This window comes from Salvelinus namaycush, chromosome 1, assembly GCF_016432855.1.
Source record: "Salvelinus namaycush isolate Seneca chromosome 1, SaNama_1.0, whole genome shotgun sequence".
Taxonomy (NCBI): domain Eukaryota; kingdom Metazoa; phylum Chordata; class Actinopteri; order Salmoniformes; family Salmonidae; genus Salvelinus; species Salvelinus namaycush.
The window spans coordinates 77846407-77909224 of NC_052307.1; the positions used below are offsets into that span (position 1 = coordinate 77846407).

The window sequence follows — 62818 nt, forward strand, 5'->3', positions numbered from 1 at the left end:
GCCATAAAAAAGCCAGACTACAGTTTGCAACTGCACATGGGGACAAAGATCGTACTTTTTGGAGAAATGTCCTCTGGTCTGATGAAACAAAAATATAACTGTTTGGCCATAATGACCGTCGTTATGTTTGGAGGAAAAAGGGGGAGGCTTGCAAGCCGAAGAACAACATCCCAACCGTGAAACACGGAGGTGGCAGCATCATGTTGTGGGTGTGCTTTGCTACAGGAGGGACTGGTGCACTTCACAAAATAGATGGCATCATGAGAAGGAAAATTATGTGGATATATTGAAGCAACATCTCAAGACCTCAGGAAGTTAAAGCTTGGTCGTAAATGGGTCTTCCAAATGGACAATGACCCCAAGTGTACTTCCAAAGTTGTGGCAAAATGGCTTTAGGACAACAATGTCAAGGTATTGGAGTGGCCATCACAAAGCCCTGACATCAATCCTATAGAACATTTGTGGGCAGAACTGAAAAAGCGTGTGCAAGCAAAGAGGCCTACAAACCTGACTCAGTTACACCAGCTCTGTCAGGAGGAATGGGCCAAAATTCACCCAACTTATTGTGGGAATCTTGTGGAAGGCTACCCGAAACGTTTGACCCAAGTTAAACAATTTAAAGGCAATGCTACCAAATACTAACTGAGTGTATGTAAACTTCTGACCCACTGGGAATGTGATGAAAGAAATAAAAGCTGAAATAAATCATTCTCTCTACTATTATTCTGACATATCACATTCTTAAAATAAAGTGGTGATCCTATCTGACCTAAGACAGGGAATTTTTACTAGGATTAAATGTCAGGAATTGTGAAATTGTTAAATGTATTTGGCTAAGGTGTATGTATACTTCCGACTTCAACTGTACACACACACACAGAAATCAGAACTATGGACAGCCACATCATATTTAGCTTACGTTGATTGGACTAAATTGTTTTTGGTATCTTTAAGTTGTCACTGTATTAGACTAAGTGTAGGTGTATAACTTTAAACCGTCCCCTCGCCCATACCCGGGCGCGAACCAGGGACCCTCTGCACACATCAACAACTGACACCCACGAAGCATCGTTACCCATCGCTCCACAAAAGCCACGGCCCTTGCAGAGCAAGGTGCAACACTACTTCTAGGTTTCAGAGCAAGTGACGTAACTGATTGAAACGCTAGTAGCGCGTACCCGCTAACTAGCTAGCCATTTCACATCCGTTACATTCACCCCCCTTTCAACCTCCTCCTTTTCCGCAGCAACCAGTGATCCGGGTCAACAGCATCAATGCAACTGTATAACTTTTAGTACGTCCCCTCGCCCCGACCCGGGCGCGAACCAGAGACCCTCTGCACACATCAACAACGGTCGCCCACGAAGCATCGTTACCCATCGCGCCACAAAGGCCGCGGCCCTTGCAGAGCAAGGGGCAACACTACATCTAGGTTTCAGAGCAAGTGACGTAACTGATTGAAACGCTACTAGCGCGTACCCGCTAACTAGCTAGCCATTTCACATCCGTTACACTCACCCCCCTTTCAACCTCCTCCTTTTCCGCAGCAACCAGTGATCCGGGTCAACAGCATCAATGTCACAGTATAACTTTAAACCGTCCCCTCGCACCGACACGGGCGCGAACCGGGGACCCTCTGCACACATCAACAACAGTCACCCACGAAGCGTCGTTACCCATCGCTCCACAAAAGCCGCGGCCCTTGCAGAGCAAGGGGCAACACTACATCTAGGTTTCAGAGCAAGTGACTTAACTGATTGAAACGCTACTAGCGCGTACCCGCTAACTAGCTAGCCATTTCACATCCGGGTCACGGCACCAATGTAACAGTATAACTTTAAACCGTCCCCTCGCCCATACCCGGGCGCGAACCAGGGACCCTCTGCACACATCAACAACTGACACCCACGAAGCATCGTTACCCATCGCTCCACAAAAGCCACGGCCCTTGCAGAGCAAGGTGCAACACTACTTCTAGGTTTCAGAGCAAGTGACGTAACTGATTGAAACGCTAGTAGCGCGTACCCGCTAACTAGCTAGCGATTTCACATCCGTTACATAAGCAGGGGTGATTAGATGATGTTGAAGTTGAAATGGTGCTGGAATAGTGGAGGCAGCTCCTACTTTGTTTGCGACTTGCGACTCTCTGTGGTTCTAAATCAACAGTTGTTTAGTAATCCGAAAATGTCTGAAACATTTATTTATTTATTTGACCTTTATTTAACTAGGCAAGTCAGTTAAGAACAAAATCTTATTTTCAATGACGGCCTAGGAACAGTGGGTTAACTGCCTTGTTCATCGGCAGAACTACACATTTTTACCTTGTCAGCTCGGGGTTTCGATCTTGCAACCTTTCGGTTATTAGTCCAACACTGTAACCACTAGGCTACCTGCCGCCCCAACATTACCTTGCTTGACCATGCTGTAGGCCATGTAATTGTTTGTTACATGCTATATGCTTTGTGGACTTCACTGGACAGAGGTTTCTCTCGGTTTTGTGATGAAACAAAGGTGTGGTTGAATTTATTCTGCCACTGTGTCTTCTTATTGTCTCGGCATTAGGCCTATATATCACGGTGGCAAGGCATATGAACTAAAAGGTTATAGAGCAAACAATGCAATTATCACAACATGTAGGTTGTAATATGGCATTTTCTCTGGCTTGGCTTTTCCAGTTATTTTACTCATGCACCACTACTGGGACGGAGCCAATGTAAGTTTTGCATTTGATACAGTGGGCGGAGTCTCGTACCACTCTCTTAGTGCCGCAGCCAGTCAGAGAGATGCGGGCCATCACATGGGTGGAGTTGGACGTGACACTACAGGAAGGATGGTTGAACTGGAGCTCTGACACAATCAGGTTCTTCAGGGTGGAAATGGGGAGAACCAGATGCATCTCAGTCTTCTCACATGTCAGCTCTGGAAGGAGACAGAAATAATAATAATACATGGGACATAGCGCTTTTCAAGGACCCAAATTGTATAAATGAAAACAAAAACAAAAATACAGGACTCAAAACAAAATATCAGACTAAACAAAACATGAATAAAGAAAGAAAAGAGTGTGATGTATCAGTGTGTGGGGAGGGGAGGGGAGGGATCTGGATAGGAACCTGGGTTAGGGTAAGGGTTTGGGTAATGGTGAAGAGAGGAGGGATCTAGATAGGAACCTGGGTTAGGGTAAGGGTTTGGGTTATGGTGAAGAGAGGAGGGATCTGGATAGGAACCTGGGTTAGGGTAAGGGTTTGGGTTATGGTGAAGAGAGGAGGGATCTGGATAGGAACTTGGGTTAGGGTAAGGGTTTGGGTTATGGTGAAGAGAGGAGGGATCTGGATAGGAACCTGGGTTAGGGTAAGGGTTTGGGTTATGGTGAAGAGAGGAGGGATCTGGATAGGAACTTGGGTTAGGGTAAGGGTTTGGGTTATGGTGAAGAGAGGAGGGATCTGGATAGGAACCTGGTTAGGGTAAGGGTTTGGGTTATGGTGAAGAGAGGAGGGATCTGGATAGGAACCTGGGTTAGGGTAAGGGTTTGGGTTATGGTGAAGAGAGGAGGGATCTGGATAGGAACTTGGGTTAGGGTAAGGGTTTGGGTTATGGTGAAGATAGGAGGGATCTGGATAGGAACCTGGGTTAGGGTAAGGGTTTGGGTTATGGTGAAGAGAGGAGGGATCTGGATAGGAACCTGGGTTAGGGTAAGGGTTTGGGTTATGGTGAAGAGAGGAGGGATCTGGATAGGAACCTGGGTTAGGGTAAGGGTTTGGGTTATGGTGAAGAGAGGAGGGATCTAGATAGGAACCTGGTTAGGGTAAGGGTTTGGGTTTGGGTTATGGTGAAGAGAGGAGGGATCTGGATAGGAACCTGGATTAGGGTAAGGGTTTGGGTTATGGTGAAGAGAGGAGGGATCTGGATAGGAACTTGGGTTAGGGTAATGGTTTGGGTTATGGTGAAGAGAGGAGGGATCTGGATAGGAACCTGGGTTAGGGTAAGGGTTTGGGTTATGGTGAAGATAGGAGGGTCTTTGTAGTGTATTTCTTTGCTTGTATGTGTGTGTCTTTTCCATATTGGTTGGAAAGAGACGATACATCAAGAACCAGACAGACAGACAGACAGACAGACAGACAGACAGACAGACAGACAGACAGACAGACAGACAGACAGACAGACAGACAGACAGACAGACAGACAGACAGACAGACAGACAGACAGTCAGTCAGTCAGTCAGTCAGTCAGTCAGTCAGTCGTGGATATCAACTACACAGTGTGTTCTATACCTGTTCCAGTGGGAAAGGTCTCCATCTGTCCTGGAACAGAAGAAAAGGTGTATATTATGAACATATTTTGAACCTATGCTTTACCTCACCCCGCTTTCACCACTGTAAACAACTAAGAAACGATCCTTTCACCACTGTAAACAACTAAGAAACGATCCTTTCACCACTGTAAACAACTAAGAAACGATCCTTTCACCACTGTAAACAACTAAGAAACGATCATTTCACCACTGTAAACAACTAAGAAACGATCCTTTCACCACTGTAAACAACTAAGAAACGATCCTTTCACCACTGTAAACAACTAAGAAACGATCCTTTCACCACTGTAAACAACTAAGAAACGATCATTTCACCACTGTAAACAACTAAGAAACGATCCTTTCACCATGCTTACTCTCGGACGGACGGACGGACGGACACACACACACAACAGAGTGGAAGAACTGTGATTGTTCTTGTCCTTACTTTGGTAAAGCCACACACATCTGGGTTCAGACTGCAAACTGTGAAGAAAAAAGGTTGTGTAAAGTACATCAGACAGGTTGGTTATAACATAAGCCAAAACATTATTGGTTGTTGACAAAAAGTTACCTGTTGGTGTTGGCTAGGAAACAAATGGGCAAAAGAGGGGGCAGGTTATTGGGGCTCTGGATCCATGTGAGATTCATGGTGGCCAGGGAACCCTTGGTTTCCAGTGCTGTCCTGAAGAGGCCAGGGGGACCAACCACCACTATTTCTGACACGCTGAAGAAGAGACATACCGCAGACAGTCAACACAGTAGAAATATGCACAGAAATGGACTAACTTCTCCAATAGAAATCCCTGATGAAAGTTTTGAAAACAGCCCGTTTGTAACTTTTGCACACAACTGAGAGAGAGCGAGAGAGAGAGACGAGAGAAACATGACACAAAAGGAGGGAAACTCATGGAAAAATTGAGTAGTTTAACACACCATCAGGTTGAGTAGTATAACACAGCTCTAGGTTGAGTAGTATAACACACCATCAGGTTGAGTAGTATAACACACCATCAGGTTGAGTAGTATAACACACCTCTAGGTTGAGTAGTATAACACACCTCTAGGTTGAGTAGTATAACACAGCTTTAGGTTGAGTAGTATAACACACCATCAGGTTGAGTAGTATAACACACCTCTAGGTTGAGTAGTATAACACACCTCTAGGTTGAGTAGTATAACACACCTCTAGGTTGAGTAGTATAACACACCTCTAGGTTGAGTAGTATAACACACCTCTAGGTTGAGTAGTATAACACACCTCTAGGTTGAGTAGTATAACACACCTCTAGGTTGAGTAGTATAACACACCTTTAGGTTGAGTAGTATAACACACCATCAGGTTGAGTAGTATAACACACCATCAGGTTGAGTAGTATAACACACCTCTAGGTTGAGTAGTATAACACACCTCTAGGTTGAGTAGTATAACACACCTCTAGGTTGAGTAGTATAACACACCATCAGGTTGAGTAGTATAACACACCTCTAGGTTGAGTAGTATAACACACCTCTAGGTTGAGTAGTATAACACAGCTCTAGGTTGAGTAGTATAACACACCTCTAGGTTGAGTAGTATAACACACCTCTAGGTTGAGTAGTATAACACACCTCTAGGTTGAGTAGTATAACACACCATCAGGTTGAGTAGTATAACACACCATCAGGTTGAGTAGTATAACACACCTCTAGGTTGAGTAGTATAACACACCTCCAGGTTGAGTAGTATAACACACCTCTAGGTTGAGTAGTATAACACACCTCTAGGTTGAGTAGTATAACACAGCTCTAGGTTGAGTAGTATAACACACCATCAGGTTGAGTAGTATAACACACCTCTAGGTTGAGTAGTATAACACACCTCTAGGTTGAGTAGTATAACACACCTCTAGGTTGAGTAGTATAACACACCTCTAGGTTGAGTAGTATAACACACCATCAGGTTGAGTAGTATAACACACCTCTAGGTTGAGTAGTATAACACACCTCTCTAGGTTGAGTAGTATAACACAGCTCTAGGTTGAGTAGTATAACACAGCTCTAGGTTGAGTAGTATAACACACCATCAGGTTGAGTAGTATAACACACCATCAGGTTGAGTAGTATAACACACCATCAGGTTGAGTAGTATAACACACCATCAGGTTGAGTAGTATAACACACCTCTAGGTTGAGTAGTTTAACACACCTCTAGGTTGAGTAGTATAACACACCTCTAGGTTGAGTAGTATAACACACCTCTAGGTTGAGTAGTATAACACAGCTCTAGGTTGAGTAGTATAACACACCTCTAGGTTGAGTAGTATAACACACCTCCAGGTTGAGTAGTATAACACACCTCTAGGTTGAGTAGTATAACACACCTCTAGGTTGAGTAGTATAACACACCTCTAGGTTGAGTAGTATAACACACCATCAGGTTGAGTAGTATAACACACCATCAGGTTGAGTAGTATAACACACCTCTAGGTTGAGTAGTATAACACACCTCTAGGTTGAGGAGCGAGTTTGGGAAACAATGCTATAACACACCTCTCTAGGTCAGAATGAAAGGTGACAGGCACGTTGATCTGCTCATAGGGCAGAACGGAGATGGTGGCTCCCCCTGTTGGTGTCAGTCCTGTAGTGACCGGCTCAGCAGTGCAGCTTGAGGACGCCTCCTCCACTGAAACCAAGAACAAGACAAAAGTTAAGGTTATTTAGTTTTAAACAACTTTCTTTTTAACCTCCTTCAGGTATCATACTGTATATGATTGCTCCTTTTGAAGAACTTTGGGTGTATCTCAATATAAAATGTTCCAACCGGTACATAACTATGGGTCATTCATCCATTACTAACTACTGTGTTGAAATTGTATTTTTCAAGAGCGCTTGATAAATCAATCCTAGGGTGCCTCAGATCAAGACTGAACAACACAGCTACATCATAGAGTCCAGTATGTATAGTTATTGAGAACAGACCAGCAGAATATACCTGATTCATTTCCCCCTGAAACAGGCCCATCAATAAAGAGAAGACAGCGTGAAATAGTTTGTGTGTCAGTCTCACCTGTAAGGGACAGGTGCAGTGGGATGGAACTGAGTGCTTTGGGTTTGTTGGTTTGGGTTTGGCGTGAAAAGTCCTCCACCATCAGCTGCACAGAGTATTGGCCAGCGGACGATTTACCATTGTACAACAGCGTACACGTCTCCTATGAAGTAGCAATTAAAACAAACTCAACAACATTTATTTGAAAACAATTGTTCTTTGTTTCCCACAGAGCACATGCCTGAAGCCGAAAGCCTAACCCTCAAAAGAAACAAGTCCAACAAATAACTCTAAACTGGTTTAACCTCCCCGCACATTTAGATGGTGCATGATGCATCCATAATGACCGATTAATGTTTGATATTTCTCTGTATAGGAATAAAATCCTACACGGTTCTCTTTCTTGCACCTTTTCTTGGCGGTTTGGGGCATCGTAACAGTCACTGCTGTGTGGACTAACACAAAGACACAAATAAGTTAAGACTCACCTCCTCTATCTGCAGAAAGTTGTTCTGGAGGCAGTCAAGGCATTCTCCAAGGTCAGCCTGGGCAAAGCGACAGAGCACTGTGTCCCCATCCAGGTCCTTCACCGTCAGTGGGAAGTGATGTGGGCAGTTCACGCGAGCCCTGACACAAGAATACACACTCAGTTAATATCATATGTAACTTAAGAGTTTTTCTCCCCACTTTATTATATATATATGCCTCCTGGCAGCTTCATTAAATAGTACCCACAAAACACCAGTCTCAACGTCAACAGTGAAGAGGAGACTTCGGGATGCTGGCCTTATAGGCAGAGGTCCTCTGTCCAAAGTCTGTGTTCTTTTGCCCATCTTAATATTTAATTTTTATTGGCCAGTCTGAGATATGTCTTTTTCTTTGCAACTCTGCCTAGAAGGCCAGCATCCCGGAGTCGCCTCTTCACTGTTGACTTTGAGACTGGTGTTTTGCGGGTACTATTTAATGAAGCTGCCAGTTGAGGACTTGTGAGGCATCTGTTTCTCAAACTAGACACTCTAATGTACTTGTCCTCTTGCTCAGTTGTGCCCCGGGGCCACCCACTCCTCTTTCCATTCTGGTTAGAGCCAGTTTGCGCTGTTCTGTGAAGGGAGTAGTACACAGCGTTGTACGAGATCTTCAGTTTTTTGGCAATTTCTTGCATGGAATAGCCTTCATTTCTCAGAACAAGAATAGACTGACGAGTTTCAGAATAAAGTACTTTGCTTCTGGCCATTTTGAGCCTGTAATCGAACCCGCAAATGCTGATGCTCCAGATACTCAACTAGTCTAAAGAAGGCCAGTTTTATTGCTTCTTTAATCAGGACAACAGTTTTCAGCTGTGCTAACATAATTGCAAAAGGATTTTCTAATGATTAATTAGCCTTTTAAAATGATAAACTTGGATTAGCTAACACAACGTGCCATTGGAACACAGGAGTGATGGTTGCTGATAATGGTCCTCTGTACGCCGGCGTAGATATTACATTAACAATCAGCCTGTTTTCAGCTACAATAGTCATTTACAACATTAACAATGTCTACACGGCATTTCTGATCAATTTGATATTATTTTAATGGTAAAATTCATGTGCTTTTCTTTAAAAAACAATGACATTTCAAAGTGACCCCAAACTTTTGGACGGTAGTGTATCTCACAAACAATAAGTCAGACACACAGGCAGTTTGTGGACTGGGACCCTGTTTTGAGAGACTTGAAGAGGCTGTAGCGGAACCGAAGAGCTTGACAATTGGGATGAGATACAGAGGAGAAAGAAAAAAGTATGGAAAGGGAGAATGGTGGGAAGGAAGGAAGGAAGGAAGGAAGGAAGGAAGGAAGGAAGGAAGGAAGGAAGGAAGGAAGGAAGGAAGGAAGGAAGGAAGGAAGGAAGGAAGGAAGGAAGGAAGGAAGGAAGGAAGGAAGGAAGGAAGGAAGGAAGGAAGGAAGGAAGGAAGGAAGGAAGGAAGGAAGGAAGGAAGGAAGGAAGGAAGGAAGGAAGGAAGGAAGGAGAAAACGAAAGAGGAGAGAAAGGGAGAGAAGGACAAAGAGGAGAGAAAAGGGTCAAAATGTATCAGTCATCATGACCAAATAAATCACACTACATATCAACAGTCAAAACCGTGAGAATGTGTAGACTAGAGTAAACAGAGTCATGTTTTTATGTGCAGTACAAGACTCAGGTCCAGGTTACAGTGAGTTGAGTTACCTGAGAGGAGGAGGCAGGCTGCAGTAAGGGGGCTGGTTTAGCCTCAATGGGTTAGACTGGTTGGAGGGTCCAGCCCACAAGAACAGAAACACATTCACGTTGGACCTAATTCACAGTTACAGGGGAGTCAAATAAATATGTTTGTTTTTCACTTTTCCTGAAATGGTGTGACATAACCTGCAAAATAGTTGCTTTATAACAGATAACATAATGCGTATGACATAAAGTAAGAATGATCAGTCATGAAACTGCATTATACATTAATGTTCTGAATTGTGAGGACTGAGGAGGTTGTGTCCAACTGCTTTAAAGTAGGTTTGTGTAACATTTTCACCATTATGAAACCAACTCTTGAAACCTTACGGTCTTCAATGTTGCGGAAGCTAGCACTGAACATGACCAGTCAGTGTGTATTGATTCTATAGATGTTCGACAAAAGCACATCAAATGGTCACGGTGTGATAATAATAACAGGTCTCTCAGCGAATCACATACCCCACATTCACGTTGGCCTTGTAGTTGCTGGGAATGGTCCTCTGCCATTGGCGGACGCACCAGCCTGAGGCGGGCTTCTGTCCTGTGTAGGGTAACGAGGTGGTATGCACGACACAGTCTTCCCCTGTCTGACACACTCCGGAGAACGTAGGACAGGGAAGGGCAGAGATCACGGTGTAGTGGGCCCTCACCTGCCAAAGGTCAAAGGTGACGTGAGGTCAGGAGGTCATGTAATTAATTACATGGTAACAATGAGGAACTTGCTTTTAGGAATTCAGCACAATCATTGTCAACCTGTTATTGGTGCCTAAACCACAGTAATTATTGCCTATTTACCATTTTATCAAGGAAATTGAAACAAAAACAATGAAACAACAGGTAAATCGCAGAGACTGTAAAATACCAGTGTAGTAAGTAACCTGGAGGGGCTGTGTGTTTATAGCTGGGAGGTACAGCAAGAACCAATCAACATGGATTTGTAATTCATTTGAATACTGCGCACGTGTGCATCGTAACATAGAAAGCCTATCATTATCGCAGTGCATATTTTAGGTCAATCCTGAAATTCCTAATACACAGTGTTAAAAGCTGACAGCATTGGTAATTAACTATGTGTAACCTCACCATATTTCCTCCACTCTTCTCTAGAGGGACAACATTGACCACTGCACCCAGAGAGGTGGCCTCACAGACAGGGTAGGGCAGGAGCAGGCCTAGGGCCACAACCAGGTGCCCCAGAAAAACTCGGATCAACATCAGAGCTTTTCACACAGGGATGTGTGTCGAAGAAAGCTTGGGCCTCTGGAGACAGAAATGGAGGCCCGTTAGATGGCAATCACAAACATGAAACACAGACAAACACACTCACTCTTATTTTACAAAACAGGATCAATATTGAGACAATGACCAAACATTTGTAAATGTGCTAGTAGTAACACAACTTAAATGATTGTAGTCTTTGTAAAAGTCAACAGGACATCAACACATCAAGGTTAGAATGTTATGAATGTGGACATCCCTGTTGTTTTTGCATAATGTCTCATTCTTTTCCAAAGTTCCAACACACATGGTTATGGAGACTTCTCTGTCAATAACAGCTAGTTTTCAGATTTCCCCTCCCCACTCAGACCACTCCCATACAGTCCTTGCTTGAGAAATATTTTTCTGCTAAAAAGCAATTTTTGCCCATTTTAATGGATAATCTATTACAGTAAGGTACCAAATGTTACCCAGAAATGTGGTATTGATATGAAAACGACTGCATTGAGGAGTAATTCCAAGCCTGAGGAATTTCAAGACTAACCTAATTTACCCTCATTGGGTTTCAGTGTTAGAGGGTGAAAACTATGACCTGTTCATTTGTATGTGGGGATGGTATGCAAAGCAAATCCATTCTAAGGATTCAGTTTTAAAAGTTACAAACACTGTCCTGTATAACTTCTAAATATGCTGATCTTATTGGCTGTCAGTCATTTCATCCATAGCTCCATCAATGAATGAGATCTTACATTTCTCCAGCCCTATCCCTCTGCTTTATAGAAAACCAAGTGGTGGGGCTGCAATTGACTGACAGACTAATTAGGCCTTGCTCAAGGGCACATCAGATTCCTGAAAGTCTATGGGAGATTCCATACACCTTGTGTCCTCTCTCCTCATTTCCTTATCAGAAGCTATTGGATGAGAAAGCCAGATGTCCTGCCCCTTTGACATTCTCCTCCAATGGGTTTTGAGAAGGAAACGAGGAGAGAGGACGCAAGGCGTATGCAATTGTGATCTTCCCCAAGGCTGCGTTTTCACAGACAGCCAAACTCTGATCTTTTGCCCAATTATTGGTCTTTTGGACAATTATTGGTCTTTTGACCAATCAGATCAGATCTTTTGCCAATAATTGGGCAAAAATTGTAGAATTGGACTGTTTCACCAGCACAGACTGGAATATGTTCCGGGATTCATCCGATGGCATTGAGGAGTTTATCACATCAGTCACCGGCTTCATTAATAAGTGCATCGACGACGTTGTCGTCCCCACAGTGACCATACGTACATATCCCAACCAGAAGCCATGGATTACAGGCAACATCCTCATTGAGCTAAAGGCTAGAGCTGCCGCTTTCAAAGAGCAGGACAGCACTTATAAGAAATCCCTCTACGTTTTCCGATGAGCCATCAAACAGTCAAAACATCAATAGAGGACTAAGATCGAATCCTACTACACTTGCTCTGACAAAGGGAAACCCAGGGACGCTTCCCAGGGACGTGAGCCTACCAGACAAGCTAAATGCCTTTTATGCTCACTTCGAGGCAAGCAACATTGAACCATGCATGAGAGCACCAGCTGTTCCGGACGACTGGGTGATCTCGCTCTCCGTAGCCGATGTTAGTAAGACCTTTCAACAGGTTAACATTCAGACTGATTACCAGGATGCGTACTCTGAGCATGTGCTGACCAGCTGGAAAGTGTCATCAATTACATTTTCAACCTTTTCCTGACCCAGTCTGTAATACCTACGTGTTTCAAGAAGAAAACTATAGTCCCTGTGCCCAAGAACGCCAAGGTAACCTGTCTAAATGATTATCGCTCCGTAGCACTCACATCTGTAGCCAAGAAATGCTTTGAAAGGCTGGTCATGGCTCACATCAACACCATCATCCCAGACACCCTGGACTCACACCAATTTGCATACCGCCCCAACAGATCCACAGATGACACAATTTCTATTGCACTCAACAATGCCCTCTCCACTTGGACAAGAGGAACACTTATGTGAGAATGCTGTTCACTGACTATTGCTCAGTGTTCAACACCATAATGCCCTCCAAGCTCATCACTAAGCTCAGGAACCTGGGACTGAACACCTCCCTATGCAACTGGATCCTGAACTTCCTAATTGTCCGCCCCCAGGTGGTGAGTGCAGGCAACAACCCATCTGCCACACTGACCTTCAACACGAGGGCCCCTCAGGGGTGCGTGCTCAGTTCCCTCCTGTACTCCCTGTTCCCTCATGACTCCACGATTGTGTGGTTGCGCACGACTCCAACATCATCATTAAGTTTGTTGACGACACAACGGTGGTTGGCCTGATCACCAAAGACGATGAGACAGCCTATAGGGAGGTCAGTGACATAGCAGTGAGGTGCCAGGGCAACAACCAAGTTAGTTAAATAGACCCCCTGCATTGACCCATTTTGCATGAACTCTTGACTCATCACATACGCTGCTGCTGTTTATTATCTATCCTGTTGCCTAGTTACTTTATTCCTACCAATATGTACATATTTGTATTTTGTATTTATTAGTGATCCCCTTTAGTTCCTGCCAAGGCAGCAGCTACTCTTCCTGGGGTTTATTATGGATCCCCATTAGTTCCTGCCAAGGCAGCAGCTACTCTTCCTGGGGTTTATTATGGATCCCCATTAGTTCCTGCCAAGGCAGCAGCTACTCTTCCTGGGGTTTATTATGGATCCCCATTAGTTCCTGCCAAGGCAGCAGCTACTCTTCCTGGTGTCCAAACACATCAAAGCACTTACATCACATATAAAACAAAATATAAAACAGTACATTAAACAGAACATTATTACACCACTACATATCTACAATACAAAATGTATAATACCAACATACAACAATATTACAACATACGTGTGTGTGCTAGCGTTTGTGTGTTATTGCGAATGTCTGTACCTTTGTGTGTGTCTCTTCACAGTCCCCGCTGTTCCATAAGCTGTATTTTTATCTGTTTTTTAAATCTGATTCTACTGCTTGCATCAGTTACCTGCTGTGGAATAGAGTTCCATATAGGCATGGCTCTATGTAGTACTGTGCGCCTCCCATAGTCTATTCTGGACTTGGGGATTGTGAAGAGACCTCTGGTGGCATGTCTTGTGGGGTATGCATGGGTGTTTGAGCGGTGTGCTAGCAGTTTAAACAGACAGCTCGGTGCATTCAGCTTGTCAACACTGTCAGCTTGTCTCTCCACTTGGATCCATGAGAGATTGACATGCATATCATTAATTTTAGCTCTCCGTGTATATTTAAGGGCCAGCAGTGTGTGCCTCTTCGTGGCACCTGACCACACGACTGAACAGTAGTCCAGGTGGGGCAAAACTAGGGCCTGTAGGACCTGCCTTGTTGATATTGTTAAGGCAGAGCCGCGCTTTATTATGGACAGACGTCTCCCCATCTTAGCTTCTGTATCAATATGTTTTGACCATGACAGTTCACCATCCAGGGTTACTCCAAGCAGTTTAGTCACCTCAATTTACTCAATTTCCACATTATTAATTACAAGATTTAGTGGAGGGTTAGGGTTTAATGAATGACTTTTCCCAAATACAATGCTTTTAGTTTTTGAACTATTTAGGGCTAACATATTCCTTGCCACCCATTCTGAAACGAACTGCAGCTCTTTGTTAAGTGTTGCAGTCATTTCAGTCGCTGTGGTAGCTGACGTGTATAGTGTTGAGTCATCCGCATACATAGACACACTGGCTTTACACAAAGCCTGTGGCATGTTAGTAAAGATTGAAAAGGTAAGGGGTCTAGACAGCAGCCCTGGGGAATTCCTGATTCTACCTTATGTTGGAGGCTTCTATTAAAGAACACACTCTGTGTTCTGTTAGACAGGTAACTCTTTATCCACAATATAGCAGGGGGTGTAAAGCCATAACACATACGTTTTTTCCAGCAGCAGACTATGACCGATAATGTCAAAAGCTGCACTGAAGTCTAACAAAACAGCCCCCACAATATTTTTATCATCAATTTCTCTGCCAATCATCAGTCATTTGTATAAGTGTTGTGCGTGTTGAATGTCCTTTCCTATAAGTGTGCTGAAAGTCTGTTGTCAATTTGGTTATTGTAAAATATCATTGGATCTGGTCAAACACAATTTTTTCCAAAAGTTGACTAATGTTTGGTAACAGGCTGATTGGTCAGCTATTTGAGCCAGTAAAGGGGGCTTTACTATTCTTAGGTAGTGGAATGGCTATTGCTTCCCTCCAGGCCTGAGGGCACACACTTTCTAGTAGGCATATCTACCTCAATTACCTCGTACCCCTGCACATCGACTCAGTACTTACCCCATGTATATAGCAAAGTTATCATTACTCATGTATATATTCCTTGGGTCATTTTTTTCTATTTTTCTCTCTTCTCTCTAAAAGCATTTCACTTTTAGTCCACACTTGTTTATGAAGCATGTGACAAATAACATTTGATTTGATTTAAACGTAGTCCGAGTAAGGAAATAAATGACCTGTTAGACGCCACTTCAATGGACTTGATGGTAAGTTGGTAAAGATACATTGAATTAGGGCATCTCAGAGGAGTGCTGGTCTAGGATCAGATCCCCATCTTATTTATTATGTTCTAAATCCAAGATCAGACGGCTATACTAGAAAGGAGATTCAATAAGTTACCCAGCTAAATATTCGGAAATAACTTGACATTTTTTTTGTAAGATAAGCTTCAAATGGGCATGGACTAATTAACACAAAATACATTTAAGTTTAGCATAATGACCCAGAAAATCTGTAGTTCTGTCTAGTTGATCAAAGTAAGCTGCTTAACTCATTGATTGGGTTTTGTAGTATACCTCTCCTACTCCAGGCTTTGTGAATACGGGCCCAGGTGTGGTCACAGGTGTGTGTGCAGGCTTTTGTTCCAGCTCAACTAACATATCTGACCAGTGGTCATGTACCTGACAACCACCAGGCCCTGAACTATGTAAGCTGACAAGAAAAACATTTCAGCACCCCAACACTGACTGGAGAGAACATTGTGTTGTGCATGTTTACATTATGTTACCGAGGGAAACAAACTACTTCCCTTAGAGGCAATCTGCAATTGCTACATCAATTTTTATACTTTTAAATTCATTACACCACATTGATTCTTGAATATTACTTATAATTCATCATGTTAGTTCAACTGTCTTAACCCATCAACCAATAAGCTTGTTTTACCCCTTTATTTCTAAATTAATTTAAACACTATAGCTTCATAAAATGGTTAAAATTTTATATCATAGCTGATCAGTCTTCGCATTCTTAGCCATCTATGACTGAGTGGTTCCATTTTTCCAGTCCCATCCCTCAGCTATTTACCAAATCAGTGGTGGGGTGGCAACTTTGTTAATGTTTGAAAAGCAAATTTACCCTTTAAAATGAACTCATGCACTGAGCGTATACCATTGACACTCCACCTCTTTCCTAAACACCAGGACGTGTTAGAAAATGTATGGAATCCAGATGTTTGACCATTGGTCTATGCTAAGTATAAAGAAACTTCACAGGCTGCGTTTACACCAGCAGCTCAATTCAGATCTTTTGCCAATTATTTTATTTCTACCACCCCATAGCTGCTGTGATATGGGTCACAACTTAGTGGACAGTCAGAAAAACAAAATTACAATTGGGTCTCAGGGTAAAGGTGTAAACACAGCCATCGAAGCTCAAATCCCATAACAGCAAACAGCTTGTCACAACCAAAAAGTATAATCATGTTTTATCAGCGGTCCAACCTCATGACCAAGATACATTTGATCTGATTTAAAAGTAATCCTTTAGGAATCTGTCTCTTCCCTCCAATACCAACCTTAGTCCCTCAACCAATGGTCTCTTGGTGTTCAGCTGTCTGCAACGAGTTGTGGTCCGATAGGAAGTTTAGGCTGCATCTCAGCTTTCACGTTCCCTAATACGTTGCTGGGAATTCACTTGAGATTGAAAAATGATGCTAAACTGGCTGGACCAGTGGCACTGAGTAAGGGGAAACGGTATGACTGAATTACAATGAGTGACGTATTTTCAGCACAAACTGAAACTAAGCCAAGTAAATGGCATTTCGTAGTCTAATTATGTCTTAAGCAATTGGACCATACCTCACTAGGAAGATATCCAGTAGAACAGAAATGGTTTGAGGTGTAACATTATGGACTGGTTTCTAGACAGAACTAAAGGAATACTTCAGATATTACAAGAATTGTTTCCTTACCTCAAAAGAAAATGAGTTTATGGACAGTGACTGCAATCCACACTTGGTTTTAATAAAACTAGCCACTAACAACAAATATTAGCATATTTGGACAAAATCCCATTTCACTCAATCACCCACATTTAGCATGTTTAAAATTATCCCAAAGCATCTCTTAAAATGGGGAGATTTATGCAACGTCAACAAGTGAGCCAGAAGACCAAAAACAAAGAAGCTTCATGAACCGTTAGACAACCCACTCCTGGCTGAATGAAACATTCAGGACAAAAACACAGGGTCACTGAGGAAAGAGTTTAATTGGTGAAACTGTCATTTCATTATTTTCCTGAGGAATGTTCATACTCGTTAGTTTGAAGTTGTTTTTCTAGATCACTAAAGGGCTGAGGAGTAAAAAGACTGGACCGAGCCTGACCGTTGTGTTCATGCCTCTGACCAAATCTACAGTGCGGCAAGTAACAAAAATAGCATTGCATCAGTGCTGGATTCACAATTGAAATCTCTGCATTTAACAAACAAAAATACAGTAAATCAGAGTCAATCCAGGCCTACAGTGGCGAGTCATTCGTGTTGAGGGGGTCCCACTTTGGGGTCAGGGGAGGTGGGAGAGTTGGTCCCTTGGGCCCCCAGTGGTGGTTGTCGCACAACTGTCATGGTTTCCTGCTGGGAGGTTTGAACATCTGGTCCCTCTTTACTGGCCGTTCTTCACATTCAGCATCTTCTCCTGTGGAGGAGCAACGCAAGCGTATTTTTTTATTAAAGAAAACGAAAATAAAACCCAAAAAGGCAAAGGAACTTAATTGTCGAAGTTTCACCCGCAGGACACCGTAACAGAATTCTCAGCATTACTTTGTTCCAAACAAGTATTAATAATGTTACGAGGCAATAGTTCTTGCTGTTCCGACATGGACTTTCTTCACATGTGCACCATATGCCAACTCCACAGGTCATTCAGAAATGTTTACAAGCTCAGTGCTCCTGTCTCACCTTGATCATGGTCTCCAGCTTGATGGCGTCGGCGGCGAACTTGCGGATGCCGTCAGAGAGCTTCTCCACGGCCATGCGGTCCTCGTTGTGTTGCCAGCGGAATTCCTTCTCATCCAGGTGAACCTTCTCCAAGTCACAGGCCTTGGCTAAACAGGGGACAAAGTGAGAGAAAGAATTGCCATTACAGTTTATTCATCCTTGGTCCAATGTGATTACGTAGTCTGTCCCCAGGCCTTTGAAGGACTGGTAGTATGGCTGCAATCTACCAGAATGCTTACGGCATATGGTTTTACCTATAGAGAACCTCATTATCCCCTCAATGGTTTCAGGTGTTTAATGAAGGAAACAACGTATGCAGGATAAATACCCTTTTCAATGCAGACCTGTCCCAGGGGAAGAGACACAGGCATCCATTTAAGACATTTGAGAAGCCTCAAAGATATACCAAACATTGAAATACACAGCAATGAATTTGTTTTGCTCTGTAGGTTTGTGAAATACAGCCATCGTTGCCCGAGGTTCAAATTGTTGAAACTAATAGGCAAAATGGTTACATTCCTACTCAGAGACTGCATAACCAATGTTGAAGGGGCCTCAGCAAGTTCACCTTAGGAGGGGTCTAACAAAAACAAAACTTGGTCTTTGACCTGCTAGTGTGTAACAGTAACCTACGGGGCTCAGATGCTACCTCAAGGTGTCTTCCAAGTACACCTACTTTACCAGCTTTCCTTCAACTGCATGACAGTTCGCAACAATTCAAATTATGTCCTTGAAATAACATTTCAGCAGAACTCAACTTTTAAAAATTGCCAAAATATTTGGCTTGAATTAGTGCTTATTCATACAGTACATGTTACCCTCTGCTTCCTTTGTGTGGTTTATTACAGAGGAAACATTGTGTCTGGTGCATGACACGCATCCTTCCCATCAGCCCCTTGTTCCCGTCTGACGCTTTGAGCAGGTTAACATTCAAAACGAAGCCGGAGTGTAAGAATGCAGATTAAATTCACAGTATTGTGTAGGAGTCCTGAAGATACGATCTAGAGTTGGTGTAAGGGAAGAGCGCTTCTTCCATGTGCTTAGATATCATGGTTGTGACAGACATGTTACATCATTGATAGTATATTTACTGCATCACTGAACCCATATGATGCAGTGAGATTTCCATTAGAATATGAACCAATGTTATAACGACACCTGCATGGACCAGACCTGAGATGAAACGCCATTTGAAACCCTTCAAATACTTTTAGAGTTCACACTACTGTCTGGGGTGCAATATGGGCAGGGTTTGCAGTTAACACCATTCTATTGGTTCATTAAGCCAGGCAAACACAATCAAGCACAGATTACATTTGAAACCAGGCGTGACTGATACAAAAATCATTATCTGTTCCCAAGAAAGCAAAGATGCCTAAATGACTACTGCCCCGTAGCACTCACATTAGTAGCCATGAAGTACTTTGAAAAGGCCAGTCATGGCTCACGTCAGTCATCCCAGAAACCCTAGACCAGGGATGGGCAAACTTTGGCCCGAGGCCACGTTGGGATTTTGAAATTCAGAGGGCTGCATTTTTGGGGGTCCAATGGTCTGTTAAATCTATTTGTGGGGGCCTCCCAGGTGGCGCAGCAGTCCGAGGCGGCACTGCGTCGCAGGGCTCGAGGCATCACTACAAACCTGGTTTCGATCCCAAGCTCTGTCACAGGTGGCCGTGACTGGGAGACCCATGAGGCTGCGCACAATTGGCCCAGCGTCATCCGGGTTAGGCAGGTCGAGATTCCCTTGTCCCATCATGCTCTAGCGACTCCAGTGGCAGGCTGGGCGCATGCACGCTGACAGTCCCCAGGTGTAAAGCATTTCCTCTGACACATTGATGCAGCGGGCTTCTGGTTTACGCGAGCATTGTGTCAAGAAGCAGTGTGGCTTGGCCAGGTCGTGTTTCAGAGGACGTACGGCTCTCAACCGTCACCTCTCGAGTCCGTATGGGAGTTAGTGATGGGACAAGACCAACTACCAATTGAATATCATGAAATTGGGGAGAAGGGGGGGGGGGGGTCATAAAAAAAAAAAAAAAAAAAACAGGCCAGATTGCAGGCCCCGGGCACTTCACCCCAGACGCACTCCAATTCACATACCACCAACAGATGATCCACACTGCCCTTGCAAAACCTGGTCAAAAGGAATACCCATGTGAGAATGCTGTTCATTGACTACAGCTCAGAGTTGAACACCATAGCGCCCACAAAGCTTGTCGCCAAGGACTAAACACCTCCCTCTGCAACTGGATCCTGGACCTCCAGATTTGCCACCCCCAGGTGGCAATGGTATGCAACACATCTGCCACGCTGATCCTCAGCACAGGGACCCCTCAGTGATGTGCTTAGTCTCCTCCTGTACTCCGTTCACCCATGACTGCTTGGCCAAGCACGACTCCAACACTATCATTAAGTTCGCTGAGGTCAGTGACCTGGCCGTGTGGTGCCAGGACAACAACCTCACACTCAACGTGCTCAAGACAAAGGAGATGATTGTGGACGACAGGAAAGAGGCCCGAGCACACCCCCAACCTCATTGACGGGGCTTTAGTGGAGCAGGTTGAGAGCACCAAGTCATCATGGTCCAGACACCAAGACAGTTGTGAAAAGGGCACAACACCTTTCCCCCCCGTCAGGAGACTGAAAAGATTTGGCATGGGTCCCCAGATCATCAAAAAGTCCTAGAGCTGCACTGTCGAGAGCATCCTGACCGGTTGCGTCACCGCCTGGTATCGCAACTGCTCGGCATCCGATCATAAAGGCGCTTGAGGGTAATGCGTACGGCCAACTGTACATCACTGGGGCCAAGCTTCCTGCCATCCAGGATCTATACACTAGGCGGTGTCAGATGAAGCACCCCCCCCCAAAAAAAAATATTTTATAAAGTTGTCAGACTCCAGTCACCAAAGTCACTGTTCTCACTGCTACTGCATGGCAAGCAGTACCGGGGCACCAAGTCCAGGTCCAAAAAACTCCTTAGCAGCTTCTACCCCAAGCCTCAAGACTGCTGAACAAGCAAATGGCCACCAGGACTATTTACATGGACTAACCTATACCCCCAAACATTGCCTCTACAGATACCCCCTGTATATAGCCTCAATGTTATTTTATTTAGTAAATATTATTTTAACTGGATTGTTGGTTAGAGGCTTCCTTCACAGTAAAGTCTACACCTGCTGTATTCAGCACATGTGACAACCACAATGTGATATCACAACAGACCTTTTTACATGTTCATTCCCAACTGTTCCAGGGAGCTCATACTAGTGTCCTGTAGGGGGTAGCAATGAGTCCTGTTACCTTTCTGAACCGTAAGCATTGGCGTGATGGTGCTGTGGTCTTTGCTCAGCTCTCCCAGTAGGCTGGGGGAAATGGTAAGCAGGTCACAGCCGGCCAGGGCCTTGACCTCCCCGGTGTTCCTGAAGGAAGCTCCCATCACCACCGTGGTATAGTCATACTTCTTGTAGTGGTTGTAGATCTTGGTCACACTGATCACACCTGAGTGAAGAGATCAAAATAAAGATGTTTATGCATAATAAAGCCACCAGTACAGTAATGAAGTCAATCAATACACCCAAGTATCTTATTTATACTCATAATGGTAAGGTCTGGGACTGTTGAGGCCAACCTAAAGTTGTTAGAAGCTAACACTCATGCTATCAAATGATGGATCAGTCAGCCCATACCTGGGTCCTCATGGGCCTCGTAGCTCTTCTGGGCAGTGTTCTCCTTGTACCAGTCCATGATGCGGCCCACAAAGGGTGAGATGAGGGTGACTTTGGCCTCGGCGCAGGCCACTGCCTGGGCAAAGGAGAACAGCAGGGTCATGTTGCAGTGGACCCCGTGCTTCTCCTCCAGCTCCCTGCAGGTACACACATTGACAGGCACATTAAAGGACAGTTAACAGCAGCGCTTCACTGTGCTTCCATGGCTGTCAAAACCAACATTTCTTAGAGACAGATTGACACCAAAATGATTTCTAGGTTGGAGGTAAACTGACACAGAACATAGCAGGTAAGTTGTTTAACCATTTGCATCAAATTAGTTTTGGCAAAACAGCATGTTTGAAGACATTCCACTTTACTGGGTACCAACAGAACGCCTAACATCACATTTGTTTTTAGTCCACATTCCAAGATGTGCATATTTTCACACGGCTACAGTATTCATTTCTTCAAGAGTTAACTGGATTTCACCTACCGGATAGGATTAAATGCATAGAAAGGACAGATCGTTGACTTGAAATGGGGAGTCTCGCACTATTCATTCCACTTAAGCCTAATCGGCAAAAACCAGTTGGATAACTTTTGAAAAACTGGGCCCAGATGAAGAAATGCCCCTGTAAGGTAGATGACTCATGTCCTTCCCTCCCCCTCCATCTCCATCTCACACACCTGCCAGCCTGGATGCCTTCCCATGTTGAAGAGAGCTTGATGAGAACACGGTCCTTCTTGATACCAGCCTCATCGTACAAGGCAATGATCCGCAGGGCCCGAGCCACCATCTCATCCTTATCGTACGAAAGCCTAATGTCGAGTGGGAGAGGTTGAGTTAATCTAAATATTAACGCTATGAACGATTATTATTTGGTAAAGCCATTTTGTGGACTCCATACCAGTCATTTGAGTCTGAGGCCCTGCTGTGAACTTGAGACTATTCATTGAGCTAGAGTCAAGTTAAAGGATTAATTTGCTACCCTGATCTGTAAAGGCTCCAGGTTGCATTTGAGGCAACAAGTCCATTCAGCTACTTCGTGGAATTGAGCATATTCGTAAATGCAATTTCACATGAACCATTCCCCCACATAAAAATTGATAATGCCTACATGGCTATGTTCAGATATTTATATTGAAACCATAATTGATGAGTGGGTGTTATTCTGATAGCTGTAGACAACTGGTGTCGATAGATACAAAACACATGATCGACTTATGTAGGCCCAAGCGGCGCAGGGGGCTTTTCTGTACCTGGCATCTACCTCCGTGGAGACCCTGCCTGGGATCTTCTTCAGGATCTCCAGGCCGAAGCTCACAAACAGCTTGTCCATGGTGTTGGTGACCTGCTCCTCCTCAGGTCTGATGGACAGAGGAACAGGATACTGGTGAGGTGCAATAGCTCAAGCATAGCAAATGTGTGATCATAGCTTTTAGCAGTAGACTAAGGCTTTATTAACCAAGTAATCACTTCGAGTACACAAAACAAATATTGAGTTGCACCCCCACCTCCTTTAACCCTTCGACACGGATTGAAGTGGCTTTAACAAGTGACAATACGGGATCATAGCTTTCACCTGGTCAGTCACATGGAAAGAGCAGGTGTTAATGTGTATATTTAAGCAGTAAGGCCTAGGGGGTGTGGTATATGGCCAATAAGCACCACGGCTAAGGGCTGTTCTAATACAGACCTTAGCATATTGGCCACATAACAAATCGAGGTGCCTTATTGCAATTACAAACTTACCAAGGTAATTAGAGCAGTAAAAAAAAAGTTTCTACCTGTGGTACAGTCAGAGGTCAACAGCTGTTGACCTATCAGCATTCAAACTTCCCAGTTTATTAAGTGCTGTAATAAACTTTAAATGTTCATTCACTTTCCAGTATTCATGTTCTCACCTCAGTCCTACTCAATGCATTCTCAATTTGGCACTGATTAATATTCTAAAGTGCATTAGAGGCTTGGAAATACAACATTATAAACCAGGCAAATAATTAATAGGAAAGCCCAAAACTGATGTCTTCAGATGTACTTCAGTGGCTTGGAAATATTTGTTCTTTAGACTAAATGATTAGCGCCAGTTGCAAACGGACACCTCAAAGTTGTCAATCACCAAGACAATGTTCATAACGGGGCGAAGCGACCGTGAAACACATGTATAATTTGCAGGCATGTGCAAGGCAAGGCAGACTGATCAGCACCCTCAGGGCACCTGCATTGACAACACTTATCTTGAGCAAACAGAAAACGCCTGATTCTTTGTTCACTCAAAATCCCATTGTTTAAAGGGGAGGTCAGTGAACTACTAAACAAGTGTAGAAGCAGTGCAGAATTGCAATATGATTACATGAGCTTATTTCACCAGTCATTGAAACGGTAGGGGTCGTATACATTTCAGAGTGCCCATCTTACCCGCCCTTGGCGATGCCGTATTTGATGGCCTGGTCGACCAGATGCTGGTAGGCGGCCATCTTGGCAGCAGCCAGGATGAGGGAGGGGTTGGTGGTGGCATCCTGGGGCTTGTACTCTTCAATGGCTGTTCAGAGAAGTGGGAGAGAGACAACACAAGTTAAGAGCAGCTCACAACACTAGGTGTTCACTAGACCTACGCATGAAAATGAGAAAGTGGCCATAGTAGTGTTAGTCCATTGAGAAACCATAGCCAGTACACTTCCTCAAAATAATCAGAATTAATCCGAGAAACATTATGACAGATTCCTTAGTGACGTTTTCGCCAAGGAGATCTTAGTCACGCAATTTTACATTAACTGCTTGGTGCAGTATTTGTCAATGAAATAGAGTCACTTGTTGATTGACAAATACTTTGAAGAAACCCTACTGTTGACTGATCACCTACAAGTGGGCGTAGACTTTGCCTCCGAACTTCAGCTTGCCGCCAGAAAAAAATTCAAAACACAATATATGCAGGAACTCAACCGAACCGTTTCGTCTGGGAAGCATGCGGATGCCTTCAGTCCCAAGGTACATACAAGCCTTCATAGTACACAACTTTATTCACCAATCTTATCCTGAGACGTGAAATAACTGCTATCAGCCCTGAATTCAGTTAAAGGTCTATTCAGATATTGCTTATGTCTATTTTGAATAAAAAGTCACTTATACAGGAGAGAGAACTAGAAAGCTCTGGACTGGTCAAGAAGCACTGGTCTCAGTGACCGCTACTGTAGATACAAGCCAACTGCAGTTTCCTCAACTAAAGCAGAACATTGGGAAGAAAAACAGCCCATTGTCTACCTGCAACACTGCAGTAGAAGAATGACACACGATGTTCAAATGAAACATTCAAGGTTAAATCCCTTTAGCCTGTGAGGTAGCCTAGTAGTGAAGCATCCTAGGTGAAAGTCTAATACAGTGTGACATTGGGGTAAGAGCAAAAACTTGAATGAAAAATCCCCATTTCCTGTTCCTCAGACACTGCAATTCAAAAAATATATATTTTACCTTTATTTAACTAGGCAAGTCAGTTAAGAAAAAATTCTTATTTTCAATGATGGCCTAGGAACTGTGGGTTAACTACCTTGGACTAGTAACTGAAAGGTTGCACAACGCGCTAACCACTATAAACTACCTGCCGCCCAATGCCATACAATTAAAAAAATATATATATATTTTTCTTCAAGTTAAAAACAATTGTTTTGCTTTTCCTACTTTGCACTGGAGGGCCTTTACTATAGCCTTGTTAGCCTAAGATCAGGGTACTCGCCGGTTCCAGTTTTGATTAGTATAGTGTACTCCCATCGTTGTGATATGCCATGTCAGCTACAGTGAGGGAGGCCTGTGGCGATGGGCTTTAGACCAGCTGGCCAAGCTTCTGCCACTGACAGGGAGTAGGCGACACAATGAAGCACAAAGGCCCCCTGTGTTTCTCTGAAAACAACCAAAACATTCTAGGCTCTCACCATCTCATTCTGTTCGAATACCCTACTCTTTTAGCCAGTCCTTATGGCTGGATCCGTCGCAGGCAGCGATTTGCAATCCATTCCCACAGCCACCCATGTTATCACCATTATGTATTACTGCCAGTGATTTAACAATCCAAAATAAAATATCCAAACAAGCCGTTTGTGAATGAACAGTACAAACTTCTGGTAGCTGAATTCTGTTGGAGTTCTTTTGAGAAAGATTGGATAACCAGGCAGTCAGAAAATATTGTTTGTGGAAAACATGCAGACAGTTCTCCATATCAAGAGCTTTGTCTTGCCAGAAAAAAGTGAATCTAGATTGTGTAACTGTTCAATGAGAGCTTGAGGCATACCCCAGGGGGTCAGATATTTGGATTAGGCCTCCACTTCAAATACCTGGTAGTTATAGAATTGATGTATTAATAAAACACCCAATTAGAAACCAAAGTTGGTGTACTTTTCACTACAGTTTGATGATTATGTGCCACATCTGCAATTACCACAGTGCAGTATCTGCACAGAGGTTACAAAAGTAGTTAGAGTAACATGGCATATTAAAAGGGCAACTTCAGGCTGAAGTGTTGCTGCAAATTGTATACTACTTTCCATTTGTTAGGCATACCAGATGACTGCCATGCATAAACACTAGAGTGACCATGTGTTTCCCACATGGTTAAGGAAGAGTACAGGGGTGCACTTCTAACCATGCACTGACAAATTCCACAGGGACAAGGAAAAAAAGGGTTGCTCAATTTGAACAAGCTTGTGCTTGCAACCAGTCAATATTTGACAGAAGATGACACGTGTGGGTTTTACAACATGTAAGGGAAGGTAAAGGTGCCAAAAGTGTGTTCCTTTTAGTAATTCTCATAGCAGAAACCCTCATGTCTGTTGGTGAGGTCTTTTCTTGAAGGAATAAGGCTTAGCTGAATCAGTCCAGCCATATAAGCCTACAGAGAGACCAACCCTAAGAAGATAACACTAACCACCCCCCATTTGAACAAAGACAGCAACTGGCAAGATAAAGCATGTTCTGTGCCAATGTAATCTGATGCATTTATTCCATTGAAAGAGATTACATTTACACCCTTCCCATCATTGGGATAACTGTGGAATTGTACAACTTACTGAGCTGCTCACCATTCTGCATGCCAGCAAAATATTGTCAATGACGCCACACTTAAAAGCCATCACGAGTCAGCTTAAATAATTTAACATAGCTAAGGTAGACAAGGTATTAGGCTTTGCAATATGTACATTTTACATTTTAGTCATTTAGCAGACGCTCTTATCCAGAGCGACTTACAGTAGAGCATACATTTTACATACTGAGACAAGGATATCCCTACCGGCCAAACCCTCCCTAACCCGGACGACGCTATGCCAATTGTGCGTCGCCCCACGGACCTCCCGGTTGCGGCCGGCTGCGACAGAGCCTGGGCGTGAACCCAGAGACTCTGGTGGCGCAGCTAGCACTGCGATGCAGTGCCCTAGACCACTGCGCCACCCAGGAGGTGTTCTAACATCCATATGACAAACATCCATATGATATCACACTACATGCCAGACAAGAGTTGCTAATTGAACTTGACCAAGTTTGAAAGTGATTGTTCCTGTTTTAATCCTACTGGACATGACCCACTGGTAAAATGACTGTAGCACCATGAGAAAAGAAACATACAATACTAACTGGTGTGGTTCAACTGTCCTTCAGTATTGCAGTCAGAGTTTCACAGTCTTCAAACCAGTTGACCAATGAATGCACTGTATCGCACAAGAGTTGGCCAGTGAGGTCCTTTCACAATGGGATCCGGCCAAGTGCACCCTTTCACAACATGAAATCGGGTCTATGGGTACATCGAGGTTCCTCTCACCAGTCTAAAAACTGAACTGCTGAGGCATGAAGCAAGGTCACAGATACCTTGGTCAATCTTCAGAATCATAGGCCATGAGTGACTGGTCCTATAGACACATTCTTCAGGTTTTCCTGCAACAGTGTACGTTCTATAGAGAGCAAAAACATTGAATAACCCTGCCCCAAAGACTGCTGCATTCAGGGAACAAAACCTGTGAAGCTCCAACACACCTTCACTTATCCTGAGAAGCATTCTGTGTAGACTGTAGCAGCATGTCATCAAAGCCTATCCACTTACGGTGTGCGCCATTTCAGCCTGGTTAACATTACCCTGTGGCAGGCAGACCGTTTCTGTCTTGTCATCCTGACTTGCAGAGCAAGCATGAGGAAATGTTTGGTTTACACCACAATGGAGTTAACTAATGGATTACATCATTCCTACTTCCTTATTCAAACGGAGGAGGAACCAGTTCTCTGAATCTGGGAGACAGTAATGTTAGTCGAGGGCAGTGAACATTGCATTTGTATAAATCATGTAGCTAACCAACTACGTTGAATGTGGTATTTTAGGTTGTCTTCTGCATTTTGTGTCATTTAACTACACCCATTAGTGTCACGTGGGAGAACCAATGTTGACTAGTTGGGCGTGACAGCGTCAACGTACGTGCCCTGACAGGAGTAAGTAAGTGTTATAAAATTGCAATTCCTGTATAGTAGCGTACAACCAGTCTAAATTAGACAACACCTGAAAATAGAAACCCATAGCTATATAGTTCTGCCCATAGTTAATTAACATTAGCGACCAAGTTGCAATGCATGAAACGTGCAAGAGCCGTGGTCATAACTAGCTAGTCACAAGTGCAGTAAGTTAATTATTAGCCACACATGATACGACAGCTAGCTAGCAACATTAATTTAAAAGACAACAGAAGTTTAACGGAATTATTATTCGAGCAGATAACGTTTACGCAGCTATAAACCTTACAACATGTTATTCTAGCTAGCTAATGCCTGCCTGGCCTTGGCTAGTAGTGCATAGCGGTCAATCCAATCAGTTACCGTTGAAGTCTCCGGTGTCCGCCACGACCACGGTGTGTTTCTTCAGCTGCTCCAACGCCGACTCCATCTTTCGCCGTTTGTCTGGTGACACACTACACATGATGAAGGGAAACAAGAGAGCTTTTATATTCACAAAGCACGTGAGACAGACGGAATTTTGGATCGACGAAAGCACGGTGTGGACGGCGGCGCTCGGAAGCTGGAGAGACAGGGGCGCGCACGTTGGCTGTTTGAAATCGGTTTGAAGCAACAAGTTGCTCTCGTCCAATGGAGAACGATACTTGCTCTCACGCCTTGTACTGCTACTTGAATTGACCAATAGAATGACTTGTCGGGGAAGTAGTTCATAGACCTCTTGTGCATATTTTAGGTACATGCATCAGGTGTTGTACACAGTATGTCTTTTATCATTGCTCTGATTATGAAAACATACTAAAAGCAAAGAATCTCAAAGGAAAATATCAAGATTGTTGGTTGTGTCAAGAGGTTGTAGGCTCATGCACTTAATATTTGAATACATGAATATAATGTAGTACAAAGTTAATCTGTAATAGATAATGTAGGATATAATCTGTAATGAATGAACAAAATCTTACCTACATAACTTGATTAACTACATATTAGTTTACAATATTTAGCTGAGCTGAAGAACACATGACACTGTTGAACAAGTCAGCCACGCACAGAAGTAATGGGGAACATTCAGTAAGACTATAAAATTCAAGTATGGATTGCAATTATCTACGTAAATCATACATGATAAAGTGGGTTACAGAAACAAATGAAAAAGCTAACATAATAACGATAACAATAATAAAAAACAACGTAACTATTTTACCTTGATAGATGTCTTTGTGTATGTATATTCAGGGTACATACAGGATATGACAAACAGTGTGTTGGACAGTATGTCCTTTTAGTTCATTGCTCTGATTAACAACTCATTTATATGCCTAACATTAGGTCTGGCAAAACATCTCAAACAAAAATACCAAGGGCCGGTTTCCCGAATACAGGTTAAACCTAGTCCTGGATTCAAAATCATTCTTGTTGGAGAGATTGTTGAAAGTATGTTCTGGTCCAGGACTAGGCATAATCTGGATCTGTAAAAACAACCCCAAGAGTTTGGTCATGGCAATGAGTTAGTTGCAGGCTTATGCACTTGCTTTAGCGAGGGATTTGTGACTGTTCCAAAATAGAGCAGCAGGTAGCCTCGGGATTTGAGTGTTGGGCCAGCAACTGAAAGGCCACTGGGTTGAATCCTGGAGCCGACAAGGTGAAAGAAATCTGTTGCTGGGCCCTTGAGCAAGGCGCTTAACCCAATTGCTCCAGGGGAGCTGGACAATGGTGACCCTGGCCGTGACCCCACTCACTGAGGGTGTCTTAGGGGCAGTTGGGATATGCAACAAACACGTTTCCATTACACACTTGTGTGCAACAGGACAAATAAGACCCCCCCTCCCAAAAAAGTATTATTATTTAATTCTATCAATGTTGGCACAGAGTTTGAAAGCCCCCAGTATATCCACTTTAATGTCTAGTAACAACAATACATGATGATTGTCATCTGGTAGATCTTGGTGTTAGAGCAGTGTCCTGAAAGAAAGCAACTGGTCTGTAGAAGAGATTTACAACACACAAAATTGCATGAATGAATGACAGCGATAGTCAGAGAAATTGTCTAAAGCACACGCAGATGGTACCGAGGTTAACATAAGATATGTCCTGTGCTGTTTGTCATTATCACATAAATGAACAGGAGTCCCTAATGCTAGCAGGGATCTGGGCTTTCCTCACTGCTCTGCAATTGAACCTTCTTATGAACAGTCCTCATATGTTTTTTCAAGGTTGTCATCTGACTGAAGCATTTTCCGCAACTGTCGCACCTAAACGGCTTCTCTCCCGTGTGAATGCGCTGGTGGCGTTTTAGGTCACTTACTGAAATAAAGCCCTTCTCACAGTCGGCACACCGATAGGGTCTTTCCCCTGTGTGTACCCTCATATGCTCATTCAGTCGGTTTCGCCTGAAGCTTTTGCCACAAACGCTGCACTGGTACGGTTTCTCTCCTGTGTGAGTCCTCATGTGTGTGCCCAGGTCCCCCTTGCGGCTGAAGCACTTGCCACATTCTTTGCACCAATGTGGCCTCTCCCCTGTGTGAATTCTCTGATGCGTTTTTAAATGGTTGTTATTAGTAAACCTTTTCCTGCACACAGGGCACTTGTATGGTCTATCACCTGTGTGAGCCCTCATTGGTGCTTTCAGCTCACTGTTTGTCGCAGTGTCAAGAGGACTTTGTCCTTTCTTTGCCTGTGTATGTTTTGACTTTGACATGGTCTGAGAGTTACTGGTTGATTCTAATGCCCCATAGTCCTCTCCATCATGATTGGTTTTGATTGGTTCTGTTGAGTTGGTGGGAAGGGAGGCCCTCTTGCTGTTCTTCCCAATTTGGTAAAGGTATGAGCTCTGGGGTGAGTCCTGATCACTGGCACTTTCCACACAGGGGGGAATGAATATGGACTCTGTGTCCTCTTGATCACTCCACTCCTGTTTAGAGGGAACCTGCTCTCCAGAGACAGAGACAGTGAGCTGCTGGAGGTCTGAAAAGAAAGATGTGGAAGTTACTTACCATTGAGATATATCAACACACTTTTACTTCTTCCCCTTAGCTCGCAACACATTTACACACTAGACTCACACTGACATTACAGAGTGCAGTGAGAAGTGATCGCTATCTAATTCTGATGCCTGATTAGCTAGCTAATAACAATTGAGGTTGAGCACAGTTGTCCTATGGTTGTCACAGTTGTCTAACTAGCTAGCTAATAATCGTAATAATGTTTACAGAACCATTCATCTTACACACCTGCTCTTTGTGATTCTCTATCAGGTTTGAAACCGAAATCTAGCAACATCTTCCGTAGATGGTCGTTCTCCACTTTTGATCTGGAGACTTCTTCCTGGTACGCTGTTATAGTCTTCTCCACTGCCCCAAATATATCCACAGCCGCCGCAGTTAATCGGGCAGTAAGAAACGCATTCAACGAATGTAGTTTAGACATTTTAGGTTGAATAAAGTAATAACATTGAGCCACGGCAAAGATTAGGGATATATCTGTTGAACGGGACTAGGACGTAAACAGAGAAAAGTAAGAACATTTTGTCGTAAAAAAGTCGTAAAAACTGCCTCTGTTCTTTCATGGTTCATTCATTGGCTGAAACGTCGTAACCGACATTGCACTGCCACCTGCTGTACTGGAGTAATAGCCGTTCTTATTATAGCTCAGTGCACATAAAAAGGACAGGGCAGAATGGGTATGGATGGATTGATTACATTTAGCACAGTGATGCTCCATATACGCATCAGCAACTGCTAATAAAGTCACTGAAACCCTTAACAAAGAGTTGCAGTCTGTTTTGGAATGGATGGCCAGTAATAAACTGGTCCTGAACATCTCTAAAACTAAGAGCATTGTATTTGGTACAAATCATTCCCTAAGTTCTAGACCTCAGCTGAATCTGGTAATGAACGGTGTGGCTGTTGAACAAGTTGAGGAGACTAAATTACTTGGTGTTGGCTAAGAATTGAGGAGAGACTGACTGCATCACTTCTTCTTTTTATAAGAAACATTAATGTGTTGAAAATTCAAAATTGTTTGCATAGTCAACTTACACACACACACACACACACACACACACACACACACACACACACACACACACACACACACACACACACACACACACACACACACACACTTACCTCACCAGACATGCCACCAAGGGTCTTTTCACAGTCCCCAAATCCAGAACAAATTCAAGAAAGCGTACAGTATTATATAGAGCCCTTATTGCATGGAACTCCCTTCCATCTCATGTTGCGCAAATGAACAGTGAACCTGGTTTTAAAAAACAGATAAAGCAACACCTCATGGCACAACGCCTCTCTCCTATTTGACCTAGATAGTTTGTATATTGATATGTAGGCTACGTGTGCCTTTTTTAAATTTATGTAGTTCTGTCTGTCTATTAATGTTGTATTATGTCATGTTTTGCGTGGACCCCAGGAAGAGTAGCTGCTGCTTTCACAACAGCTAATGTGGATCCTAATAAAATACCAAATACCATAACTCTCCTCAGGACCCACAAACTTTTCACAATTTTGTTGTAGCTGTGAACTAGCTCACCTGATTCACCTATTCAAGGGCTTGATAATGTGTCATTATTAATCGGGGGTGCTTATATTTGTCCTGACATTTTTATTGTTGTTGCATATCCCAAATCCCCCTGAGACACCCGCAGGGAGTGGGGTCATGAACAGGGTCACCATTGTACAGCACCCCTGGAGCAATTAGGGTTGAGTGCCTTGCTCAACGACAGAGCAACAGATTTTTTCACCTAATTAGTTGACAAGTTGAATCAGGGGTGCTAACTCTGGAATAGATCAAATAAATGGAATGACTGGGGGTCGCCGAGGAGAGGTTTGAGATCCGCTGATTTACCAGACACTCTTATCCAGAGCGATTTACAGGAGCAATTAGTGTTAAGTGCCTTGCTCAAGGGTATATCTACAGATTTTTCACCTAGTCTGATCGGGGATTCAAACCAGCAACCTTTCAGTTACTGAGACAACGCTCTTAACCGCTAGGCTACCTGACGCCCTGGATCATGAACGGTCACGTTTCATGAACGGTCACTTTTCTACCACGTTTCTTTCTACCACATTTCCATCTACCAGAGCAGAGTTTTGATGAAAAATAGGCTGTCATAATACCGGTCTCTTGTTAATCAAGACATATTTACTGAACAATGAGCCCTGCAACAAATATCCTTGGAGTGCAGATAGTTTACAAAAGTGGAGAAACTCCCTCTCTGCTCCCAAGTCGACAGACAGTCATTCATAAAACCTGTTTCATATGTCTGGAGTAAGATTCTATCATAGGGACTCAGAGGGTTAGAAACGCAGTCTTTGTGCTATATAGAAACAACAGCAATGTGACTTTTCATGTTGATCATTCTTTTATTGATACCAACATAAATCACCAACAACGACCGAAAGGTACAGACAGGTAAAGGTTAACTTTGAGGTGAAAGTTACAAATGGGCAATGTATAAAAATAAGTGAATAAAAATTAACATTGAATGTGAACATTGAAACATCAAAACAATATTGCTGAAACATGCATTGCACTACACAGATTTCTCCCTGTGTATGTCCCATCTTGAGTTCTCATATCTTCTCTCATGGAACAGCACTTGCCGCAGATGAGTGTGTCATCATGTGTTTCTTCAGGGTTACATTGAGCCTAAAGCATTCGCCACAATCATGACATCGATACGGTTTCTCTCCCGTGTGAGTCCTCATGTGCTCTGTCAGTTTTTCCTTTCGGTTGAAGCACTTCCCACAATCTTGGCACTGATGCTGTTTGCCTCCTGTGTGAACTTCTTGCATGTGGCGGCTTAGATTTAGAACACCTAATCCACACACAGCACACCTGCACAATGACTTATTCCCTGTGTGACTCGCCATATGCGCTCTCAGGTTTCCTTGCAGTGCGTAGCATTTGCCACATTGCATACAGCTGTATGGTTTTGCTCCACTGTGGGATGTCATATGGTCTGTCAGGTGCTCCTTCCGCGTGTAGCATTTCCCACATACATTGCATTGATGTGGTCTCTCTCCTGTGTGGAGCTTCTTGTGACGACTTAAGTGACTTGGAAATGTAAAGCATCTGGCACAGAAAGGGCACTTGTGTGGCTTCTCCCCTGTGTGTGTCCTCATGTGAAGTATCAGTCTCGTGTTTAGACCGAAGCGTTTGCCACATTCATGGCAGCAGAACGATTTCTCCCCTGTGTGAGTTAGCATATGCATCGTTAGGCTATTCTTGCGGTTGAAGCATTTACCACAGTCTTTGCACTCGTATGGTTTCTCACCTGTGTGAGTTCTCTTGTGGATTTCCAAATGACAAGGTCTGTCATAGGTTGCTGTGCACTCGGTACAACTGTAGAGCCTCTTCCTTGTGTGAAGCCTCAATGGCGTTTTCAACTCACTGGTTGTCTTGCCCTCGGTGCAGATGGAAGACCTTTGTCCTTTCTTTAACCGTGTTCTCTTCATTTTGAGAGGCTTTAAATGTGTGAGGGGAGTGTCACTGGTTGATTCTGATATTTTGTTGTCCTCTCCATCTGGATTTGTTTGGATAGGTTCTGCTGCAATGGTGGGAAGGGAGTTCTTCAGAGTTTGGTAAAGTCGTGAGCGCTCGGGTGAGTCCTGATCACTGTTGCTTTCCACACAGGGGGAAATGAATATGGACTCGATGATCTCTTGATCGCTCCACTCCTCCTCACAGTGCTGCTGCTCAGGGGGAACCTCATCTCCAGAAACAGTGAGAGTGAGCTGCGGGGGGTCTGGAAAGAAAGATATGAAATAACTTTAAAATAAAAATCTATACATTTCAATAAATAATCACCCTCTGTGACTTGAGACTGTAATGACATCATTTATTAGCTAATGTTAGCATAATTTACATACACAGCGTTATATATGTGCTTTTATTGACGCTGGTGTATTTGAGCCAGGTGCCCCATTCAAATCCCACGGCAAAGTCGGCACAAAACAAAAGTGATTAATTAGCACGTAGATTAGGATTCTGTGTTTTCACATGCAAACGTGATTGCTTTTGATAAAAACGCTTAATCTGCCTTCCAAACTAGATTGAAAAGTCTAACATATTTAATGGAACAGAGAGGCTGTATGTTTCTGAACGATGCACCATGCTGGTTTGTCGACAACATGACCGAGCGGCGCAGATTACTGTTCCATTTGAAACGGGCGCTCCTCCCTCACCACTTTCGCCTGTTCACGTCACGGGCCATAGACCGGTGCCCCGGCTCAGCATAATCGAATCCGCTCAATGAGTGACGTATTTAAAGTGCAGTGACCCTGCTGACAGCGTTCCCAAATCCATAACCTAACGTAGCAGGCGTAAAATAAACTAAATCACATACAGTACATACTGGTATTGATAAGTATTAAAAGAAATGTCAGTGGATTTAAACGTGAGCTTGTCCGAGGTGTCGCTCGACGACAATTGCATTGGAGCGCTGCGATTGGTTGCCAAATATTCGGTGGCGGGGCTTAACGAAGAGTCAACACTAGTGTGTAAATACACCAGTGTTGCCAAAAGCAGCTAATGGCAAGCTTGTTGATAGTTTACCTGCTTTGTGTAATTTTACATCGGGAATTAAAACCGAATCCAGCAGCCTCTGCAGGCGTTGATTCTCCTCCTTTGAACGAGAAATCTCATCCTGGTACTCGGCAAACGCGTTTTCCACTGCCACCGATATCTCTACGGCCACTGTTGTTAATCGGTTGGAGAAAAACGCTTGCAACAACTGTAACTTGGCCATTTTTTGTGGAATGACGGTCGAGGGAGATTCGTTCAAGTAACACTTCCTGGGAGGAACTGCGTCTAGAACCACAGAGTAAGAGCTGACTGTGTTCATTGGCTGAAAAGAGCTAAACATAAATTGTGTTACCGCCACCTGGTGCTTGTACTGGAGGAGCGCACGTGAACCAACCCAATTCTGTGCGCAAACATTTTAACAAATACAGTACAGCCTGAGTTGCCATGTCCGAGGTTTTCCTGGAAGTTTGGCTACAATTATGGACATTTTCGGGAATTTGAATCTGGATTGGCTATCCCCGGCCTCAGATCAATTGAAGAGTATATGTATTGATTTTAATCAGACTCAATTGATCTCTAAACCCACACAGCTAAATGTGAAAAACCCTGTTAACTCTTCATTGATTGATTTAATTCTTACAAATAACCCCCACAAATATTTGTCTAGTAGAGTATTTGCATATGATCTCAGTGATCTTTGTCCCATGGTATGTATTAGTTTACGAAACAGAAAAATACTAATCCTTGTTTAATTAAGAAGATAAATTGCAAAAAGTTTTCTAATCCAGTTTTTTTTTTAATGACATGTTCTACTCTGATTTAGCCACTGTCTCCTGTATTCCTAACCTTGAGTTGGCTCTAGAAAATGTGTCCTCCATATTTATTCCTCTGGCAGATAAACACGTCTCTTTTAAACAATTCAGAGTCAAAGATAGATCCCTTGGTTTTCTTCTGAATTATCGGAGTTTATTCAGAAGAGAAATAGTGCCTGGGCTAAAGCAAGAGAACCTGACTCTGTGGTGGACTGGCAATCTTTCAGACAATTGAGAAACTGATGTACTATCTTGATGAAGACAGCTAAATCAACCGCTTTTCAAGCTCTATCTCACCATTTTAGAAAACAGTAAATCCACTGAAGGGTACAAATTCCTCTTCTTTCCTGCCTAAGAATGCAGGTAAAACTAAGTATATGTTGTTCTCTAGAGCGCATAAAAATAAGTCTGATTTTAGCATATGTACTTTGGATGGTGTCCATATTGATTGTGTCCGTGCTTACAAATATCTGGGCATCTGGATAGATGAAAAGCTGTCTTTTAAAAAGCATATTGATGAGTTAGTTAATAAACTGAGTATAAAAATGTGCTTCTTCTATAGAAATATAGGTCTTGCCTCTCGCTAAATAGTAGAAAGCAGATTATTCAGTTAACATTCCTATCGGCCTAGACTATGGCGACATCATCTATATGAACGCAGCTGCCAATTCATTAAAGCCGTTAGATGCAGTTTATCATAGCACAATGCGCTTTATTACGGGTGACGATTTTAGTACTCATCACTACATTCTCTACCAGAAAGTTGGTTGGCCCTCAGATGTCACATAGGTTGATACATTGCTATGTTTTCATTTATGAAGCCGTTTTATTTAAAAAAAGTCCCACTGTAGCTAACATCTTTACCATTCGGCCATCAGATTTGCCACCAATGCTCTGTATAGGACACATCACTGCACTCTATACTCCTCTGTAAACTGGTCATCTCTGTATACCCGTCGCAAGACCCACTGGTTGATGCTTATTTATAAAATCCTCTCCCCCTGTCTGAGATACCTACTGCAGCCCTCATCCTCCACATACAACACCCGTTCTACCAGCCTCTTTCTGTTAAAGGTCCCCAAAGCACACACATCCCTGGGTCGCTCCTCTTTTCAGTTCGCTGTAGCTAGTGACTGGAACGAGCTGCAAAAAAACACTAAAACTGGATCTCTTCATTCAAAGACTCAATCATGGACAGACACTCTTACTGACAGTTGTGGCTGCTTCACCTGATGTATTGTTGTCTCTACCTTCTTGCCCTTTGTGCTTTTGTCTTTGCCCAATAATGTTTGTACCATGTTTTGTGCTGCTACCATGTTTTGCTGCTGCCATGTTGTTTTGCTACCATGTTGTTGTCATGTTGTTTTGCTACTATGCTGTGTTGTCATGTGTTGCTGCCATGCTATGTTGTTGTCTTAGGTCTCTCTTTATGTAGTGTTGTGGTGTCTCTGTTGTCGTGATGTGTGTTTTGTCCTATATTTTTACAGTATTTAATTTTTTTTATCCCAGCCCCCGTCCCCGCAGGAGGCCTTTTGCCTTTTGGTAGGCCGTCATTGTAAATAAGAGTTTGTTCTTAACTGACTTGCCTAGTTAAATAAAGGTTAAATGAAAAAATAAAACTTGTGTAGCCTACCTGGGCCTGGCAAACAGATTTCTTAAGTTTATTGTTGTAGCCTTGTGTTATGATGCAATTGTTAATGGCCATGTTTAGTTAAGTAAATTGGATTTATCAAAGCTCTATCGTAATTACCGATCAGTTGTTAGAACCCATTAGATTAACAGTAACAGTCAGTCAGATTAGGCTACAGGTTAAAAAAACTACAAAAACACTGGCAGTTGTTGACAGGAATATTCAGTTCACATACATATTATTAATATTTAATTCAGTGATTGATATTACGACCCTTTCCTCAGTAGCCTTTTCCAGCAGCCTATTGGGAAACAAGCACTTCTTACCTCAAAATCGCCTTGATATTCACGTTGAATAAATTAGTCTGTCAATTTGAACTAAACAAACTGCTAAATCATTAGGTGACAAGCCAAATTTCTTCAGCCTCCTGATGTTTAAGAGGCGCTGTTACACCGCCTTCACCACACTGTCTGTTTGGGTGGACCATTTCAGTTTGTCAGTGATATATACGCAGAGGAACTTAAAACTTTCCACCTTCTCCACTGCTGTCCCGTCGATGTGGATAGGGGGGTGCTCCCTCTGCTGTTTCCTGAAGTCCACGATCATCTCCTTTGTTTTGTTGATGTTGAGTGAGAGGTTATTTTCCTGACACCACACTCAGAGCCCTCACCTCCTCCCTGTAGGCTGTCTCGTCATTGTTGGTAATCAACCCCACTACTGTTATGTCGTCTGCAAACTTGATGATTGAGTTGGAGGCGTGCATGGCCATGGAGTCATGGGTGAACAGGGAGTACAGGAGGGGACAGAGCATGCACCCTTGTGGGGCCCCGGTGTTGAGGATCAGCGTAGTGGAGGTGTTGTTTCCTACCTTCCCCACCATGGGGTGGCCCGCCAGGAAGTCCAGGACCCAATTGCACAGGGCGGGGTTCAGGGCCTTGAGCTTAATGATGAGCTTGGAGGGTACTATGGTGTTGAATGCTGAGCTATAGTCAATGTCTGCCACCTACTACCATACCCCGTTCAAAGGCACTTAAATCCTTTGTCTTGCCCATTCACCCTCTGAATGGCACACAGACACAATCAATGTCTCAATTGTCTCAAGGCTTAAAAATCATTTTTTAACCTGTCTCCTCCCCTTCATCTACACTGATTGAAGTGGATTTAACAAGTGAAATCAATAAGGGATCATAGCTTCAACTTGAATTCACCTGGTCAGTCTATGTCATGGAAAGAGCAGGTGTTCTTAATGTTTTGTATTTCACCAGAGACAGCATCCCAGCCAGGCAAACAGCGCTCATCTGTCTTAGTATCTGTAACCCATGTATCTGATGCTGTCTTGACAAAAATATGATGGTATGTCATAACCTTTTTGTCCAGACAGTATCAGATATATGGGCTACAGATACTAAGACAGAGAGGCGCTGTTTCTGTCACTCGGATGCTTTCTCCGGTGACATTGATGAGTCTTGCTCTGTCGTTCTGGTACATACTTTATTTTTATTTTTATTTTTCACCTTTATTTAAACGGTAAGCTAGTCGAGAACAAGTTCTCATTTACAACTGCGACCTGGCCAAGATAAAGCAAAGCAGTGCGACACAAACAACAACACCGAGTTACACATGGAATAAACAAGCGTACAGTCAATTACACAATAGGAAAAAAAGAAAGTCTCTATACAGTGTGTGCAAATGGCGTGAGGTGGTAAGGCAATAAATAGGCCATAGTAATTACAATTTAGCAGATTAACACTGGAGTGATATATGAGCAGATGATGATGTGCAAGTAGTGATACTGGTGTGCAAAAAAGCAGAAAAGTAAATAAAAACAATATGGGGATGCTGTAGGTAGGTAGATTGGGTGGGCTATTTACAGATGGACTATGTACAGTTGCAGTGATGGGTTAGCTGCTCAGATAGCTGATGTTTAAAGTTAGTGAGGGAAATATAAGTCTCCAGCTTCAGCGATTTTTGCAATTCGTTCCAGTCATTGGCAGCAGAGAACTGTAAGGAAAGGTTGCCAAACGAGGTGTTGGCTTTGGGGATGACCAGTAAGATATACCTGCTGGAGTGCGTGCTACAGGGGGGTGTTGTTATCGTGACCAGTGAGCTGAGATAAGGCGGCCAGGCAAACTTTAGTCTGAGACTGCCAGCATTGAAGTCCTTTGTGGTGATGAGGGGCACGAGGGGTATTATACAAAACAACTAATCAGCGATTGGATCATCTCTAACCAATCAGAGTATCAAAGCCAATGACGAATTTTCTAACTGCCACTTTACCAGTGTGTGTTCTGACTCCAGGTCAAACCATCGGTTTCTGGACCAATCAGACGGCCACAAATGTGTTCGCATTCAGTGAATTTGGTCTGAAAGGGGGGAAGTGAACTTTACTTTGAAAGTCAACACATGATGAGTGAACACTATTCTAGGGCACTAGAATCTCTATTTTATGGCACTGTCTGATCTATCTCGAGAGAACGAAGTGAAATAGAACACATAATTTCCGTCTGAGCACTACCAGGACGACAGGTGGCGGTAATGGAATATAGATGTGAGACACTGTACTTCCATCCAACTCGAAAGAAGAAGAATATGGACCAATCAAAACAACCTACAATCGTGCGAACGTTGAGGTGGATATGGACATCACGTCGTTGAATCATGTTTACGGTCCGATTCTTGAAAACAATACAATTTCTACAAGGTTATGTAATAATGTATGCACGGAACGCGTTTGGAGAACAAATTTACCAAGTGTTGAGTGTTTTCTAGAATGAAATGGAAGTCAAGTCAGCTAGATAGATAACAGTACCAGCCAGAGCTAGAAGGAACTAGCTAATGCTAGCTTGTAAAGTCAAGCACGTTTTATAAAAACGATTTGCTAACCTGGTTGGCTTTCACGTTTATAGATACAAGTAAGCTTATTTGGTTGTAGACCTAACTTGGTTGACGTTAGCTATAGCCTACAGTACACGTTCAGATTACTATTTAAAACAAATTATTTAATATCTACTTTCCCCTGTGCTACTTACAACTGGGGTTAAGGAGTTTGCTTAGCTGGTAATTCGATCTAGAATCTGTGGTCTTTAAATAGGATCCATTGAGACATATTCACAATTTCCCTCTAGCTACCTATTGTACTTAAGCTCAGTGAATCTTAAGTTTTTGGCACACTTGGAAATGTTTTCTGGCTACTTCCTGTACTTCTCTTTTCCTTTAACCTTAACACTAGTCAGTGATTGGCTTTGTTGTGAGATGAATGTATTAGATGTACAGCTAGATGAGATGAAGGGTCTTTTCCCATGGTCTTTACCCCAGGTAGGCTGACAACTAGATCACCCATATGCAACAGATCCTAATGAACCTCAAAGGCAGAGACGCCAGGTGGGTTAGAAACAGCAGTAGTAAGTGAATGGGAGATTACCACAGAATCAACAAATGAACCAAGTTTCACAGTGACACAAAATGTAAATGACCCACACTGCCCTGTTTCCTCACCTACATTGAAAAAAGAAAGTCACATCAAGGTGAAAGATGTTCTAACCAGTGGTGTTCAGGGCATGGAAATTGTAGATGCTGTTCATCTGCCGAACATAACCCTGGATTACAGAATGAACATCAAACAACGGCTGTTAACTTTGATCAAATTGCAGCCATTTTACAATCACATGGAGAGGGCGGGAACATTAGTGGTTCAAAAAGGCCAAATACTCCTGCATGCACTCAGTCAAAGAAACTGCTTAGTGGTATACCTCTACTACAAGCATTGAACATAAGAGGAAACCACTTCTTCATCCTATCAAATCCACCAAGTAGTCTCTCTGTAGAAGGGAAAACCAACCCATCCACACAGGGTTGTAGCCAATCTCAAACAGTGTTGCCAACCAATTGACAATTGTCAGACGGAAGTTTTCTTCCAAGCCAAAGTACTGCCATCCTCCCTCTGCTAACCAGCCCTACTGCAGCGACCACCTTGGCTTCTGTGCAGCAGCAATATGTCATTCTGCCACCCAATTGTAAAACATTGAACAATTCTCCAGCTCAAAGTGAAAAGCGTATGCCACCCGTCAAGAAACTGTCCTTTGAGTCACATAAAGTTTAGGGATCCATACCCCAACTGCATGAAAATAGGTCTAGACCTCAATGTGAGATCAGAAGAAAAACTTTACTTGAAGTTTCTGACTAACGGTGTTATGTTTGAGATTCATAACTTTGCCAAAAAGGTAACATCCGCTTTTCAGTATGTTGTGTTTGATATTCTAGAACACAACTTTGATCTCGGTTTGCAAAGTGAACAACGCTGGAAATTTGTCAGTGCTGTTACTGCGAGATTAAAGCGAATCAAGAAGAAATATAACAATGAAAATGACACAGTTGAAGTGTTCACACTACCTAATCTTCAGAAGAAAGCGAAATTGATTTCTGAAGCATCTTTACTTTCAAAGGCTTCCCAAGACAAGGACTCATCAAAGACATTGAGACAGAAACTTGCTCAACAAAAGCAATTGGAGAGAAACAAGCAAGTTAGACAAAGTAAATATCAGATGGCTAGGAAGGAAGAGAATGCCATCAAATTTCAGAAGGCTCACGAGGCCATGAACAACTTTGTAATGACTTGGTTTTATCATGACGGGCAAGTTACTCTTCAGAATGCCAGTGAAACCATTCCTAATCAGATGGATGTCACGTCGTGCTCTGTTGAAACTGCAACACTTGGCAAAGAGAAAGGACATACTGATGTCTGTTTTAAAGATGAGTCTGATCCTCATCCCATATCTTTTGGGCAAGTCAAGGAGGAACCCATTTTTAGTGAGACTGCTGTCACAAAGTGTGCAGATGAAATGGCAACACATGTCCAGAAGAATAGAGGTTCTGAGATTGACGTAAAGGTTGAGTCTGATCTAGGCCTACCTCTTCGGCATATCAAGGCAGAGACAAACTCTAAGACCGTTGCAACACTGTACACCGGTGAAAAGGAAATGCCTTGCCAGAAGAATGAGCCGACCGACATCTGTACAAAGGATGAGCCTGATTTTAACCCCAAATCTCTGCCACAGATAAAGGATGAGGAACCCTGGAATAGAACGGAAGAAACACCAGGCCAGACAAATGGACTCAATGTCGTCTCCATTAACAATGAGTCATACAGCACCCTGCATTTCATGGTGAAGATCAGAGGTGTGGAACAATCCCATTTGGTGTCTACAATGGATAGAACCGTGAATAACCCGTACCCCTACTGCAGGAGAATAGGTCTAGACCTTGATGTGAAATCAAAACTGGGAGTAAAAAATCAACTTGATTTGCATTCACTGACAACGGGTGTAATGCTTGAAATTCATGATTTTGCCAATGAAGTATGTGCGTCATCTAAGGAGATTGTTGTTGGTGTCATTAAACACCATTTCCATCTTGACTTGGAAAACGAACAATTGCTACGCTCCGAAAATATTGGGAACAGACTAAAGAGGTTACCAAAACGGAAAGATATGAAAGAGAAACTCTTGAAGGAACCCTTCATGTTCACCAGTCCAGTCCAAAAGCCCTGCCGGAAAACAGCTGCTACGGGAACTATGCCTAATGCATCACTTGTGTCAAAGATGGAAAGAAATCTCAGAAAGAAGGCGATTGGATGTAAAGGAAAGGAAAGAGGAAAAAACTGCCATGATGGCAAATGAGAAAAAGAAACCAGCCAAAATACCCACAAGGGCAGGACTGTATCCTCAGCATGCAATCTCTACAATGTCACACAGTGCACTTATGAAAAAGCAAAGTTTAGTCAGAAAAAGGTACTTGCCGACATATACCCACAGGAGGAATCTGATCTTCACTCTGAGCTCACAGCGCAAGCCTCCGACTCAGAAGACAGCCAAGTAGACATGTTTAGGAAAATGATCCTGGATGTAGTCATGAGGGATGAAGTGGACCAGAGGAAGATCTTTACCAAACTGATTATATGTGTCGGTGACCCGGCTGCCCCAGAGAGGAAATTCAAGCAAATCTTAACTGAATACAGATCAGAGATTTTGCCACACATGGTTGAGCAATATCATGCCTATACTTATGCTGAAAAGGTAATGCTGTCCCTTGTGAATGAGCTGTTCTGTGGCTTACATTTGATTGACGGCTTAGCTCACCAGGCAAAAACAACTCTTCTACTGTGGGAAAAGCAGATTTTTGGAGATAAGGAATCTGGTGGCTCCCCTAGCTTTGGGACAACAGAATTGGAGTCTGGAACAGTGCACTTGGTGAGATCTGTGTGTGATGCTGTCCAAGCCAAAGGGCGTGCAAAGGATGACAGGTTTGTGAAATTCTAAACCTTTTTGACCGCCAAAGGAGAATTTGACGAGGTTCCTTTGGTTTCATTCAGAGGAAATAGACTTGACCCACTCTGTCATAATGCTGCAGGGGTGTACAGCATCCATGATGATTTGGTGGAGTTTACCAGTGATTACATAGTGGACAGGAGTTTTGTCAAAGGAGTTGCTGCTGATTTGGAGCTTCCACAGTTCAAGGCTGGATTCAGAGCTCTGGGTCTGATTTCTAAGATAATCATTGATCCTCTCTGGAGAGCCTTGACCTTGAAGGGCAACATATTGAAAATGGAAGCACGATATCAAACTCTTGTTACCAAACTCAAGGAGTGGCAGGAGGATGGGAGACAGGTTGTTGAGGGAAATGCGTGCTTGTTTGATGACATTGAGGTGCCCGAGGACCTTGTGTTTGACAGGCTTACCATGTGGACAGACACAGACTTTTATGAGTTGACAGTTCAGATCGCTGAATTGCTACTTGCTAGTTGTCTGAGGGTATGTGGCAAGATGCTGTCTAGTAATCCTGATCATTGCAGGTATGTTCTGCCAACAGATGAGCTGAGAGCCAAGCTGAGGTCAATGCCAAAGAAAGATGCCAGCCTGCAGAGAGATGTTGGCCTGTTGGAGCATCTACAAAGGGCTAAATCGGGAGCCATTGGCATCACACTGGAGGCCGTGGTCATGTTCAAGGGGAGTCGCACCTGGGATTGGCTTCAGTCTTTGGACAGAGAAAAAGAATGTCAGTGCTGAAAGCACTTCAGCAGGCAGTTAAGCAAGAAAAAGTGTTGGCAACGGAGCGCTCAAGTCTCCAGAATGTGAAAGGCAACCGCACGAAAGCAGTTGTGAAGCCTGGACATGCTGCCACTGAGAAACAACAGAAAATTGCTGAACAGAACATTGAGGGAATGACAATGAAGTCAGAGGAGAGGGATTCAAGGCTTGCGAGTGAAGTAGCCAGACCTCAACAATCACCCCTACAGGGTGAAAGCACAATGACAGAGAAGTCTGAGGAGATGGAGAGGGAAGTAGCCAGACCTCAACATTCACCCCTACAGGGTGAAAGCACAATGACAGAGAAGTCTGAGGAGATGGTGAGGGAAGTAGCCAGACATCAACAATCACCCCTACAGGGTGAAAGCACAATGACAGAGAAGTCTGAGGAGATGGAGAGGGAAGTAGCCAGACCTCAACATTCACCCCTACAGGGTGAAAGCACAATGACAGAGAAGTCTGAGGAGATGGAGAGGGAAGTAGCCAGACCTCAACAATCACCCCTACAGGGTGAAAGCACAATGACAGAGAAGTCTGAGGAGATGGAGAGGGAAGTAGCCAGACCTCAACAATCACCCCTACAGGGTGAAAGCACAATGACAGAGAAGTCTGAGGAGATGGAGAGGGAAGTAGCCAGACCTCAACATTCACCCCTACAGGGTGAAAGCACAATGACAGAGAAGTCTGAGGAGATGGAGAGGGAAGTAGCCAGACCTCAACATTCACCCCTACGGGGTGAAAGCACAATGACAGAGAAGTCTGAGGAGATGGAGAGGGAAGTAGCCAGACCTCAACAATCAGCCCTACGGGGTGAAAGCACAATGACAGAGAAGTCTGAGGAGATGGAGAGGGAAGTAGCCAGACCTCAACAATCAGCCCTACGGGGTGAAGTGAGTCCTGCTGAAAAGACTTGTTGAAAATAAACAGAAAGCTATGGAGCATGAACAACACCATCCAGGTGGACACTACACCATGGTGACACATGATTTGATCAGAGAGCTAGAGAAGTGTGGTGGTTTGTGGGAGAAAGAGGATGATATGGATGAACAGTTGGCCTTATTAGATAAACATGATAGGTATTCTGCAGTTATCTGCCAACTTCAGTTCCAGAAATATGTACTTTGTATGAAAAATGAGAACGGGCTTCTCAACGATTCAGTTGCCGGCATAAAACGTAGCTTCGAAGAACTTGTGACAAATTTGAGATCATTTATCTCAAAAAACAACACCTCTGAAGAAGTCAAAGCCCCCTGTCTGAAACGAAAAGCAGACACAACTGAGACATTGCCCGACAAACCACCCAAAAAAGATGGTGAAAGTGGCTGAGAATGTTGTGGGCAGGGTTTCAAAGTGAGCCACAGGTGTGGTTAGGGATGCAGAGCCAATGAAGAGCTACGCACCCAGAAAACAAAAACGTTGCCTACCTGCTGAAGTTACTGTTCAGGTATCCACCTGGTGAAAAAGGGCGGGAGATCCTCTAGAAAAGTAGCCCTCACAAAGCCAGTACACATCCAGTAATGTAGAGAACAGAGAAAAACAAGATTGTAGAGAAACTAAGACCACAGATCTAATTGTATTATGACCAGGTCTACTAAATGGGGGAAAAAGGTTGTTTAGTCTGACAAAAATACCATTTTAGTTTGACATACTAGGCTTAAGTTTTCATCAGTGTTGAAAACAGATATCTTTAGAATCTTTTAGACAGATTTATCAGTTAAAGTACAAAAAGGAAAATAAATAAGCATAAATATTGGTTTGTATTTACAATGGTGTTTGTTCTTCACTGGTTGACCTGGCCTGGTCTCTCTCTCTCTCTCTCTCTGTGTCTCTCTCTCTGTCTCTCTCTGTCTCTCTCTCTCTGTGTCTCTCTCTCTTTCTCTCTCTGTGTCTCTATCTCTAATTGTTCATATGTCTTTGATCTAAGTTATTGTACTAACAAAATAAATGTTCTCACAGGTAGTTGGATGAATGCACCATCTCTACAACCCATGGATCCAGGCCAGGGGCAGTAGATACCACCATCTCTACAACCCATGGATCCAGGCCAGGGGCAGTACCACCATCTCTACAACCCATGGATCCAGGCCAGGGGCAGTACCACCATCTCTACAACCCATGGATCCAGGACAGGGGCAGTAGATACCACCATCTCTACAACCCATGGATCCAGGCCAGGGGCAGTACCACCATCTCTACAACCCATGGATCCAGGCCAGGGGCAGTACCACCATCTCTACAACCCATGGATCCAGGCCAGGGGCAGTAGATACCACCATCTCTACAACCCATGGATCCAGGACAGGGGCAGTAGATACCACCATCTCTACAACCCATGGATCCAGGCCAGGGGCAGTACCACCATCTCTACAACCCATGGATCCAGGCCAGGGGCAGTAGATACCACCATCTCTACAACCCATGGATCCAGGACAGGGGCAGTACCACCATCTCTACAACCCATGGATCCAGGCCAGGGGCAGTAGATACCACCATCTCTACAACCCATGGATCCAGGCCAGGAGCAGTACCACCATCTCTACAACCCATGGATCCAGGCCAGGGGCAGTAGATACCACCATCTCTACAACCCATGGATCCAGGCCAGGGGCAGTAGATACCACCATCTCTACAACCCATGGATCCAGGCCAGGGGCAGTAGATACCACCATCTCTACAACCCATGGATCCAGGACAGGGGCAGTAGATACCACCATCTCTACAACCCATGGATCCAGGACAGGGGCAGTACCACCATCTCTACAACCCATGGATCCAGGACAGGGGCAGTAGATACCACCATCTCTACAACCCATGGATCCAGGACAGGGGCAGTAGATACCACCATCTCTACAACCCATGGATCCAGGACAGGGGCAGTAGATACCACCATCTCTACAACCCATGGATCCAGGCCAGGGGCAGTACCACCATCTCTACAACCCATGGATCCAGGACAGGGGCAGTAGATACCACCATCTCTACAACCCATGGATCCAGGACAGGGGCAGTAGATACCACCATCTCTACAACCCATGGATCCAGGCCAGGGGCAGTACCACCATCTCTACAACCCATGGATCCAGGCCAGGGGCAGTACCACCATCTCTACAACCCATGGATCCAGGCCAGGGGCAGTAGATACCACCATCTCTACAACCCATGGATCCAGGACAGGGGCAGTAGATACCACCATCTCTACAACCCATGGATCCAGGCCAGGGGCAGTACCACCATCTCTACAACCCATGGATCCAGGCCAGGGGCAGTAGATACCACCATCTCTACAACCCATGGATCCAGGACAGGGGCAGTAGATACCACCATCTCTACAACCCATGGATCCAGGCCAGAGGCAGTACCACCATCTCTACAACCCATGGATCCAGGACAGGGGCAGTACCACCATCTCTACAACCCATGGATCCAGGACAGGGGCAGTAGATACCACCATCTCTACAACCCATGGATCCAGGCCAGAGGCAGTACCACCATCTCTACAACCCATGGATCCAGGCCAGGGGCAGTAGATACCACCATCTCTACAACCCATGGATCCAGGACAGGGGCAGTACCACCATCTCTACAACCCATGGATCCAGGCCAGGGGCAGTAGATACCACCATCTCTACAACCCATGGATCCAGGACAGGGGCAGTACCACCATCTCTACAACCCATGGATCCAGGCCAGGGGCAGTAGATACCACCATCTCTACAACCCATGGATCCAGGCCAGGGGCAGTACCACCATCTCTACAACCCATGGATCCAGGCCAGGGGCAGTAGATACCACCATCTCTACAACCCATGGATCCAGGCCAGGGGCAGTACCACCATCTCTACAACCCATGGATCCAGGCCAGGGGCAGTAGATACCACCATCTCTACAACCCATGGATCCAGGACAGGGGCAGTACCACCATCTCTACAACCCATGGATCCAGGACAGGGGCAGTAGATACCACCATCTCTACAACCCATGGATCCAGGCCAGGGGCAGTAGATACCACCATCTCTACAACCCATGGATCCAGGACAGGGGCAGTACCACCATCTCTACAACCCATGGATCCAGGACAGGGGCAGTAGATACCACCATCTCTACAACCCATGGATCCAGGACAGGGGCAGTACCACCATCTCTACAACCCATGGATCCAGGACAGGGGCAGTAGATACCACCATCTCTACAACCCATGGATCCAGGACAGGGGCAGTAGATACCACCATCTCTACAACCCATGGATCCAGGACAGGGGCAGTAGATACCACCATCTCTACAACCCATGGATCCAGGACAGGGGCAGTAGATACCACCATCTCTACAACCCATGGATCCAGGACAGGGGCAGTAGATACCACCATCTCTACAACCCATGGATCCAGGACAGGGGCAGTAGATACCACCATCTCTACAACCCATGGATCCAGGACAGGGGCAGTAGATACCACCATCTCTACAACCCATGGATCCAGGCCAGGGGCAGTAGATACCACCATCTCTACAACCCATGGATCCAGGCCAGGGGCAGTAGATACCACCATCTCTACAACCCATGGATCCAGGCCAGGGGCAGTACCACCATCTCTACAACCCATGGATCCAGGACAGGGGCAGTAGATACCACCATCTCTACAACCCATGGATCCAGGACAGGGGCAGTAGATACCACCGCCTTTCAAACACCGGGGATGACATATCTGCAGGTTAGTCGCTGTCATTGTCATAGCTTGTACTGTAGTGTACCAACGGCTCATTTCTACCACAACAGAATGACGACTGAGATTCCAACACACAGGGTTTCAATGCTCTTGGACAACAGAAAAGCGTAGACCATTGAGACATGATGATGGTGTCTAAGATGTATTGTGTGCTCTCTCTGACGTTGAACCAGAAGTGCACCACGTGTTGCTCATTCTGGTTAGTGTTGCATGATTAAGCTATTCACACACGGAAATACAATCGTTTTTTAAGCCTGTGTGATGGTCTCCTCTCGGTGTAGCGATCTCTGTCTGTCTTGAACTTTGTGTTGATTATTATCTAGCATGATTATGGAGCTAGCTGCTGTCTTAACAGCACAAAAAACCCTATTACAACTGACTGTTCATTTTTATTCTCAGGTTTCTCTCCTCAGTCTGTATCCAGAGAGTCCCTCATCTTTGGGCCAGGATAAGGATCTCTCCTCAGTCTGTATCCAGAGAGTCCCTCATCTTTGGGCCAGGATAAGGATCTCTCCTCAGTCTGTATCCAGAGAGTCCCTCATCTTTGGGCCAGGATAAGGATCTCTCCTCAGTCTGTATCCAGAGAGTCCCTCATCTTTGGGCCAGGATAAGGATCTCTCCTCAGTCTGTATCCAGAGAGTCCCTCATCTTTGGGCCAGGATAAGGATCTCTCCTCAGTCTGTATCCAGAGAGTCCCTCATCTTTGGGCCAGGATAAGGATCTCTCCTCAGTCTGTATCCAGAGAGTCCCTCATCTTTGGGCCAGGATAAGGATCTCTCCTCAGTCTGTATCCAGAGAGTCCCTCATCTTTGGGCCAGGATAAGGATCTCTCCTCAGTCTGTATCCAGAGAGTCCCTCATCTTTGGGCCAGGATAAGGATCTCTCCTCAGTCTGTATCCAGAGAGTCCCTCATCTTTGGGCCAGGATAAGGATCTTAGACCTTGTCCTTGGTGTGGCTTTGGACCAACTCTGTTTCTGTAAAGAAGACACCTTGTCTGCATCATCACATGGCCAACTGACAGCCAACTGACTGCCTCTGGCCTCCATGTCTGTGTCTGTCTGCTTAGAGGACTGACTGACTGTTCTGAGACCTGTTGTTCCACATTCCACTGACTCATTCCACAGCAGAACCACAGCTGATTAGGATGTTACAGGACAAAGAGAGACTGATCTGTGAGTAGAGACTACAGCACTCACAAAGTAGAGACTACAGCACCCACAAAGCATTGCAGCGTCCCTTACTGACACTTGTAGGCCTACTTGCACTGCCTGCTTTTACTACTGTCTACCTCAAGGTCATTTTTTCTGTAAGTTAATGTTCTGTAAATACTCCCAGGTTTGGTGTTTCAGATGTTTATGGTCTATGTTACCAGTTTTACTCTGTGTGCAGTTGGGGTTTTTGTTCTCCAGGAAATTGCAGCTTGTGGAAAATATCACACAATTTACTGCTGACAAATTTGACATTTATATTTTTATTTTATGTTGGAACATGTTCTGTTTCTGGATAATAAAGTATACTTTGAATATCATATTTATGGATTCTCATTGGTTATAGAAAATAACGACGTTCAATATTCGTTTTCCCACTGTAGTCACTTAAATGGCCACATGGGGTCATTATTGTGCTAACTTGAGTTCAAAGAAGTGTGCGCGTTTTCTAAGAGCTAGACAGAGAGTGAAGGAACACATTACCATCAACACAACTAGAAAATCAACTGCTTCTCATTATTCACTACTTATAATTCACATATGAGTGAAGCTGTGTACATAGTTTAGTTTCAGGCCTTGTGTATCTTATTGTCTCTTCTGTACAGCATTTTGCTACACCCACAGTAATGTGTATGCGACCAATACAATTTGATTTGATCCCTTGGCCAGTCCAACTGACACACAGTGATTAAGGAAAGGGAGTCATTCAATAAAAACATGAAGAGGGATGTGTGTATTACCGTCATAAAACTACAGTGGTGGAAAAACTACTGAATCGTCATACTTGAGTAAAAGTAAAGATACCTTCATAGAAAAGGACTCAAGTAACCAGTACAATACTACTTGAGTAAGAGTAAATGCTATACATAAAATTCCTGATATTAAGCAAACCAGACACCATGATTCTTTACAATTATATTTTTTACAGACAGATAAGGGCACACTCCCACACTCACATCATTTTCAAACGCAGTATTTGTGTTTAGTGAGTCCGCCAGGTCAGAGGCAGTAGGGATGATTGATAGGTGCGTATACGGACCATATTGCTGTCCTGCCTGAGCATTCGAAATGTACAAGTACTTTTGGGTGTCAGGGAAAATGTATGGGAGTAAAAAGTACATTATTTTCTTTAGGAATGTAGTGAAGTAAAAGTATAAGTAAAAGTATAAGTTCTCAAAAATATAAATAGTAAAGTGAAGTACTGACACAGCAAAAAACGACTTAAATAGTACTTAAAAGTATTTTTACTTATGCATGGTCAGCATGATGAAAAGTGACATGAATTCTATATTAAAATCTTTTTTCTTTATGGTTCGAGTTTTCACAAACCTGGGAACATAAAATAGTGGACTGCTGTTCCTTTCCACACATTACATTTTTGCATGCGTGCACCTGTATGAATATACAGGGCATTCAGGAAGTATTCACACCCCTTGACCCTTTCCACATTTTGTTGTGCTACAAAGTGGGATTAAAATGGATTTAATTGTCATTTTTTGTCAACGATCTACACAAAATATATAATATATACGATGTACACAACATATATAATATATGCGATCTACACAAATCTTACATTTGTAGAAAAATATATACAAATAAAACACTAATATCTTGATTACATAAGTATTCAACCCCCTGAATCAATACATGTTAGAATCACCTTTGGCAGCGATTACAACTGTGAGTCTTTCTGGGTCTCTAAGAGCTTTTCACACCTTGATTGTACAATATTTGCAAATTATTCTTTAAACAATTCTTCAAGCTCTGTAAAGTTGGTTGTTGATCATTGCTGGACAGCCATTTTCAAGTCTTGCCATAGATGTTCAAGCAGATTGAAGTCAAAACTGTAACTATGCCACTCAGGAGCATTGATGTTGTCTTGGTTATTAACACCAGTAAGAAACTCCAGTTAGAAACTCCAGTGCCTCAGATAGTATTCAACACCCCTTGACATTTTACACATTTTGTTGTGTTACAGTCTGAATTTAACATGTTTAAAATGTAGATTTTTTTTGTCACTCGTCTACACAAAATACCCAATAATGTCAAAGTGAAATTATGTTTTTATTTTTTATAAATTAATAAAAATTGTAAAGCTGAAATATCTTGAGTCAATAAGTATTCAACCCCTTTGTTTTGGCGAGCCTAAATAAATGCATAAGTAAAAATGTGCTTAACAAGTCACATAATAAGTTGCATAGACTCAACCGTGTTCAATAGTGTTTACCATGATTTTTTTGTAATGACTACCTCATCTCTGTACCCAACAACTATCTGTAAGGTCCCTCAGTCAAGCAGTGAATTTCAAACACAGACTCAACCGCATGGTGAAGTTATTAATTACACTTTATAGTGACTGGGTGTATTGATACACCATCCAAAGATACAGGCGTCCTTCCTAACTCAGTTGCCGGAGAGGAAGGAAACTGCTCAGGGATTTCCCCATAATGCCAATGGGGATTTTAAAAGAGTTACAGAGTTTAATGGCTGTGATAGGAAAAAACTGAGGATGGATCAACAATATTGTAGTTACTCCACAATACTAACCTAATTGACAGAGTGAAAAGAAGGAAGTCTGTACAGAATAAAAGGTATTCCAAAACATGCATCCTGTTTGCAACAAGGCACTAATGTAATACTGCAAAAAAATGTGGCAAAGAAATTAACTTCATGTCTTGAATACAAACTTATGTTTGGGGCAAATCCTATACAACACATTACTGAGTACCACTCTCCATATTGTCAAGCATAATGGTAGCTGCATCATGTTATGGGCAGCCTGTGCCCGACCCACGATGCAGAAATGTAATTGTTTTGAACACCTGTGCTATCTCCTCTGGTAACTTATTTTCTTTCCCCAGAAATGCCCAGTATTGGCTATGGGGAAATAACTCACTGTCACTTCAGCAGGAATGTCATTGGGACCCCATACCAGAACATATTACAGTTTAGGGGGACGAATGGAATGGTGTTAATCTAAGCAGCACAATGCTTTAACAGTGCAGCTCCCACAGACTCTCTGGAGATGCTGGGAGATATGAAAGTGAGAAGGCCTCGACTGATGGAAGTTAATTATGCTAATGAAACGTTTGCGTGGCGTTTGGTTCCCGGTGGTGCGTGGGACTGACTGGATATTGTGGCTCTATCTAGGTGCTGTTAGGATGCTATGCTGGATGTGATACAGAACAGAGGACCCTATGCTTATATCGATGTCTACTGTCTGTGTGTCTGTATGAGATTGGGGGCCCGTATATTCTCATTACCAATAGAGTTAGATGTACTGAGCAGATATACACAGTCTATTAATCCTCCATACAAAAAAATAACATTCAATTTGTTTTAAGTGGTCATTAAACGCTGAAGGATCTTATGATATCTGGACCCCTACCTCACTCTAGCCCACCACTCTATGATATCTGGACCCCCACCTCACTCTAGCCCACCACTATGATATCTGGACCACCAACCTCACTCTAGCCCACCACTCTGATATCTGGACCCCAACCTCACTCTAGCCCACCACTCTATGATATCTGGACCCCTACCTCACTCTAGCCCACCACTCTATGATATCTGGACCCCCACCTCACTCTAGCCCACCACTCTATAATATCTGGACCCCCACCTCACTCTAGCCCACCACTCTGATATCTGGACCCCCACCTCACTCTAGCCCACCACTCTGATATCTGGACCCCAACCTCACTCTAGCCCACCACTCTGATATCAGGACCCCCACCTCACTCTAGCCCACCACTCTATAATATCTGGACCCCCACCTGACTCTAGTCCACCACTCTGATATCAGGACCCCCACCTCACTCTAGCCCACCACTCTATAATATCTGGACCCCCACCTCACTCTAGCCCACCACTATGATATCTGGACCCCCACCTCACTCTAGCCCACCACTCTGATATCTGGACCCCCACCTCACTCTGGTCCACCACTCTGATATCTGGACCCCCACCTCACTCTAGCCCACCACTCTGATATCTGGACCACCAACCTCACTCTAGCCCACCACTATGATATCTGGACCCCCACCTCACTCTGGTCCACCACTCTGATATCTGGACCCCAACCTCACTCTAGCCCACCACTCTGATATCTGGACCTCCAGCCTCACTCTAGCCCACCACTCTGATATCTGGACCCCCACCTCACTCTAATCCACCACTCCGATATCAGGACCCCCACCTCACTCTAGCCCACCCCTCTATGATATCTGGACCCCCAACCTCACTCTAGCCCACCACTCTGATATCTGGACCCCCACCTCACTCTAGCCCACCACTCTATGATATCTGGACCCCCACCTCACTCTAGCCCACCACTCTATGATATCTGGACCCCCACCTCACTCTAGCCCACCACTCTATGATATCTGGACCCCCAACCTCACTCTAGCCCACCACTCTGATATCTGGACCCCCACCTCACTCTAGCCCACCACTCTATAATAGCTGGACCCCCACCTCACTCTAGCCCACCACTCTGATATCTGGACCCCCACCTCACTCTAGCCCACCACACTGATATCTGGACCCCCACCTCACTCTAGCCCACCACTCTATGATATCTGGACCCCCACCTCACTCTAGCCCACCACTCTGATATCTGGACCCCCACCTCACTCTGGTCCACCACTCCTTGTGGAAATGAGAGCGGGAGCACAACAAAAGACGATGGTGGAATTCCCCTTCCCCTCCCCTCTGGGAGTTTAATGACAGGGTCACGGTCTGCATTTGAACTCAAGGACCAAAGACATCCAGGGTCAAAGGTCAGGCCTGAACACTACAGACTGGGGAGATGAGGTCAGGGGTTGCAGACAAACACCCTGCTTGACCTCTTCAGCGCCCTGAACGGCAGAGGATGAGGATGTTTTCTCTGTATTGAATAAAAACAGGATCATGATTTGGCTGCCCTCTATAATAGTTTGTCAGTTAGAAGGTTAGTCTGTTCTGGTCAGTTACTGTAGTCTGTCAGTTATCCTGCAGTTATACCTGTCCAAAAATGTAATCGGTAACTTAACTTTTGGATTACCCAAACTCAGTAACGTAATCTGACTACATTCCATTACTTTTAGATTAGCCTACTTTCCCTTTAAGAGGCATTAGAAGAAGACAAAAATGTATGTTACCAACTGAAAGACATCTATTGCAGGATAAATCAATGTTAAAGTTTACATAGCTGGCCATATATGGATGTTAAATTTTACTTTGAGTTGGTTATGTAGGTTTCTTTTAACCCATCACGTTCTACTACATATAATAATACGATTAAATTGTATCTTTACATTAAAAACCAAAGTCTATCAGAATTCCAGTCATTCCAGTAAATGTTATACCCCTTGATCTTCAAGAATAGGACTTGGAAATATGGAGGTATAGTTTAGCCAAATTGTTTAACCTGAGCATGACCCCAAAACTAAGGACTTATTAGCCAGCCCTACTCTGTTGTTTATGATTTTGTTGTCATGGAGGACTGATTGGGCTCATTGATTTGAGTTGAAAAATAAATGCTGCGCTCATGGAATGGCAAGAGTGTGCAAAGCTGTCATCTAGGCAAAGGGCGGCTACTTTGAAGAATCTAAAATCTAAAATATATTTTGATTTGTTTAACAGTTTTTTGGTCACTACATGATCCCTTATGTGTTATTTCATAGTTTTGATGTCTTCACTATTATTCTACAATAATTTTTTTATCAGCATGAATTAGATTGAGCTCGAAAAGTCCCACTTTTATTCCACAGTCTTGGATCTGCACTATGCAGCTGTTGCAAAAGGCTCACTGTCTGTCCACTGCTTTCGAAAACAATGATTGATAGGCAGCTTAAACTTCTTGAATTCAACCATTATTGGGTTCAAATACACATTTAGATTTGTGAACAGCCATCCACAACAACCACAATCCATAAGGCGCAAATAGCTGAATGAGAGAGCAGCAATGCTGATTTGAATGTCATTGAGAAAACAGAGAAGTGTCAGAGATTTTTTTCCCACAAACATCTTTTCCCACAACACCTTTCTGAATTTAAAAGTAATCCTTGAAGTAATCATTTCGTTTTTCAAAAGTATCGGTAATCTGATTGCAATATTTTTGCTGGTAACGTAACGGATTACAGTTACCATTTTTTTTGTCCATGTTATGGACATGTAATGGTTAGTCTGTTCTGGTCAGTTACTATATTCATGTTACACAAAGCCTTATTCATACCATATAGATGATCCAACAGAGATAAAACACTCCTAATCATCTGCTATCCAACCCCTGAAAAGGATTCCGGTCTTACAACCTGCACCCTGACTTTATTCTCAATTAGTTTAAGTGCCATACAAATGGGTTCAATCTGTTGCTCTGATTCACAGGCCCTCTGTGTGTGTATGTTGTGTGCGTGTATGCGCGTGTGAGAGAGAGAAGCTCAAGGAGGGGGAGGGATGGACAGGGGAGGGTGTTCACTCACTCATCCCCTTGGTGCTGGCTGGACATAGGGCCGCAACAAAGGCTCTCCACTTCTGTCTGTCTCTGACCATCTTATTCAACCTCACATCAGACCTCTGTCTGTCTGTCTGTCTGTCTGTCTGTCTGTCTGTCTGTCTGTCTGTCTGTCTGTCTGTCTGTCTGTCTGTCTGTCTGTCTGTCTGTCTGTGACTATCTTATTCAACCTCACATCAGACCTCTGCCTGCCTGCCTGCCTGTCCGTCCGTCCGTCCGTCCGTCCGTCTCTCTGTCTGCCGGTCTAACTTCTCCCCCTTTTTTTCTCCTCTACTTTTTCTCTCTATTCCTGGACAGGAAAAGGCACAACGCTCGATCACCATAAAACATTTTTTTGTTGGACACAGTCCCCAAGTTTAAAAGACTGACGTTGCGGCCATCAATGGCCTTCTTCAGATTCTGAAAAAGGCCATTGAAGGCCGGAACGTCAGTCCTTTAAACTTGCTTTATAAAACGCTCAATTTTTAATGGTGAGCGAATGTTGCGCATTTTCCTGTCTAATGATGTCTACACATTTTTAGGTTGCACCTCAACTCACGTTGGCTGAGCAGCATCTACTTCTTTACACTCTTTCTCTTCCTGCCAGCAGCACACCCAGAAGCACACTGTGTGTGTGTGTGTGTGTGTGTGTGTGTGTGTGTGTGTGTGTGTGTGTGTGTGTGTGTGTGTGTGTGTGTGTGTGTGTGTGTGTGTGTGTGTGTGTGTGTGTGTGTGTGTGTGTGTGTGTGTGTGTGTGTGTGCGTGCACAGTGTGGATGATAGGCTATGTGTATTTGGTCTAAGGGGATTTGCTGGGCTCTGCCCGCCAATGACCAGGACTGTGTGACAGTTCCAGGACCCTAAGCGGAGAGGAGGGAGGCTGGCGAGACGGACATCAAAACAAAAAGGGCAGCAGGGGTGATAATCCTACCTAATGCCCCCAATCTGCCCTGACACTCTGGTGAGGGGGAGGCTGAGTGCACTCATGAGGAGTGGGCGACCAAGGACACTTTCTAGGGGGCTAGCTAGCTAGCTGTCCACTTCCCCTCTGTGGCTCTCTGTTGAGCGGGTGTGCTAGCTGTCTGAATGAACTCATGCTAGAGGGCACTTCTCAGCGGGCTATAGCTAGCAGGTCTCTCTCTAGTCACCCACTAAGGGCCCTAGACGATGATGGATGTCCGTGTGTAATGAGGGCCAGACAGGGACCCTTCTGATGCTGATTGATCAGAGCTGGTCCTGCTGTGGCATCCCTGTCCATCAATTATGTAATCATTCTGGTCTGTCTCTGTCTCCACTGGACATGGGGATTTAGACTGAGGACTGTTCTCAACTAAGATTAAAGAGAAACTAACTCTGTCTCCACTGGACATGGGGATTTAGACTGAGGACTGTTCTCAACTAAGATTAAAGAGAAACTGTCTCTGTCTCCACTGGACATGGGGATTTAGACTGAGGACTGTTCTCAACTAAGATTAAAGATAAACTGACTCTGCCTCCACTGGACATGGGGATTTAGACTGAGGACTGTTCTCAACTAAGATTAAAGAGAAACTAACTCTGTCTCCACTGGACATGGGGATTTAGACTGAGGACTGTTCTCAACTAAGATTAAAGAGAAACTGTCTCTGTCTCCACTGGACATGGGGATTTAGACTGAGGACTGTTCTCAACTAAGATTAAAGAGATACTGACTCTGCATGCCATTCCAGAATGTTATTGCATTCCTTTGCCCTCCCTCTTCTTTTGTGGATGTGGAATAACTGTAGGTATTTATGATATACAGTACAGTCTGAAATTATTAACCCCTTGATAAAGATTTTCAATTTTAAGTCTTGGTTCCAGTAGTTTAAATATTTTTCTAAAAGATTCAGTTGGATATGATCTCTGCAAGGTTTTGTATATCTTACCCATCATATGTGTAACGCTCGTCTGAAGAAGTGGACCACAGTGCAGCGTGGTACGTGTTTATGATAATTTATTCACCAAAAACATTCAAGCAAAATAACAACGTGAGAAACGAAACAGTTCTGTCAGGTATACACACTAAACAGAAAACAACTTCCCACAAAACACAGGTGGGAAAAGGCTACCTAAGTATGGTTCTCAATCAGAGACAACGATAGACAGCTGCCTCTGATTGAGAACCACACCCGGCCAAACACATAGAAATATAACATATAGAATGCCCACCCTAATCACACCCTGGCCTAACCAAAATAGAGACTAAAACCCTCTCTATGGCCAGGGCGTGACAATATCTGTATACTTTTCTGATTCAAATAGGTTTCCCTCAACATTGCTCTGATGACTGTATAAAATAAATAATTTAAATACTGAGCTATATTTTATGCTCAAAAAAAGGAGGAAATGATATTATTTTATCATAATATAATTGCTCAAGGAAAGAGATTTTGTTAAACAAGTATTTTTTTTTCTCTCAAAAAGGTAGGGGTCAAAATTATTGACACTCCTTAAGATTCTTATAAATAAAGTAATAAAAAGTTGAGTATTTGGTCCCATATTCCTAGCACGCAATGACTACATCAAGCTTGTGACTCTACAAACTTGTTGGATGCATTTGCAGTTCGTTATGGATGTGTTTCAGATTATTTTGTTCCCAATAGAAATGAATGGTAAGGCAGGTAGCCTAGTGGTTAGAGGCAGGTAGCCTAGTGGTTAGAGGCAGATAGCCTAGTGGTTAGAGGCAGGTAGCCTAGTGGTTAGAGGCAGATAGCCTAGTGGTTAGAGGCAGGTAGCCTAGTGGTTAGGGGCAGGTAGCCTAGTGGTTAGAGGCAGGTAGCCTAGTGGTTAGGGGCAGGTAGCCTAGTGGTTAGAGGCAGGTAGCCTAGTGGTTATAGGCAGGTAGCCTAGTGGTTAGAGATAGGTAGCCTAGTGGTTAGAGGCAGGTAGCCTAGTGGTTAGAGACACGTAGCCTAGTGGTTAGAGGCAGGTAGCCTAGTGGTTAGAGGCAGGTAGCCTAGTGGTTAGAGTGTTGGGTCAGTAACTGAAAGGTTGCTAGATTGAATCTCTGAGTTGACAAGGTAAAAATCTGTTGTTCTGCCCCTGAACAAGGCAGTTAACCCACGGTTCCCCAGTAGGCTGTCATTGTAAAATAAGAATTTGTTCTTAACTGACTTGCCTAGTTAAATACATTTTTTTTAAATACTGCGCAGGTGTCAACCTCATTCCACGGATGGCTGTGTCTGCGGGTTTTCGCTCCTCTCTTGTACTTGACTGATGAATTAAGGTCGATAATTAGTAAGGAACTCCCCTCGCCTGGTTGTCTAGGTCTTAATTGAATGGGAAAACCAAAAACCTGCAAACATTAGGCCCTCCATGGAATGAGTTTGGTACCACTGATGTACTGTGTCATTTTGGAGTCACTTTTATTATTATTATAAGAATAGACTATATTTCTAAACTCTTCTCCAGTCATATGGACGCTACCATGATTGAGGATAATCCTGAATGAATTGTAAATAATTACGAGTGAGAGAGTATACGGAGGGTCAAAGATCATACCGCCAAGATACTGTACGCTAACCTATCACCATTACCACATAACGGGAGGGTAGCATGTCTTGGGGTATGATCTTTGACCCTCCGTAACTCTCTCACGATTCATTCAGAATTATTCAGAATCAAGGTAGCATCCATATGTATGTAGAAGTGTTTAGAAACATAGTCTATTCTTATTTACAATACACAGGAAGTATTTTCTACTAAACTGCAGTATGCTGACCATCCCCGGTCAGGCATTTTGCCATTGCCCTCTGCATGTGATAGTATGGCTTGGGAGATGCAGTTTGTTGCACTGTTTGGCTGAAGGGAAACGCACGCACGCACGCACACACGCACGCACGCACGCACGCACGCACGCACGCACGCACGCACGCACGCACGCACACACGCACACACACACACACACACACACACACACACACACACACACAGATTATGGGGATGAATTAGCCAACAGCTGTGCAGATCACCAGTCAGCCTCCAGAGGAACAGGGAGAATCAAGAGAGTGTTGTGTTCCTCCTCTCTCCAAAAACAGGAGAACATTGTGTTTCCTAGAGAGTGTTGTGATAGGTGGTAGGTGGCAGGTGGCAGGTGATAGGTGGTAGGTGGTAGGTGGCAGGTGTTAGGTGGTAGGTGGTAGGTGGCAGGTGATAGGTGGTAGGTGGTAGGTGGCAGGTGGTAGGTGGTAGGTGGTAGCTGGCAGGTGATAGGTGGTAGGTGGTAGGTGGCAGGTGTTAGGTGGTAGGTGGTAGGTGGCAGGTGGTAGGTGGTAGGTGGTAGCTGGCAGGTGATAGGTGGTAGGTGGTAGGTGGTAGCTGGCAGGTGATAGGTGGTAGGTGGTAGCTGGCAGGTGATAGGTGGTAGGTGGTAGCTGGCAGGTGATAGGTGGTAGGTGGCAGGTGATAGGTGGTAGGTGGTAGGTGGCAGGTGTTAGATGGTAGGTTGCAGGCGGTAGGTGGCAGGTGGTAGGTGGTAGGTGGTAGGTGGCAGGTGATAGGTGATAGGTGGTAGGTGGTAGGTGATTGGTGATAGGTGATAGGTGGCAGGTGGTAGGGGGCAGGCGGTAGGTGATAGGTGGTAGGTGGCAGGTGATTGGTAATTGTTGACAGTTGGTAGGTGGCAGGTGGCAGGTGATAAGTGGCAGTTGATAGGTGATTTGTGATTGGTGATTGGTGATAGGTGGTTGTGTCTATGTGTGTGGACGACTCTGAGGCTTTGGGTCGTAATATCTTTAAAAAGCTGAGCTGAGGAACATTGCTGCTGTGTCCTTGACAGAAGCTCGTCTTTGCCCAGCACACCGGGCGGGCGGCCATGACAGTTTATGGTGGATCGAAGAGGCACAAGTTATGTGTTGGAGGCTGTCGCATCTCTGATAAAGGAGGCAATACATACCACAGGAGTAATAAAACAGGACAAGCCAATCAATATCCAGAGAGGCCGTTTGACCCACGCTTTAAAATGACTTGTCACACTCACTGCCCTATGCCTCTGTCGTTTCAGCCTCAGCTGAGATGGGTCTAGGGGGAGGGTTGGATATGATGACGTGGACCTCTTCAGATTGTCTTACAGAGGAATAGTTACTTCAATTGGACTACCGTG

General features: G+C 43.9%; 3 protein-coding genes across 9 annotated transcripts; 1 reads left to right on the top strand and 2 right to left on the bottom strand.

Moving 5' to 3' along the window:
* Positions 1-17040: 17040 nt before the first annotated feature.
* taldo1 (transaldolase 1) lies at positions 17041-31745 on the bottom strand. Of its 3 annotated transcripts, none has more exons than XM_038995732.1 (8): positions 28581-28831; positions 24156-24279; positions 22997-23104; positions 22424-22555; positions 21716-21891; positions 21330-21527; positions 17994-18139; positions 17041-17730 (listed from the first exon to the last, which is right to left on the bottom strand). In XM_038995732.1, exons 1-8 carry the CDS (start codon positions 28678-28680, stop codon positions 17698-17700), a joined length of 1017 nt encoding a protein of 338 aa, XP_038851660.1. In that variant the 5' UTR covers positions 28681-28831; the 3' UTR covers positions 17041-17697. The 3 variants fall into 3 exon arrangements, 2 of the variants coding, with proteins under 2 accessions (XP_038851660.1, XP_038851670.1); XM_038995742.1 differs by lacking the exon at positions 28581-28831 and adding an exon at positions 27753-27854; XR_005477111.1 differs by lacking the exons at positions 17041-17730; positions 17994-18139; positions 21330-21527; ... (1 more) ...; positions 22424-22555; positions 22997-23104 and adding an exon at positions 31445-31745 and having other exon boundaries at positions 24167-24279; positions 28581-31178.
* Positions 31746-33584: 1839 nt separating this feature from the next.
* On the bottom strand, positions 33585-36048 carry LOC120056960 (zinc finger protein 184-like). The gene is made up of 2 exons (XM_039005274.1): positions 35793-36048; positions 33585-34983 (listed from the first exon to the last, which is right to left on the bottom strand). Exons 1-2 carry the CDS (start codon positions 35983-35985, stop codon positions 33821-33823), a joined length of 1356 nt encoding a protein of 451 aa, XP_038861202.1. The 5' UTR covers positions 35986-36048; the 3' UTR covers positions 33585-33820.
* Positions 36049-40786: 4738 nt separating this feature from the next.
* LOC120049485 lies at positions 40787-51531 on the top strand. Of its 5 annotated transcripts, none has more exons than XM_038995761.1 (5): positions 40787-40871; positions 47243-48021; positions 48063-48849; positions 48891-49992; positions 50407-51531. In XM_038995761.1, the coding sequence occupies exons 2-4, from the start codon at positions 47791-47793 to the stop codon at positions 48983-48985; spliced, it is 1113 nt and encodes a 370-aa protein (XP_038851689.1). In that variant the 5' UTR covers positions 40787-40871; positions 47243-47790; the 3' UTR covers positions 48986-49992; positions 50407-51531. The 5 variants fall into 5 exon arrangements, with proteins under 5 accessions (XP_038851689.1, XP_038851681.1, XP_038851691.1 ...); XM_038995753.1 differs by having other exon boundaries at positions 40808-40905; XM_038995763.1 differs by having other exon boundaries at positions 40808-40905; positions 48977-49992.
* Positions 51532-62818: the final 11287 nt, after the last annotated feature.

Bases quoted from the DNA above. Each gene is read 5' to 3' on its own strand.
- LOC120049485 (XM_038995761.1), top strand. From the start codon at position 47,791: ATGGATCCAGGCCAGGAGCAGTACCACCATCTCTACAACCCATGGATC. The intron at 48,022-48,062 runs GACAGGGGCAGT...CCATGGATCCAG, and splicing joins TCTACAACCCATGGATCCAG to GACAGGGGCAGTAGATACCA. The intron at 48,850-48,890 runs GGGCAGTACCAC...GATCCAGGCCAG, and splicing joins AACCCATGGATCCAGGACAG to GGGCAGTAGATACCACCATC.
- taldo1 (XM_038995732.1), bottom strand. From the start codon at position 28,680: ATGTGTAGTGTGTCACCAGACAAACGGCGAAAGATGGAGTCGGCGTTG. The intron at 23,105-24,155 runs GTAAGATGGGCA...TCTGTCCATCAG, and splicing joins TACGGCATCGCCAAGGGCGG to ACCTGAGGAGGAGCAGGTCA. The intron at 21,892-22,423 runs GTGTGTGAGATG...GTGTACCTGCAG, and splicing joins GAAGGCATCCAGGCTGGCAG to GGAGCTGGAGGAGAAGCACG.
- LOC120056960 (XM_039005274.1), bottom strand. From the start codon at position 35,985: ATGGCCAAGTTACAGTTGTTGCAAGCGTTTTTCTCCAACCGATTAACA. The intron at 34,984-35,792 runs GTAAACTATCAA...CTTTCTTTCCAG, and splicing joins TGTAAAATTACACAAAGCAG to ACCCCCCGCAGCTCACTCTC.